General features: G+C 34.0%; 3 protein-coding genes across 6 annotated transcripts; 1 reads left to right on the top strand and 2 right to left on the bottom strand.

Annotated features, from left to right (window-relative positions):
• The first annotated feature begins 34,256 nt into the window (after positions 1-34,256).
• Positions 34,257-38,059, top strand: LOC122318154 (protein TRANSPORT INHIBITOR RESPONSE 1-like). 2 transcript variants are annotated; one of them, XM_043135336.1, is made up of 3 exons: positions 34,257-34,883; positions 36,131-36,641; positions 36,772-38,059. In XM_043135336.1, the coding sequence occupies exons 1-3, from the start codon at positions 34,420-34,422 to the stop codon at positions 37,567-37,569; spliced, it is 1,773 nt and encodes a 590-aa protein (XP_042991270.1). In that variant the 5' UTR covers positions 34,257-34,419; the 3' UTR covers positions 37,570-38,059. The 2 variants fall into 2 exon arrangements, with proteins under 2 accessions (XP_042991270.1, XP_042991271.1); XM_043135337.1 differs by having other exon boundaries at positions 34,259-34,883; positions 36,149-36,641.
• A 3,431-nt stretch (positions 38,060-41,490) lies between these two features.
• On the bottom strand, positions 41,491-45,774 carry LOC122318155. The gene is made up of 3 exons (XM_043135338.1): positions 45,432-45,774; positions 42,386-42,495; positions 41,491-42,010 (listed from the first exon to the last, which is right to left on the bottom strand). The coding sequence occupies exons 1-3, from the start codon at positions 45,610-45,612 to the stop codon at positions 41,717-41,719; spliced, it is 585 nt and encodes a 194-aa protein (XP_042991272.1). The 5' UTR covers positions 45,613-45,774; the 3' UTR covers positions 41,491-41,716.
• Positions 45,775-56,774: 11,000 nt separating this feature from the next.
• Positions 56,775-60,402, bottom strand: LOC122274755 (membrane-anchored ubiquitin-fold protein 3-like). Of its 3 annotated transcripts, none has more exons than XM_043083775.1 (5): positions 60,241-60,397; positions 59,591-59,754; positions 59,019-59,245; positions 58,085-58,255; positions 56,775-57,043 (listed from the first exon to the last, which is right to left on the bottom strand). In XM_043083775.1, exons 3-5 carry the CDS (start codon positions 59,149-59,151, stop codon positions 56,994-56,996), a joined length of 354 nt encoding a protein of 117 aa, XP_042939709.1. In that variant the 5' UTR covers positions 59,152-59,245; positions 59,591-59,754; positions 60,241-60,397; the 3' UTR covers positions 56,775-56,993. The 3 variants fall into 3 exon arrangements, with proteins under 3 accessions (XP_042939709.1, XP_042939708.1, XP_042939710.1); XM_043083774.1 differs by having other exon boundaries at positions 59,591-59,734; XM_043083776.1 differs by lacking the exon at positions 59,591-59,754 and having other exon boundaries at positions 60,241-60,402.
• Positions 60,403-72,089: the final 11,687 nt, after the last annotated feature.

Here is a 72,089-nt window from a genome sequence, read left to right as displayed (position 1 = left end):
TGATAGGAGAAAAGAGTTTGTTAATAAAAATTGAAACATTTTGTGATGAAAATGATTTTGTGCATAATTTTTTTGCTACTCGAACTCCTTAACAAAATGGGGTAGTAGAGAGGAAAAATAGATCTTTTCAATAGATGGCAAGAACAATGCTCAATAAGAACAACTTGCCTAGTTATTTTTGAGCCGAAGCGGTAAGTTCAAACAAATAAAACAAATCAAATAGCAACTTTACTTAACATAATTTTTAAAACACAACTTTAAAAACATTCTAGTACTACCTACGGGACATGTGGTTTTACCCATAGCCAAACCGCTCTGATACCACCTGTGACGCCTCCAAATTTCCACGCACGGGCACGAGGAAATCAAGATGTCCAGATGATGACAGCACGGGTCACCACCCTATCGACGTGTGCCAAGTGTGCGTATAAGCCACGAATGTGCACGAGAAACACGCAGCGAAAAGCAAAGTCAATAACTAAGTACCAGAATTTTTCTTAATTTAATACAAAGCTGTTTAAAACATACGTAAAGAAATATCACATAACACAAATATATTTTCAAAGCCGAAAACAAAGCATAGACTTTAACTCAGCACTCCGGCGGAGCCGCATCCTCGGGCTCAGCCTCCTCCTCTTCCTCTAACTCTGCACCGAAATCTACGGTACCAAAAATGGTGCCGCAGGTAAGTAAAATCCAAACATCACTAGATAAAAACATATAAAACTCAAACAATATGCATGAAAAAAAAACCAATGCACATGTCTCATAAAACCATTTTTTTCATGCACGCCAAAAACCCATTTGGCCCGAAAACATAACGCTTAAAACCAAGCCTCACCTTTATCCCAGATAATGGCTCAAACCACTATTTTCCCAGAAAATGGATCAAAAGCCTCAACACATCCTTGCCATTTTCCTAGAAAATGGCCCGTATCCGAAAACTATAAAAACGATCCAATTATGCATGCACCATGATCTCCCCTAGGGATCATCCGCACATCCTGGCTATGTGCCACACCGCAGGTAATGACTACGCATGTGACACCTAAACGAGCGATGCCTAGACTCGCGCCCAGCGTGTACCTGGCCAAGCCATCCTCTAGTCCCCACCACTCTAGGGACCACGGAGTCGACACGACAGCGTTACCGTATCGTGGATCCAGTCATCGCCCTGCGATAATTCAGGGGATGTCACTCAGTATTATCCACTCCCGAGTGACCAGAGGAGCTCCACCGAGATAATAACCCATCCCGGCTTGGGCTCGTGAGACACACGCACCCGAAAACTATTTACGCCAACAAAACACGATTTTCTCAATTAAAATAAAATGCACATGTATGCAATATGTAACACACGCCTCATGACTCAAATAATCAAGCAATCACAAACAACCAAAACTAAGCACTCCGTCCTCAAACCATCCGACCCCCGAACTCCTCGGACTCAGTTCGGAATCAGCCAACCAACAGCAAATATTTATTGTATGAGCAAAATATATTTAAATCTAAAAGTAAAGTTTAGAAAATACTTACAGCGTTATATAGTATTTTTTGAAAGCTCGCGGCGTTGCAAACGGCGGAAGAAAAGCAACGTAACAATGTAATTTACACTGTGGCTGTGGGTAATAAATTACCCACTTTCGAACAGGGACAAACCAAGGCACAAAATTGATAGGGAATGGTCTAGGGATGTTTATGAAGCTAAATGAAATGAGTTTTGGCCGTGGGTGGCGGTAGAAATGGCGGTCGAAGGCCAAAAAGGGGCTGAACGGAGTTGAGCTCATGGGAGCTGCTCCGGCAACGGATCGAGGCCGAAAATTGGTGGTTTAGGTTGGCAAGAGGTAGGGGAAGAAGCTGTGAAGAGATGGTGGCCGAAGGTGGTGCGACGGTGCCAGAATCGATGAAAAATCATATGGCTTGGAGGAACTCGTAGTGGCTAACGGTGACTCGGATGGAGGTGAAACTTGGTGGGGATGTTCACCAGTGAGAGGGGAAGAAAACTGGGTGGGTGGTGTAGGACACACAGCCGGCGAGCGACAGTTCTGGGCTGCGAAAGCAATCGGCGACAGGGGAGAAAAACAAGCAGGTGTCGTGACTTCCAGGGGCTCGTGGCGGCTAACGGCTGGTCCGATGGCTCTGAAAATTGGTGGAGATGATTTCTGGTGGGAGGAGAAGAGAACGGTGGGGGTGGTGCACTACACGGTGGCCGGACGGCAGCGACGGGAAGGGGTAGGGTAAGCTGTTCGGCGTACGTGGGAGAGAAAGGAGAAGAAAGAAGAAGAAAAGAAAGAAAAAGAAAGAAAAAGAAGGAAAAGGAAAAAAGAGAAAAGAAAAAGAAAAGATGGGGGAAAAGAAATGAGGTCCAATCCTCACTCCGGAAACCAAAACAGATCCGCTGAAAACGATATTAAAAACCGTAAAACGACTAAATAAATTAAACACAACATCAAATAAATTAAAAACCAATTAAAATACAATAATTTAAAATAAATAAACCAATATATTAATTAAATTAAAAACAAACCTTCAGTGAAAATACACGTAAAAGCGGGTCATCACAATACTAAGGTCTAAGTTAGATAAAACCCCCTATGAGTTTTGGAACGAGAAAAAACTCAACATTAGTTACTTTCATGTATTTGGATGGAAATGTTTTATTTTGAATGACAGGGATAATTTAGACAAGTTTGATGCAAAATCTGATGAATATATCTTTTTCGGGAATTCTACTAATAGTAAAACTTATAAATTATTCAATAAAAAGACTTTGACTGTACAAGAATTTATGCATGTAGTATTTGATGAATCTAATTCTCTACTTTTCAAGAAATCTATTAATGAAGAAACAAGAGATATAAATAACACAGAAAGTCTCAATCTCAACAAAGAGAACACAATAGAGGAAGTTTAACATGGAAACATCAGAAAAGATCATCAAAATTTAATACAAGATGCAACTAAACAATGAAAATTTGTAAAAGATCATCCAGTTGAACAAATTTTGGGAGAACCTTCACGAGGTGTAAGTACTCGATCATCTCTTAGAAATATTTGCAATCATACTGTTTTTCTATTTCAGATTGAACCCAAAAATATTGATGAAACACTTCTTGATGAATCTTGGATTATAGCTATGCAATAAGAGTTGAATCAATTTGAAAGAAATGATGTTTAGACACTTGTTCCTAAACCCAAAAATTATACTATTATTGGAACAAAATGGGTTTTTAGAAACAAGAAAAATGAGTCCGGAGTCATTACTAGAAATAAGGCTCGACTTGTAGCCCAAGGTTTCAATCAAGAAGAATGAATGAATTATGATGAGACATATGCACTGGTCTCAAGATTAGAAACTATTTGAATGCTACTTGCATATGCTTGTTATAAAGATTTCAAACTTTTTCAAATGGATGTTAAAAGTGTTTTCTTAAATGGTTTTATAAATGAAGAGGTATATGTTGAGTAACCTCCAGATTTTGAAAATCATATTTCCCAAAATCATATTTTCAAACTCACAAAAATACTATATAGACTCAAAAAAGCTCCTAGAGCTTGGTACGAGAGACTCAATAGTTTCTTGATTGAAAAATATTTTTCAAAAGGAAAAATCGATACAACTCTTTTCATTAAATATGAAAATAATGATATTCTTTTCATTCAGATTTATATTAATGATATAATATTCGGTGCTACTAATGAAAATATGTGCCAAATTTTTGTTAAGACTATGCAGTAAGAATTTGAAATGAGCATGATGGGAGAACTTGCATTCTTTCTCGGATTGCAAATTAAGCAAGCAAAAAGTGGAACATTCTTCAATCAATCAAAATATATTAAGGAATTAATGAAGAAGTTTGAGATGGAAGATACTAAGGAAATTGGAACACCAATGAGCCCATCAACTAAACTTGATAAAGATGAAACTGGTAAGCCAGTTGACTCGAAAGTATATCAACGTATGATTGATAGCTTATTATATTTGACAGCCAGTAGACTAGATATTATGTTTAGTGTGTGCTTATGTGCATGCTTTTAATCATCTCCAAAAGAATCTCATTTAATTGCCGTTAAGCACATTCTTAGATATCTTAGTAGTACAATTGACGTAGGGTTATGGTACCCTAAACACACATTTTTCAATCTAATCAGTTACACAGATGCTGATTATACTGGTTGTAAAATAGATCAAAAAAACACTAATAGAGCATGTCATTTATTAGGTCTTGCACTAGTTTTCTGGTTTAGTAAAAAAATAAAATTTTGTTACACTATCTACTGCTGAGGCAGAATATGCTGTTGCGGGTAGTTGTTGTGCTCAAGTTCTTTACATGAAGCAACAACTTGAAAATTTTTACTCATGTATAATCACATTCTAATCAAATATGATAATACAAGTGCTATAAATTTTTCAAAGAACCCAATACAATATTCTAAAATTAAGTATATTGAAATAAGATATCATTTTCTTCGAGATAATGTGCAGAAAGGTGATATAGTACTAGAGTTCACAAACAAACACGATCAGTTAGCAGATATTTTCACAAAATCTTTACCAGAGGATAGATTATGTATGATTAGAAGAAAAATAGGTATGATGCATGCAATGAATATCTCTTAAAAGATAGATCAGAGTCAATAAAAATAGAGAGAGATTTTTTAAATACTTTTATTTAAACTTGAGATTCTTAACCTCATGTTGGAGACGCTTATTCTCTTCATACAATATCATGTCATCCCTATCCATGAGAACTGGCAAGCGAAATGAAGAATTTAATAGAGATTTCAACTATTTATTCTTCTGCCGAATGATTCATTCCCTTGTGTGAAACTCTTGAACAATTCGTTGAAGTATAACAATTTGTTCTTTAAACTTTTCAATCTCATGGTTTTTTACTTATAGCCACTGGAAAAAAGTAACAATAGAGGAAGAGTAGCGAGTCCCAAGACTCACCAAGTCATAGATAGTATCGGAATCTGACTTATTAGCCAAATTATTATTTTCTTGCTGCAACATGGCACCAATGGCAGCTATAGAAAGGACAAGAGGTTGAGGTGCAGAATACCTCATGGATGGATCTAGAGAAATGTTAAAAGAATGAACCATTGAGAAAAGAATTGAAGACTTAAAGCGAGCAAGTTGAAGGAATGTAGATGAGTTATAGAGATGAGAATAAGATTTGATGTGAATTAGATGAACCTTAAGACTAATTTTATAGGGTATCAGATGGGTGAAAATGATCATTTTTTTTAGAAACTTGACCCTTAATCTTATTTGTCAACATTATCAGGCGATTGTTCAAATCTCTAGCCACACTTGTCGGGTCACGGGCGACTCCATTTTTTTTTCAACTATCTACAGTTTTTCTTACTAACACTGTTTTTTTCTTCTTCAGTCCATTTACTTGTTGCGGATCCTTTTTAATGATGCCAAAAGGGGGAGAAGTTTTAAACTAGAACATTAACATTGTCTAAAGTGCTAAACTTGTTGTATATGCTTGTGATTATATTTATACTTTTGCTTGAAAAACTAAAGCACATTCTCAGGGGAAGCTTAAGTATTAATACAGGTTTCAGGATTTATCAAGTATTTGTCATCATCAAAAAGAGGGAGATTGTTAAACCCAAGGTTTTAAGTTTCGTGTAATTATATATTTACACATAGATTTTGATGATAACAAATGAATTCAAAAAATAAAAGAATCTCAATCTCAAATTGTCTAAACAATGGAGTCAAGCACATCAATAAGCCAAGCATGAGTAAGAAGGGAACAAATTTACATTAAAGTCATAAAGTAATGTTGTACATCTCTTAAAATTTTGAAATTAGGATTAAAACTCAAAATTAATATTTTATCATAAAGCATTAAAATACATTTTCCACATGTGCATGAATATTTTGAAAATTAAATTTGAAAATTTTGAAAGATGATTGATTGTTATTTTTCACATATGCATTACATGATTAAAGGTTTGAACTTTGAAAATATTAAAGATAATTGATTGTCATCTTTCAGATGTGCATGTTTTATTTGAATATTTTCAAAAGTGATTGATAATTTTTTGACTTATGCAAAAGGTAGATGTTTTTGTTTGAAAAACTTGAAAAGTAAAGTGTGCTTCTTTTGTCATATGCAAAAAGTAAAAAGATTAGGTTTGAATTTTTTTGAAAAGTAAAATGTGCTCCTTTTGTCATATGCCAAAAGTAAAAGATTAGGTTTGAAGTTTTTGAAAAATGAATGATGTTGTCTTTGACAATTGAAAAAGAAGAACCTTTTATTTGAATTTTTTGAAAAAGTGAATGATGTTGTCTTTGACATGTGAATCTTTTTAAATTTGAATATGAAGTCTCATATGCCTATAAATAGATCATTTGAGAGTTTCACATTTACAACATCAAGAGCATACAACATTCATTCAAAGCTTTTATTTTCTCTTCTCTAAGCATTGAGACTTAATCTTGTTCATTTTGAAAGAGATATAATTTGCGCTGTATTGTTCTTATTTCACTTATTGAGAAGTGTTTTCTGATAACATACCAACTATCAGCTCTTGTATTAGTAAAAATGTGTGTATAACCCTTGTGTGTAGAAAGTGTTCTACATAAGGAATAGTTGAATCACCACGTGTAAAGTGATTGCAAGTGTAAAGGGTGTACTACATGGATCCTTTGTAGCGGTGTTGTTCAAATGTGTGATAGGTTTCTATCTCCACCTGAAGGAGGTTGAATAGTGAATTTGGGAATCCTCAAGAGGTAGCTTGAGGCGAGGATATAGGCAGTAGGGCCAAACCTCGTTAACATACTGAGTTTGCTTATCTCTTACCCTTACTCTTTTTATTTATTGTTGTTTCGTATTTTATTTATATTTTATATTGTATATTTGATTTATAATTATTATTTTTTTAAATACAACTCAATTCACCCCCCTCTTGTGTTAGTCATCTGGGCAACACTTTATTAATTTACATGCTCTTGTATAAAATGATGAACAAGAATAATTTCTAATTGACTATCAAAAGAGGCTTTTGGATGAATTAGAGATTTGCTAACAAATAGAGAGAATTAAATTCAATTAGTTAAGTAAAGTATAATGAGGGATTAGCTGAAATCGATTTCCTAGAAATTTTCTTCTCATTAATTTGATCTTCAAACAACATTTTTCTTTTTCTTTGCATATTTTTCTTTGAATTGATTTTATTTTAAATTGTAATTACAAAAATCTTAGTGACTTTTATAGATAAAGTTGAGATTAATATAATTTTAGTATTTGTCAAAAGTAAGTAACCAATCCTTGAGAACGAGTAACCAATCCTTGAGAACGATACTCTTCTTATCACTTTACTATAAAATTACGATACTGTTCATTTACAATTTTCCACTGATCATGGAGTTACAGAGTAGACTCCACTGTAGTTACACCAAATCACCCTGATTTATAGTGATTTCAAGATAAGCTTTATTTTGGATTTTTTTAGAAGAGAATTATCCATCCCCTCATCTGTGCACCTAGAAAATTCTCGCCTTTTTCAAAATACTCATTATTATGTAATAGATCCATACTTAGAGAATCATTTTGAATACAAACTTGATTTGCTCTAACTCTCTTTTTCCATTTTGAGCTCTTCATGGCCTTTGTTTTAGAACTAGTTTGAACCACTATAGGACCGTCAAAAGAACTTACTAAACTGGCATCTAAGTAGGATTCAACTTAGGTTGTTGATAAGAACTTTTCAGCCTGCTGCACTCCATGGTCCACACTAATAGCTCTTCCATTTTCTTGCATGGTTTTAGCTTGTCCCACCTCTCAGTCAGCTATAGAAATTCTACCTTTCTCTACAAATAACCTACCCCTTTGTGTTTGAGAAAAAAATCATATCAGGAGAGGCTTCCCTTCACTAATTTGATTGCAGATTCCTTGATTTCCTTTTAAGAAAACCAAAATCTCTTCCACTTTTGATACCTCCTCAATTGACTTTGCCCAATGCTCCATACACATAACTAAATCATTTTTTCCTTTTGAACTTAAACTTTTGCTACTTAAAACCACAACATGACTTCCCTGCCTATGAGAGCTAGTATGAGCTCTTTCTAGTTGTTCTTCATATTTGTGACCTTTATACACACTTAGATTGACTAGTGATGCTCTAATTAATTGACCATACTGCAACCGATTTTCCTCTGTTGGATGGTTCCTTTGATTCTTCATAGAACACCCTCTGACTTTGTGTTTAACTATTCCGCACTAGAAACATAAGTTTGGAAGTCAACCGAAGGCATATTATGTAATTGAACCCAAAATGGTTCCTTAGTGAAAATTATGTCCTTAGGAGGATTGCTGCCATCAAATTCTTGAATACTAATTAGGGATTTGTCCAAATTCCATGGCCTTCCAAGTAAAACCTTTTCTTGATCTCCTTCAATTTGAAAGTTTAGGAGGAATCGGTTCTCTTCTACTTCCTTAAAATTATCCACCCCTCTGGATTCCAAACCTTTGTTATGGTTGATCGAAATGCTTATTTGTTTACCTCTTTGTCCATAATAACCATTGTTAGGAGGCAGTGCTTGCCTCTATTCATTGAATCAGTGACTACTTCTTCTGGCAATGAAACTTCCAATTTCTCCTTTTCCGTGGATGTGAACCTATCCCACCATTAAACCAAATCATCTGCCATCTCTAAAAATCTTGTCTAAGCAACCAATTCTTTGCCACAGCAAAGACTCCACCTTACCCTTCAGAGAAGAAAAGGACCAACTGCCTTTTTCCTTAGGTGCAGTCTTGAATAGATGGTAATTGATAAACAACATAGATAATCTCTAAACTTTACAAAAAGCTATTTTAGCTTTTCCAAATCTAATATTTATACCTAAAGTATTACTAGACCATACAGTCTTAGAATGTGTAAGTTCCGTGTACTCATTTTTAAAAATAAAAAATAAAAAAATTTGAGGTCCACTTTTTAAAAAAATGATTTTTTTTTTCATGTGAGTCTTATATTTTTCCACTTCAATTTTTTCAAGTCTAATATTTATACCTAGAGTACTACTAGATATAGTTTTAGGGTGTGCAAGTTTTGTATACTCATTTTGAAAAAAAAAATGAAATCTACGATTAAAAAATAATTTTTTTCATGTGGATCATATATTTATCTTCTTCTTTTTTTTTTCAAAATGAATATATGAGAGTTGAACACCATAAGATAGAAAATATCGTTTCTCTTATACCTAATATCTCAAAGATTTTGCAATTTACAACTTCTGTCTATCAACTATTAATCGGTTAATGGAACTTTTCTTTTTTAATGTTTGAATTTATATAATGTGTTAAAAATGCTGTTTTTCTTTTTTTTCTTTAGTTAAACAGTTTTTGTCTTTTTTACTTTAGTTAAGTTGTTTATTCAGAATTTTCTTATTAACAAAGATTTTTTTTTTAGTTAAGTTACTTAGAGCATTGTAAACGGCTAGAATTTTGACTAAAACTAGAGCTTTTGACTAAAGTCTAAACCAATAGAAATAATGATCTACATTCGACTAGTCATTCTAAAGTCAAAATAATAATATGATATTATATATTTTAATAATAAAATTTTTTATTTTTTTAATATTTTGTAAATACACTCCATATATTAATTAATTATTATCATTTTACTTAAAATTATTGTTTCTCAACTATTGTTACTTAAAAAAATAGGAACATAATTTGAACATATAATCTAAACATTTTTCTTAACCACCACACTATTATGCCTAAAATTCCTATCCCTTTTTTTGACCCTTTCATTATGATGATGATCGTGAGTTTTGAATGTGAAAATCTAAAATTTCTCTATCCAAAATCCCAACCCATTTATCTATTGGTGTTAAGTTAAATCATTTCCCAATCAGTGCTAATAAACGTAGAAAAACCAATAACATGGATGTTCACAACACTAATTGTTAAAATTAAGGAAAAGCCACATGCCACATGATAGGTAAACCTGCTTAGTGCAAATCATTACAACCTCATCAAACCAATAGTCGAACTGCAAAAAAGGAAGCTGTCATCCTTCACAAATGAAAACAATTCTCACATGATCTTTGCAACATAGAAAAAGAACCAAGACAATAAATGAAGCAGTAAGCACCTTGCTCCACAACCAAAACAGATTGATCATTACAGTGCTTAAGCAATCAACTAAGCAAGAGAAAAAGGAATAATTAACAACCAAAACAGATGTGTTGCTGATGGGAAAAAAAACATGACAACCAAAATTTGATATTTTCGAGTCTATACCAGTTTCCACCATCTTCAGCAAAACAGTTCATGAAAATAAAATGTTTCCACCATCTTCAACAAAATAGTTCATAAAAATAAAACATCTATACATAGTAGTTCATTCAGCAACATTTTCAACATTTTCAACTTCAACAAAACATTTGAGTCTATACAAAACATATGTTGGACATATAAACATCAGCAACATTTCCAACATCAGTAGTAATAGGGATGAGGGAATCCTGGAATATAGTTTGGTGGTAAGAGATGGGGTGGCCATGCATCTATTTGAATATTAATTATACACAATTTTGACATGAACTTAGGTAGGCTCAGAAGATGATTCATAGTATGAAACAATTGATATGGCCTAATTTAAATCTACTTGATATCGTTAACAATTTTTTAAATAGTCAACATTTCTATTATAAATAATGTGACACCCCGTTTTTATGTGTATTTTCACTGAAGGAATATTTTAATTTAATTAATATAATATTTCTTTTATTTTAAATTATCGGATTTTAATTGGATTTTAATTGCTGTTGAATTTAAATTGCTGTTTAATTTATTTTAGCTTGTCTTTGGATTTAAAATTAAATAGTTTGTTTTTACTAGTTAATTATTATATTTTAGCTTTACGTTGTGTTTAAAATATTTTCTTAGTTTTATTGCTTTTAAACTTATTTTCGTTGGATCAGTTGTTGGACTCCAGAGATGAGGATTGGACCTTATTTCTTTTCTTTTCTCTTTTTCTTTTCCCTTTTCTTTTCTTTCTTTTTCTTTCTTTTTCTTCCTTTTCTTTTTCTTTCTTCTTCCTCCTCTCCCGCGTACGCAGCAGCCCCTTTTTTTTTTCCTTCCGTCGCTGCCTGTTTGTCAGCCCCGTTCTCCGCCGTCCGGCCACCTTTTAGTGCACCATCACCACCATTCTCTTCCCCTTCCACCAGAGATCATCTCCACCAATTTTTAGAGCCATCGGACCAGCCGTTAGCCTTCGAGAGCCGCCGAAAGTCACTGCACCTGCTCTGTTTTTGCCCCTGTCGCCGGTTGCTTTCGCAGCCCAGAACCGCCGCTCGCCGGCGGCGTGGCCTACACCACCCACCCAGTTTTCTTCCCCTCTCACCGGTGAACATCCCCACCAAGTTTCACCTCCATCCGAGCCACCGTTAGCCGCCAAGAGCTCCTCCAAGCCATACGGTTTTTCACCGTTTTCGACGCCGTCGCACCACCTCCGGCCACCATCTTTTCACAGCTTCTTCCCCTATCTCTTGCCGACCTAAACCACCCATTTCCGGCCTCGATCCGTTGCCGGAGCAGCTCCCATGAGCTCAACTCCGTTCAGCCCCTTTTTGGCCTTCGACCGCCATTTCCACCACTACCCATGGCCAAAACTCATTTCGCTTAGCTTCATAAATATCTCAAGGCCATTCCATATCAATCCCGAGCCTTGGTTTATCCCCATTCGAAAATGGGTAATTTATTACCCACGGCAACAGTGTAAATTACACTGTTACGTTGCTCTTCCTCCGCCGTTTGCAACGCCGCGAGCTTTCTAAAAATACCATATAGCACTGTAAGTATTTTTCAAACTCTACTTTAAGATTTAAATATATTTTGCTCATTCAATAAATATTTTATCTGCTGGTTGGTTGATTCCGGACTGAGTCCGAGGAGTTCAGGGGTCGGATGGATGGAGGACGGAGTTGCTTGTTTTATTGATATATGTTGGTTGATTATTTTTGTGCATTGATATGGCATTACATGGTGCATGCACGTGTATTTTTGTTCAAGTGTAAAAAGCCTGTGCATTGGCGTAAATGGACTTACGGGTGCGTGTGTATCACGACCCCAAGCCGGGATGGGCTATTATCCCGGTGGAACTCCTCTGGTCACTCGGGAGCGGAATAAACTGAGTGATGTCTCCTGAGTTGTCGTTAGGCGACGACGGGAGCGGGGGCTAGGGGTTGCTTGGCTACGAACGCTCCGGGCGCGGAACCGGGCATCGCTCTACGCACCGACTCCGTGGCCCTTCGCTGGCGAGGGCTAGAAGATGCTTGGCTACGAACACGCGGGGCATGGAACTGCGTATCGCTCGTTAGGTATCACATGCGTAGTGGTACTCTGCGGTGTGGCACTGGAGCCAGGGTGTGCGGATGACCCCTAGGGGAGGTCATGGTGCATACAGATAAAATGGTTTTTGGTTTGAGACGGTTATAGAGGCCAAATGTGACTTTTGGCGTGGTTTTTTGGAAAGGATGTGTTTTTGGGGCCAAATGGGATTTTTGGCGTGTGTGAAAAAATATGTTTTTATGGGTTTTGCGCATTGGCATCACTTCATGCATATTGTTTGAGTTCTATATATTTTTATCTGGTGGTGTTTGGATTTTACTTACCTGCGGTGCCATTTTTGGTTCCGTAGATTTTGGTGCAGGATTCGAGGAGGAGGAGGAGGCTGAGTCCGAGGATGCGGCTCCACCGGAGTTTTGAGTTGAAGTAATGTTTTGTAGCTGTATTTAAAACTATATTTGTGTTATGTAATATTTTATTTATGTACGTTTTGAACAGTTTGTATTATATTAAGAAAAATTCTGGTACTTAGTTATATGACTTTCGTTATCCGCTGCGTTTCCTTTGCACATTTGTTGCTTTTACACACACTTGGCACTCGTCGTTAGGGTGGTGACCCGGGGTTGTCATCATCCGGACGTCTCGATTTCCCCGTGTCCGGGCGTGGGACTTTGGGGGCGTCACAGGTGGTATCAGAGCGGTTTGGCTCTAGGTAAAACCATATGTCCCATAGGTGGAGTACCAGAAAGTTTTAAAAGCTGGTGTTAAAATTATTTTAATTTATTTAAGTTGAATTGTTTTTCTTTAACTTGATTCGATTTTATTTGATTCGAATTTATTTTATTTAATTCCATTTGATTTGGTTTGGTTTGGTTTTATTTTATTTGAATTGCAAGTATGTTGTTTATTTGTTTTATTTATTTTGTTTTAAGTTGTTTTGTTTTGTTTTGTCCGGAGTTAAAGTGGGGTTGAGGATTGTGCTATGGCAGGAGGACGGTACTATTGAGAATGTCGTTGATAGGAAAAAAAATACTTAGTGAAGTAAGGTTGAATTTTATAGAGGTGGGTTACTTTTATAATATTGTGGCTAGAAGGGAACGACATGGATTAGGCAATTTATTGGGAGTAGGAATGTAAGTTGCAACTAAGGAGGGGAGTTAGCTTTAAGTCGCTTAAGATGGTTGAGGTCTTAGGTTTTGTAGAATTTATGTAATGAAGCTATAGAATAGGAGAGTGTAAGTTCAACAAACTTTAAGGATTGGTTTAAGATAATTTTATCTAAGGTTTGAGGCCTTATAGATTTTAGGAAATAAGATTTTGGTAATTAAGGTTTTAGGTTCGACAAGCTTTGGAGGAAATAATTAAATTTCAAGTTTTAAATTTTGCTGATTCGGATGAACAATTTGGTGGCAATTGGGGTTTTAAAATTTACAGGTTTTAAGGTGAATGTTTTGGATTAAAGCCATCAATCTCGAAGATTTCAGAAAATGATTTATTATTCGTTAATGTATTAGATTTTAAAAGCTTTGGGAGCCGATTGTTCTATTATGGGGTGTAAGCTCATTGATCTTAGAAATTCTAGAAATTATTCTTATTTGATTTAAGGATTTAGAATTGCAGAGTTGAAGGACCAATTTATAATAAGAGTTGAGTTCTTAGTTTTACAGACTTGAGGTGCTAGCTTGATCCACTCTGGAGAGTGATTAGTTTGCAACCATTAAAATGGGGTTGATTAGAGTTTAGTTAATAATATGAAATTTTTCTGGGGTACATTTCTTTGAGAATGGAAGGTAATGATTTAGCTCATATACTTCTTTGAGGATTGTAGATATTGACTTAGTTCAGAAAATGACTATTGTTAACTCGAGGTTGTAGTAATCGATTTTAGGAAATGATTTTTGTCGGTTCGGAAGAAATAGATCCATTGAGGTTTTGGAAGCAATAGTTTAATTGTTGGTATTGAATTCGATTGAAGTTGAGACCTTATGTTCTAGAGACTTTTGGGAACGGATTATTAGCAGGTTTAAGGTCATTTTCAGTACAAAGCTTTAAGCGATAACTATTTGCTGATATTAAGGGTATAAGTTAAGCAGATATAGGAATGATTCATGTTGATTTGCGGATATAAGTCCAAATGATGGAAATAGTAGTAATGGATTATTTGTACGTTGGAATGACTATTGGTTTCGGCTAAGGACGTATGAGATTGACACGTGATAGTGGTGAATCGATTGGAGCGTTCAGTCGAAGCGTGTTAATCAATGGAATGTGGGTTGGCAATAATTGTTATAGCTCGAGGTTATAGTGACAAGTTTTAGGATTGATTCATACCGAGTTGAGGATAATAGATGATGCAGGTTTTGGGACATGAAATTTTGTTTATTTTGAGGATAAGGTACGGATGTTGGAAATGGAAGTGATGGATCACTTATACATTAGAATGATTATTGATCTTAGCTAAGGGTACATGAGATCCATTTATAGTGGTGGTGAGGGTGTATGGATTTCGGAGAGTACAAATCCTAGTCTCTTTTTGGCTTGAGAGAAGTGGCTTTGGTGAGTACTGAAGTGGATTACATGTGATAGTATTAAATTCAATAGATTTTAACTTCGAGTTCTTAGTGAGTTGATCGGAGTGTACAGTTGAAGTGGGTTACCAATTGGAGTGATGGTTGGCATTTATTGTTGAGACTATCTTCAAGAATTAATTGTGACTCAAGGTCACACATGAATTTAAATTTTGAGGCTATACTTTCCTTTGGAGTTTGAGTGTCCAGTTGGGAGAATTATATACATTTTATTTAACTTGAAGAGAGATTGTTGAGTCGCCATGTGTAGTGGATAATAAAATCTTGAAAGTGGAAGTTTGGGGATCAATGGTGATTAGCCTAAACAGGTACGTAAGGTAATAAGCAGTAGAAGTCAGGAGGGTAGTGCCATAGTTTTGATGGATTGGAGGTTTGAATAGCATGGCCTATCTTGAGATTTAATTTTGTATGCAATTGAAGGAAATAGTCGTGCTCATATTAGGGTTATGAGAATAGAAGTAGGTAAGTGAGTTTATAAGAAGGGTTTATTAAGGTTATCGTGAATTTAATCATGGTTCGTAGTGAATTTAGTTATCTCTAAATTAGACGATATTCAGAATTTAAGTGATGATCTTGAAAGTGTAAGTTGTTAAGTAGGAGTTATAGGTGCTTTATTAGTTGGTTGGGACGGATTCGAGCCTTATGTTCTTTATCTTAGATGAGATTGGCGTATTTTGAGATAATGATACTTGCTTTTAATTTGGAAGGTTGCAATTGGTTGATATCGTCTTCTCTGTTGATGATCATGGGTGTCGTTGCGGAATTTTGATTTAGTTAAGGTAGCTAGAGATAATTGAGGAAATAGGAGTGATAGTTCATGATTAGGTGTGCTGATTTTGAGTAATTAGTGATGACTTAAAATTTCGAGAAGGTGCTTGTAATTGGAGAGTAATATTTTGTTTGGGCAAATTATGTTTATTGATGGTTTATTTTGGAAGTGACTATTAGGTTACCAAGATATAGTATACAATGAAAGTTTCGATGATATAGCATGAAGGTTGATTGAGGTTAATACAATTCATTCTAAGAAGTAATAATTTTTAGAATTTTCTTGGGTGTGGTTTTGAAGTTCTTGACGATATGGTGATTCCGGTTTATGTGGCTACTTTAGGAGTTCTAGACGTGATGCGTCGCTGGGAGACTAGTACGAATATGATGGAATTGCTTTAGGAGTATAATTGGAGAGATCTTTAATCATACTTGTGTGGAAATGGCTGATGGTATGATTTTCTCAAGTATACTCTGAGTTGCGTAGTGTATCCTACTTGGCGCTGATATTGATCTCACAAATTTCGATGACGAAATTTATTTTAAGGGGGGGAGGATGTGACACCCCGTTTTTATGTGTATTTTCACTGAAGGAATATTTTAATTTAATTAATATAATATTTCTTTTATTTTAAATTATCGGATTTTAATTGGATTTTAATTGCTGTTGAATTTAAATTGTTGTTTAATTTATTTTAGCTTGTCTTTGGATTTAAAATTAAATAGTTTGTTTTTACTAGTTAATTATTATATTTTAGCTTTACGTTGTGTTTAAAATATTTTCTTAGTTTTATTGCTTTTAAACTTATTTTCGTTGGATCAGTTGTTGGACTCCAGAGATGAGGATTGGACCTCATTTCTTTTCTTTTCTCTTTTTCTTTTCCCTTTTCTTTTCTTTCTTTTTCTTTCTTTTTCCTTCTTTTTCTTCCTTTTCTTTTTCTTTCTTCTTCCTCCTATCCCGCGTACGCAGCAGCCCCTTTTTTTTTTCCTTCCATCGCCGCCTGTTTGTTAGCCCCGTTCTCCGCCGTCTGGCCACCTTTTAGTGCACCATCACCACCATTCTCTTCCCCTTCCACCAGAGATCATCTCCACCAATTTTCAGAGCCATCGGACCAGCCGTTAGCCTTCGAGAGCCGCCGGAAGTCGCTGCATCTGCTCTGTTTTTGCCCCTGTCGCCGGTTGCTTTTGCAGCCCAGAACCGCCGCTCGCCGGCAGCGTGGCCTACACCACCCACCCAGTTTTCTTCCCCTCTCACCGGTGAACATCCCCACCAAGTTTCACCTCCATCCGAGCCACCGTTAGCCGCCACGAGCTCCTCCAAGCCATACGGTTTTTCACCGTTTCCGGTGCCGTCGCACCACCTCCGGCCACCATCTTTTCACAGCTTCTTCCCCTATCTCTTGCCGACCTAAACCACCCATTAACGGCCTCGATCCGTTGCCGGAGCAGCTCCCACGAGCTCAACTCCGTTCAGCCCCTTTTTGGCCTTCGACCGCCATTTCCACCACCACCCACGGCCAAAACTCATTTCCCTTAGTTTCATAAATATCTCAAGGTCATTCCCTATCAATCCCAAGCCTTGGTTTGTCCCCGTTCGAAAATGGGTAATTTATTACCCACGGCAACAGTGTAAATTACACTGTTACGTTGCTCTTCCTCCGCCGTTTGCAACGCCGCGAGCTTTCTAAAAATACCATATAGCGCTGTAAGTATTTTTCAAACTCTACTTTTAGATTTAAATATATTTTGCTCATTCAATAAATATTTTATCTGCTGGTTGGTTGATTCCGGACTGAGTCCGAGGAGTTCAGGGGTCGGATGGATGGAGGACGGAGTTAATTGTTTTATTGATATATGTTGGTTGATTATTTTTGTGCATTGATATGGCATTACATGGTGCATGCACGTGTGTTTTTGTTCAAGTGTAAAAAGCCTGTGTATTGGCGTAAATGGACTTACGGGTGCGTGTGTATCACGACCCCAAGCCGGGATGGAGTATTATCCCGGTGGAGCTCCTCTGGTCACTCGGGAGCGGAATAAACTGAGTGATATCTCCTAGGTTGTCGCTAGGCGACGACGGGAGCGGGGGTTAGGGGTTGCTTGGCTACGAACGCGCCGGGCGCGGAACCGGGCATCGCTCTACGCACCGACTCCGTGGCCCTTCGCTGGTGAGGGCTAGAGGATGCTTGGCTACGAACATGCGGGGCGTGGAACTGGGCATCGCTCGTTAGGTGTCACATGCGTAGTGGTACTCTGCGGTGTGGCACTAGAGCCAGGGTGTGCGGATGACCCCTAGGGGAGGTCATACTGCATACAGATAAAATGGTTTTTGGTTTGAGACGGTTATAGAGGCCAAATGTAACTTTTGGTGTGGTTTTTTTGGAAAGGATGTGTTTTTGGGGCCACATGGGATTTTTGGCGTATGTGGAAAAATATGTTTTTATGGGTTTTGCGCATTGGCATCACTTCATGCATATTGTTTGAGTTCTATATGTTTTTATCTGGTGGTGTTTGGATTTTACTTACCTGCGGTACCATTTTTGGTTCCGTAGATTTTGGTGCAGGATTTGAGGAGGAGGAGGAGGCTGAACCCGAGGATGCGGCTCCACCGGAGTTTTGAGTTGAAGTAATGTTTTGTAGCTGTATTTAAAACTATATTTGTGTTATGTAATATTTTATTTATGTATGTTTTGAACAGCTTGTATTATATTAAGAAAAATTCTGATACTTAGTTATATGACTTTCGTTATCCGCTGCGTTTCCTTTGCACATTTGTTGCTTTTACACACACTTGGCACTCGTCGTTAGGGTGGTGACCCGGGTTGTCATCATCCGGAGGTCTCGATTTCCCCGTGTCCGAACGTGGGGATTTGGGGGCGTCACAAATAAATTCACATAGAAAGAAATAATTAAAAAAAAAAACAACAATAAAGTGAGTACTTAGGAAAATATGCATTTCCATAGAACCAGCTTAGAGTTATGAATGCCTACATGGAAATTAATCTATTTGAAATTCTGGAGAATTTGTACATCTTCTAAAGGGGTACTGTCATTTTATTTTACACTTTTTTTTTTTTTTAAATCTGATTGGCCATTTTCTATCATGCCAAATATATGTGAAGAAATATCGTAGATAAATGATTGTAAAATGGTAAAATACTAAGAAAACACCATAGACCATTAAAATCAAAACCATAAATTATCTCTTAGTTCCATGGAATTCATCGCAATAGAATGATCACCAAAGCATCCATCAGTTGGAAACCCCAGTTTAGAGAAAAGCCAAATCAACAAAATCTCATCTCACCAAGATCCAAAATGTTCCTCACCAGAACCCCTCTTTCATGAACAAATACATGCCTAATTAAATACCTATCTATCAAGCCATATAGATACAAAGCAAGTATAAACAACGTAAAACCTTTATAAACTCTGCGATACAATCAGATTCCAATAAAAAATGGCACAGACTCTTCCAATACAAAAAGAGGATTACAAATTCAATGAAAACCTGGTTGAGATTGGCACCAAAGTTGCACTTGGTGTTGATGATCTTGCCGAATGGCTTGCAGAGAGAATGAAGGAAAAGTCGAGAGAATGAGAGAGAGGGAGTTTCGAGTCTGATGTAGAGGGAAGAGAGAAAGGGAGAGGGAAGAGAAAAACAAAGAGAACAAATGAAAAAGGGATTCAGTGAAAGGAGAAAGGGAGATGAAGGTGGGTGTTGAGCAAATGGAGGTAAGAAAACAGATAGGCAATTGTTTTTAATAAAATAATGATTTGGTTTGTAAACAGTAACTCGCCAAAGATGACTTTATCTTTAGCTTTACTATAGCTCAAAGCCTCGACTCTTTTATTTTAGCTAGTTCAATGCCCAACTTTTTAAGCCTAAACTCACTACAAGAAAAACGGGCAATTGCAAGCAATTTATAGAAACGAAAAGACTATTAGTAACCAATTTCCTATTTTTCTTGTAGTGACTTGTCAAATTTTGCATTGGCCAAGCGTTTAGCCAGGCTGATGCCAGCGCTCTTAAACAGTTTTTTTAAAACTTTTTATTTAAGCTTGTTTTTTTTTTAGTTCAACCTATTTTTTTATAGAGTTAGTTGTTTTTTTTTTTAAATAAGAAAATAGCTAAACGTAATAGGTTTAATTTTTTCTAGTTAATTTTTTTTTTTTTTTTTTTTTTTTTTAAGTTCAAAGGGTTTTTTTAATTAAATGAATTTTCCTTTTTAAACTTGAACAGATTTTTTATAACGTTTAAGTTAAACATATTTAAAACAAAAAACTTGGAGTTAAAGTGATTTTTTTTATAACTTTTTAAATTGAAATTAAAAAAAAAAAAAGACTTAATAGGAATGACACATGTCAACTTTTAATTCATTGACACATTTCATATTTGCCAGGTGGCAAGTCCAGTCAACTAACACTTGACTGACAGAAGTTGCGAAGTACAAAACTTTGAAATCCCATCATTCTTGATTATATCTAGCATTACTTTTAAGTTAATTGTAAATTTAGTATCTCGATTATTGTTAGTTTGCAAAATATCACCTCATTTTTTAACAAGTAATGTCATGAATTATGCAAGTATTGCACATTTCTTTAGAAAAAGAATGAGTTCTACTGTTAAAAAATTAATTTTTTTTCATATAAGTATCATATTTATTCAGTTTTTTTCAAAAAGAGTGTGTGACATTTGCACACTTTCTAACTACAAATATCATTTCTCTTAACTCAATACACAATTACTCTCAGTTTTTATGAAAATGTGTGTATCATTTCCTACCTACATATGTTTACCTACAAATGATACATACAAATGTATCATTTGTATTTACTGTAATATTGTGATATTATCTAGTTGTTAATATAAAAATAATATGTTAAGATATTCTAATATTTACTATGTTAAAACGGCTCATCAAGTAAACATGATGAGAAAATTTGAATTGAGTCGTGCTTATGATGTAATCCGAGACATAATCTTAAGCCTTTTTATTTAAGCATAAGGAAGCACAAGCTTTCTAAGCAACCTCTAAATCTTTTAAAAAATCTAATATTTGTTCCTTGTGAGAGAAAACTATTGTGAGATAGAAAATGCTAAATATACTTGAGAAAAACTTACAAAAAATTTACTTCTCTATATGTCAGTTATTGATACGTTGAAAATAATGAAATTTAAAATTCAAATTTTGAATTTTAAAAGAAAACTAATAAAATGAGTCTTGTAATTAAAAGTATAAGTAAAATTATAAGTACATGTAACACTATTCATTGTGAGATACTGAGTCTGTACTGATCATCACCCTGTTGATTTTCTTATCACTTTGTTCTAGTTTGTTGTTGTTGATTAATTTCATTGGTGTGGATATGTTTGTTAACTGTAAGGATTTCTAAAGTTGTCATGGTTGCAAAGATTTTGTTTGAAACATAGACTCATTTCAACTCATTTGAGTTGAGTTCAAATTTAAGTCTAACTCAATATTTAAACTCACAATTCTTAAATTACTAAATATCACTCAACTCAATGCCTCTTTATATGTGAGATCTACAGCTTGTTTTAACTCAACACATCTTTACGTGCGGGACCCACAACGATTTTCAATTTCCCATATATACAAATATCTAAACTCATCTTAATATCCAAACACGTATAAACTCATCTTAAGTGAGCCTCACAAAACTTACTCCAACATCTCAACTCACTACTATTTATAAAGAATTTAACTCATTTCAATATTCAAACGTAGCTTCAATCGTGGGATTGCAAGTCAGGTTTAGAGTCAGCAAAACTTTAATAAATCTGATTATAAATTATAATCAATTACTAATTCTATAGTGGATTTGAAGGTGGTGTGGTGGTTGAACAGCTGAGGTGGTTTTTCATTTGAAGAGTTTTTCAAAATATTACAAGTGTTCATTGTTTTAATTACTGTATTAGATTTTAGCTTGATATATGTGCATGAGTAAATATATAAATTGGCCATATGAGTTGCGCCTGAATTCTCACCGTCAACCATTAAATTTATCATTTTAAAATATAAGAGTAGAAAATTAATAATTAATGGACAATGTCACATAATTAACGTAATATGATAGAAATTGAATGAGTATAATTTATAGAAAGTTCTATAAACCAGGCTCTCATTTCACTATGTAGAGGTGACATTATCTATTAATTTTAGTTTAAAAAAAAAAGTTAAAATATGATCAAAGGATTATAAAAATGATATATTTTACATAATTGAAATAAGAATATAATTTATAGCATTACTTATAATTCTTACTTCTTGGAAGGAACTGTTATGTGGGGGAGTGGGCTATTATCTGAATAACCTTTTCAAAGAGAATAAATTCATCATGCTGTTGGACCCAAATTGAATTGCGATTGGGGGGAGACTCAGCTCAGAGCTGATACGACACAGATATTGATGGGCCTACTACAAACCAAGAGTAGTACTTGCTGGGTTGAAATTTTATCCACAGTAATTTATGGACTTAAAAGGAAAAGTAGTGTGCTCAAATTTCCGTTTGAATATCGAGATGATTTTAGATAATTGAGTTGATATGTAAATAGTAATATTTTATAGATTCTATTAAAATATATTTGAATATAAATAGATTAAAATATGTGTTTAAATGTATGGCATAACTTAAGATGAATTTAACATTTTATAAGAAGTTGAAAAAGTATTCGGTCACATTATACTATCCTAAGAAAAATTCATAATATTATATATTATTATTTGTTTGTGGGTGTTTTTTTTTTAATATTATACATTTTTCTGTAAAACGTGCATACAACCACCAACCAACAATGAGTTGCGGATCATGAATTGTGCATGCATGTTTCAGTAAATTTCTCTTTCATAATCAGAACCCAATATCTATGTATAGTATCAGTCGGTGATCCAAGAAATTTAAAAAAATAAAAAAATAAAAAAAAAATCCCTTTATTTCCACACCCACAAGTTTAATTAGCCTAACTTTGTTTTTTTTTTCTTATTAAAAAAACATCTTCTAGTAATCTCTCTCTCTCTCTCTCTCTCTCTCTCTCTCTCTCTCTCTCTCTCTCTCTCTCTCTCTCTCTCTCTCTCTCTCTCTCTCTCTCTCTCTCTCTCTCTCTCTATATATATATATATAGTAATTTCACTTATAATTTTACTATAGTTGCAGCATACAATATCTAAACTAGTACCCTTTATAAATAAATAATAATAGTCATATTACAAAATCGGTTAAATAAATTAATTAGTTTAGGGTTCATGATCGAAAGTCGTGTAGATGATAATGATCTTCTCATTCTAAAAGAAAGAAATAAATTGAAAATAACCAAACAGGAAAAGGGCTTTAGTTAGTTAATGGAATTGAAAAGAAAATATTATTAATATTACGTGAAAAAATATAAATTTTATTATTTATTTTATATATTTTAATAAATAACGTATGTACCATATCGACCCGGCGTTCGTTTTCTTCTGCATGGAACATAATTAAAGAAATTAAATGTCAGAAACACATGATGGTCCCCTTATAACCTAAGGACAGATTAATTGACTATGCTTGGAGGAGGAGGTGGGGTGGTCCACGTGCATGCATATATATAAAGTTGGCCAGGGACCATGAATATCATCAATGGCCAGAAAAGTAGTACTGTACGCGCGTATGTGCCTTTAATGAAGAAAAAAAGTTCAGAAACAGCCATGAGAAAAAGTTCCAAAAACCTACAGAAACAATTGATAACTCGAAGCCATGCATATATATCATTTTGGCCTGTGAGTGGTGGTCCTGTTGATGATCAGCTGCATCCTCTATTTCATATCTGTTCTTTACGTTAAGCAAGCATCTTTAATTACCAAAAACTATTTGGTCATGGAAATACGAGGATGGACTAGCAAACAGCCATTATTAACAGACAACTGGCAATGTTAGATGGATAGCAAACTGCATGCATGCAACATCTATTATAAGCTGCTAGATCATGACATGACTTCGATTATATATACATGATGATGAGTATGAAGTACTCCGGCCGATTGCCCTTTCTTTCTTTCTTTTTTTCTGTCGTATTATATATGCATGGATGGTTAGTTTAAAATGTGTCAGGCGCCATGCATGCATATATGCATGCAAGCTAGCTAGGGTATACTAATAATTTGTGTCGGCAAAGTCCTCAAAGATGGAAAACGTTTTAGGTTCCTATAAAAATCTCGACTCATGTTTAGAGGTATATATAATTATTAAAAAATGGATTCAAGCAAGCGTGCCGATCGATCGAATCTACATTTGTCTTATAGTGTACGTAACCAACGGGCAAAAAGGCCGCCAGCTGCTGCTAGCTTTCAGGAATCGTGTATGCATGCAAGCATATCCAAGGCGGTTTGCTTGTAGAAGGCGCGCGGTGGCTGCTACCTTTATTTGTTGTTGAACAAGTATAATGACTACATATAGCTAGGGGTAGGCTAGATCTAGAGCCAAGTTGCATGCTTGATTAATTTCTTATTCCGGCCAGCTGTGGTGGATCAAGTAGTCAACATGCATGCATGCCAATTGCCAAGCTAGCTTTAAACCTTTATCTATATTTATATGTATATATATATATATGTATATAGGAGTCTTTGTTGGCTTGAAATGAGGCTAATCTCATGCCGAACAAGCTCTTTTACAAGCTATGCTTCTTTCTTCGATCTTCTTTTTTCTCCTGTCTAAAAGGAATGCATCTAATATAATATGACATTCAAAGGACAACAAATGATAGCTAGGATATTGTCTCATCTTTCTATTTTTACAAAAGACAAAAATGGTTGGGTTTATTTCAACTTAATTAGGTGATAAAGCACCGCCATTTGAACCACAATCCGTACCAACTCTAGTCATGGATCGAAGAAAAACAAAATGGACGTTCAATCAAATTGAGACATTACATCGGACTAAATTAGGGTACTAATTTATAGGCAAACTAACATCTAGCCCTTTGAAAAAAGAAAAAGAATACAGTACCTTCACAATATGATTGCAGGTAATGTACCGTATCTTTTACTACAAGAAAAATAATTTTTTACATCATTTAAATTAGATGCAAAAAATATAAAATAATTATCAAAGTTTTTTTCGCAACCATTTTATATCTTTTGTATTCAATTTAAGTGATGTAAAAAATTATTTTTCTCGTAGTATTTATAAAATCCTGCCAACAAGTAAAAAAAAAAATAAAAACCCTAAACATGAAAGAAAAAGGAAAAAAAAAATAGTAAGCTTGGCGAGATAACTATAGGAGAAGATCGATGGTAGCAGGCCTATTAGTATTTATTACTTTTGTAAAGCTTGATCCTTTTCTTTTCATGGATTTTATCTTTTTATATTTTTGGGTCAAATGGTCAATTATTAATTAAAGTGCAATTTAGATAATAATAAGATAAGATAAAATTAATTTTAAATAAAAATTAAAAGTTAAATAAAATATTATTAAAATATTAATTTTTAATATTATTACTATTTTAAGATTTAAAAAAATTAAATTATTTATTATATTTTATATAAAAATTTAAAAAATTATAATAATAAAATGAAATATTTTCGGTTTAAACGGTTCACTGCATGCACGAAGACTACCATGCCCGGCCCGCACCTTGACTGGACGGTACGTACGTACGTACTAGAGGCGGCCGGCCAGAGTTTGGCCATGCATGTACCCTGTAGCTAGCTATCTTCTTCTTTTGGTTTTTCGTTGGGGACCTCGATCTCCGTTATTGCATGGGTATTAAGATTTGGCTTTACTTTCGTCGTTGGGTACACTAATCACACATTTGTGGGCACTGCCTTCTTTTGAGTCGCCTAGTGATCACAACGGCATGTACTGTAATTAGAGTAACCATATTCACACAATATATTTTATAACATATTTTATAATATATATTGTAAAAAAAAATGTATTTTGATAAAATGATGTTATTTAAATAAGGTAGTTTACAAAATTAACAATCTTTTTAAAATTATTGTGTAAACTGTTGTGAAGAGTAATATGTATTTATCATTTTTCCTATAATTAAGGGCCGTCACGAGTAGCATTGTGGCTTCCCACGTATAATGCAAAGAATGTTACTATAAGAAAAACGGATATTTGTTACCAATTATTTACAATGAAAAAAATTATTTACGACGAAAATAAATTTAATTTAACTGGAAATATTCATTTTGTTGGAAAAATTTAATTGCAAATAAGCAATTTTCTTATAAGGTGTATACATAATTTATTATAGCTTTTATATATATATATATATATAGAGTTTATTCATTTAAAAAACCTTTTTTTGCTTCTTCCAACTATTAATATATTTATAATATTGTTACCGGCCTCTTTTAAAATATCTCCTTTTAACGCCCAAATTGAAAAAATAACCTCGAGGGAAAATTAAAAATGGGAGCATCCTATGAGAATATTCCTTGTGACAAATAATTTATGACACACATAAAAAGTTTAACACAAAAGTCCACAATACCATTATCCCCACGGTCCCACCCCAATATATAGAAGTAACAACTCACGAAATAATTAAAGTGATTTACTAAGATCTCATCAATAGGCTCTCTATCTCTCTAAGCCAACCCGTTTCAATCCACAAAAGAAGCCGTTCTAAGTGGAGAGAGGACTCCAACTCCTTCCTCCCTCTCCCCACCCCGTTTTTGTCATGGCTTATAAGCCATGTATGTAATGTTTTGGTATGTTTATCTTAGGAAGAAAAATGGTTGGTCTATCGCTTTCCATCCACCTCCAAGCTACAAGTGTTGTACCATCAAACTCTCAGGCTGCCGATCTACATGGAACAAGAAGCAGTCTCACAAAATGGTGGGTGAGTGTGCCTTCCTTGCCACCTAAAATGGCACGTGAGCCCTATGCACTCCCCATTGTCAAAGCTTCAACTGTCACTTATGCTGCTCCATTCGATTACTAGGCCTTAAATCATTAAGATCTTACCATCCACATCCCTCCATAGTTGGTGCATGGGCCCATGAGTCAGTATAGTTATGCGCGTTTCTCAAACCCTTACAATAGTGATTGAGTCAACCCTCTGTTTTCACATATATTACTGCTTTCTCTAAATCTCCAAGTCGACATACTTACCTATTTAAGTCTGTGGAGTAGGAGATAGAGACCTTCTTTAACCGTAATAATTGATTCAGAGCATGTGCAACCCCATTTGATTACGAGTTTTTTATGCATGCAATGGAAACCTTAGATGAAGCTCTTTGAGGACTGTCAACAAAAATACCTTTATGGTTGATCTTCTTTTAGACCATATTGTAGTCTACTAGCCAAGAGAATATAGGACCATATTTCATTAATTCTTGCATGTATGATGCTGGATATGAGACAATCTACAGAGGGCAGACAAGCAAAAACCATAGAGAAAATATACTTAAATGCCTATAGAGCAATGCTAATTGTATGTACAAAAAACTTGCATATCCTAGTAACTTTCTCACATGCACATCACCAAAGCTACGTACCATGTTTGGTTTTCATATGAAAGAACCATAAAAGTGGACATAATCGATAAATGATAATTGAATCTATAGAATGAAATATGAATTAAAGCGGCTACTAATGAATAGTTCATCATTTATTTTAAGTACATTTATTAATATAACAGCTTTAGCAGTACTGTTGATCAATTGAAAAGTGTGCATGGATGGTTCATAGTTTTACGAACTCGGGCCTGAAGTGGGCCCTGTTATGGTCAACAAAAGTTAGCCACCGGCACTGGGGTCCTTCAGCTTAGAAAAAGCTCATCAGACTGTATATATGCATGGGTTTTTCATGCATGGTCGAGAGAGAGAGAGAGAGAGAGAGAGAGAGGGGGGTTTGATCAATGATAAGAAAGAGACACTTCCACTAATAAAAAGTGATTAAACATTAACATAATCGAACTTAAAATAATAAGAGTTGGCTTAATTCTTTTTGCCTATCACGTGCTGATAATTAAATTTATAAAATAATATATGATTTTTGGTGTGACTTCAACACGTACATGATTCATTCATTCATGACTTCCCTTTTGCTGGCTACTGCTTCTGACACATTGCCCAGCTTCTTACCGTTAATTTCTTCCATGCTGTTTTTTGCTTTCTTTACTTTTTCTTTTGTTAGATCTTTTTCTTGACACCTAATTTAGTAATATTCTTATCATGATTTAGGCTTGTTTTGAAGAATGTAGCTATTTTCTAAAATAAGAAGCATTTACGGATCGTAATTGACATGGGGAGCCACATAAGTGCCTAGCTTGCACGTGCCACCCTCTCATAATTACAATCAATATATATCTACAATTTTCTCCATTGGCATTATGCCACCCTTCTCTTTTTGCAAAGTTTTCTACTCTCTAGGTTTTGGTCAGTAGTTGAGGTTCCATGAATGAGTTCATGATCTGGTTTGATTGATGAGCTTCCATGTAAGTATAAGCTGAATAATTTGTCCAACCCTGATTTAATTAATGTAGTTTGGTGGTTGTCCGGCCGTGTCAAATAAGTAGTTTTGTGGTGCTAGGTTGGGGGGAAAGGCACGATTTGTTCCTTAGATTTAGAGAAAAGATATTTATAATTGTGAATTATGCAACTACTATGTCATCGTTTTAAAAAAAAAATGAATAAAACATGAGACTCATATAAAAAAAAAAAAACCTTTTAATAGTAAACTTCACTATTTTTCAAAACAATTCCGCGTCGTTTACGCACTTCACGGTTATATGTAGAATTACTCGTATGCCCATCATGATAGGTGGAAATCGTTTCGTCTGCTTAGCAAGCTGCAAGTAGGACTGTTCATTACCTAATCATTACTATCTTATTACTATTCACAAAATTCTTATCTCATCTCACTTTCCAAACCAGCCGGGCTCATTTGGATATTGAGGCAGTTTCTTGGATGTTGAGATGGTTTAATCTCATTCAATATCAATATCTAAATACACTTTTCAATTTCAAATTTTTAACTTTTTTCATCTAATCATTACAACTTTTTTAAATTTTAAAACAAAACATAAAAGAGTAATGGTATCCACACAATACATTTCACAACACATATTGTAAAATAAGAATATTTTTATAAAATGATATTATTTTAGTAAGATAGTTTACAAAAATACTCCTCTTTTTAAAATACTATTGTGTAAAATTTTGTACGTGTGTTTATCATTTTTTTTTAAATAATAATAATTTAACTTTTTCAAATTTTAAAATCAAAATAATATTAAAAAAATAATATTATAAATTTATAATATTTTTATTCAATTTTATCATCTTAACTCAAATGATTTTACTATTATTTATGAATTATTTCATTACATTTATAAATTATTTCGTTTCTATTTCCAGACCATTTCGTGAGTATTTTAAGATGCCTTAACAGTTAACACCGGTATTCTTGCCTGAGTGAGACACTTGCTTTTTTTCTCAAGATAAGTTCCACTGGCCTGGTTATCATGGCTCTTATCCCATCGTCCCTTAACAGCTAAGGATTATGGACGGTGTCGCTAGGGTGGCTTTGTATGTGTGCCACTCCAACTGGTTGTCACGTAATTTCCATTTTCTTTTCCAAACCATCCACATCTATTGTGCCACATCACGTGCACACGTCTCACATAAAATACCAAAAACTTAAAGTAGAATTAGAAAGTACCAAAAATATATCAAACAATAAGAATTTAAAGATCCTTTAAAAAAAAAAAAAGAATTTAAAGACATTTTTCTCTCTTATCTTTACAATAATGCTAGCAACATTCATTTTAAAAACAATAATATTATATACAGTCATAAAAATACATAAACACCATATAATTATTTTAAAAAATAGTGAGGTTTATTATTAAAAAATTATTATTTTTTCAAATGAGTCCTGTATTTACTAATATTTTTTTCCTAAAGATTATGTGATGCTTACATACTCTACAACTGTAAATATCATTTCTCTTTTTAGAAAAAAGTAAATAAATATAAAACTCATATGAAAAAACTAATTTTTTAATAGTGGATCATATTCTTTTAAAAAAAGAGTGTTTGACGCTTGTATAACCTATAATTGTATCTAACATTAATCAATTATTAAATATATAGACTTAATTGATCTATTTATAGAATCTTATAGGAAATTAGAGAAAGTACTACTATTAAAAAGATTATAAATTATTGTTGCTGTATATAATATGTTAGATTTATACTTTATAGTAAAAATTTCTTTACAATTTAATATATCATGATAAATCATATCAATTTATATATCTATTTTATAAAATCTCTTTCCTTATCAAGCATATTTTGAAAAAGTTATAGTGAGTCTAGGCACTACAAGAAAAACAGGTAATTGCGATCAATTTATAGCAACGAAAAGAATATTAGCAACCAAAATTGATCGCAATTGCCTATTTTTCTTGTAGTGAGGTTAAGGATTTTGATTCTCTATAATTTTTTAAATGAAATATTTTTTACAATTTGAAGCGTTATAGACAGTCTGTAGGCCCTATAATATTAAATATTGAAATGTTAAAACAATGACTTAATGAACCCATTATTAATATCTTAAACTTTGTAAGATAAAGAGAAGTTAAATGAAGAGGAGTGTTATAGTTACAAAGTTATTAATTAAAGTAAATTTATAAAATGATATGTCTTTATATGATACGTTAAGTTTATAATTTAATATATTATATTAAATTACGTTAATTGATGAATTTATTTTTATATAATCACTTTATGTCTGAAATATTTAAATATTTTTTTCTTGTGTTTCCTATGGGTAATGTTTTCACTTGGTTAAATTATGTTTTGTTTTTTAGGCCATAGTTCTTCGAAACTAATTGGCAACATTTTAGTTTTTTATTAAAGTACCGTTTGGATAGTAAGTTGAGATAAAATTAATTAAGATAAAAATTAAAAGTTGAATAAAATATTATTATTTTAAAATAAAAAAATAAAAAAATAATTATATTTTATATAAAAATTTTAAAAAAATGGAGACGAAATATTTCTTATATCCCCTTCCTGTATATTTTTTATAATAAAAAAGAAGAAATACGGTCCCGAGTAGATCATGAGGAGAAGAAGCGAAGGCGGGGGCCCAGAGGGTATAACCTGAACCGTTGGTTTGTAACTCTCGGCTTTTTAGACATGGGGATAAAAGGGACAGGTCCATGGAGTACATGCCGAATCGACATGACCCCATAATACCATGTCCTTGTCAAGATCTTGACAGTAGTCAGTAGTAGCCACCTCATTTATAACGTTAACTGCTTTTAAAAAATCTTTAAATAGCATTTAAAAAATCTAATTGAACATATTAAAATATTTTTTAATTTTAAATAAATTATAAAAATAATTCTGAGAAAATATATATTGTTAAATAATTTGAAATGTAATTGAAATTTCAAAAAAATTATCAATAGGTGAAACTATCTATATAATTTTCATATAATTACAATTTTAAAACTTTTAAAAATACGTTCATAGTTTTAAAAATAAAATAATTATCATTTTTACGTCATAAAATATTACTTTTTAATTTATTTCTAAAAAATGTAACAGGTTAGAAATTACTTTAAATAAATGGTTAATAATAGTAAATAATTTTTTAATAATAAAATTTATTATTTAAACTATAAATTATAAACTCTAACGCTATAAATTATATTTTTTGCAATAATCCTAAACATACACTAACTTTGACCCTTAGGGCTAGATTTGTCATTTTAAATATTGATTCATTAATTTATAATTTTAAAAATAATGATATATATTATACTTCTTTCTTACTTTCTAACAAATTTTTTAGATAAAAATAATTTATAAGCCCTACTCATTTCCTTCCAAAAAAAAGAAAAAAGAAAAAATGTTGCATACCTAACATCCATATAAAAAGTTAATTTTATAGAAAAATGATATTTACTATTATAAGATATATAAACGTCATGCAGTATTTTGAAAAAAGTGAAAAAATTTAAGATTTCAGTAAAAAAATTAAATTTTTTAATAATAAATTTCATGACTATGCATATACTATACATGACGTTTGCACAACCCGTCACTATATTTAACATTATTATTATTATCATTCCTTTTTTATATAATGGGTCCAACTTTTTTTTAAGAGATTATAAAAAGTCTGTACACTCTAAATTATCGTAAACCCTGATTAATTTAATAATTAATACTCATCACATCACGTGGTGTATACATTTTTTTTTTTGAAAAATTCTATATGCAGTCACTTTTGTGGACTCCTTTGTGCACTCTAGTGATATGATTGGTTGTGTATTAAAAAAAATTAATTCAGCTAATCATATCAGTGGAGTGCGCAGGGAGTACGCAAAAGTGACTGTACGTAACATTACTCTTTTTTTTTTAATGTTCTAGCCATATAAGTGCAAGTGCAATTAGGAAAAAGAAAAATTTTATTTACTATTTAAATAAAAAAAAAAAAGGTACGTGTAACATCTGCCTATATAATATAGTAATATACTGGCCACTGTCCGTACACTGTACAAAAGGTATTGATTAGGATGATACGTGCAGTTGTTCGTTTTCTCAGCCACCGCATTATTATGGGGTTCATATTTTTTTACAATATTCTTTTCAAATACTTTTTTATGATTTTGAACTCTAATATAATTATCGTTACTATTTATTATTTAATACCAAAAACTATATATTAGAATAATATTATATATAAATTTAAAGTATATAAATATATATTTTTTTAAAAATGAGTCTCATTATTATTAATTTTTAATAAAAAAACTTTGCAAAGCTCATGATTTAGAATTTATACAAATTATTACTCTTACCGAATAAAAGAAATATTTTAATCGATTTTATAAAAATAAATTTACAAATTAATATGTTTTGATGTGATATGTTAAATCTATTTTATAATAAAAATAATTTTATAATTTAATATGCTGTACGAAGACACGATAATTTATAAATATAATTTTTTTAAAATTAAAACATTTTTCAACTAACAAATATAATACAAATTAAAAAAATATATATGATCAGTAATTGCTCATTCACACGTACATATATAATTCATTTCATTTAAATATCTGCGGCATCATAAATTTTGTTAAAAAAAAAAAAAAAAAAAAAAAGATAAGGTTGGCCGCCTCATTTATGGATTCATTATGCAGACCCTTCATTATGATGATGATCATCTACCATTGGAGAGATGCCTTTAGGAATGATTGAATGAGTGATACAAGATTGAAATGCTCAGTATGATTGGACGGCCATGATGTCATGATCGTAACCACATTTCACATCATATCATTCCTTGTTATTTTAATTACTTTTTCTTTCCTTAACTTTTTAATTATGTAACTCCCACTCTTTTTACTATTCATTATTCAATTAGCTAATATAGTTATAGAAGTTTATTATAATATTATTTCAATTATATCAATAACATTCATTTTTAAAAAGAGTTATAAATTAGTTATAAAAAAATTAATAATTTATATAGGAATAATTTGGATTGAAAAATTATCTCATATCATTTCATTTCGTTATTATAATTTTTTTAAAATTTTATACAAAATTTAATAAATAATTTAATTTTCTTAAATTTCAATTCAATTTTTTTAAATTATAAAATAATAATAATATAAAAAATAATATTTACAGTTTTAGGTATATAATGTATACTCCTTTTGAAAAAAATTAGATAAATATAAGATTTATATAAAAAATTTATTTTTTTAATAGTAATCTTCACTTTTTAAAAACAAATACATGAGACTTATGTATTTTAAAACTATATATAGTATTATTTTATTAAAAAATAATATTTATTTAATTTTTAATTTTTATCTAAAATCATCTTATCTTATATCGTTTCCAAACACGCATCGCTCAACATTCAGTAAGAAATACCACAAAAACTGTTTTGAGGACGGCAGTACATGTTTAAAAGGAAAAATTTAGTTATAAATATAAATGAGTATTAATATGTATACTAATCTAATGTGATTGATCAAATAATAAATTTTATTAAAAATAATATTAATTTAAATTTTAAATATAAAAAAATTAATATTAATACACAGATTAACATACAACTTTATTTATTTATATGTAACAAAACTCTGTTTGAAAATTTTATAAAATTTTTATTTTTGGATAGTCAAACGAAAAAAGAAAGGTGGTTAATAACTTAATATTTTCATTTTTGTTTTTTTTAATAATAATATGTAGAAATGTGTGGTCCCCGCAATATCCTCGGCCTCTGATCCAGCCGTGCAATCCCAATCATGACGAGATTCCACCCATTACGCTATGCACATCATAACACTTTATTATTCATCCACTCATTTTCTCACGATACGACAAGTTGTGATATGAATTCGTTAATATCGCGGCGGGCGCTTTACTCTCTCTCACTTTATTATTGTTACGTACACCCGTTTTATGCGGCTCCCATTCGTCGCTAAACGGATAAGATGGCATCAAGGCCGACCACGTGTCCAATCAGAACAACACCGCCCATCACTATCACACCAGCCCCTCCACTTCTTTAACCCTGGTTAATTTTTCTAACCTCACCCGCGGAAGCATGGACGACTCCCCCTTATCCTCTTCATCTGTAATGTCCAGTGCACTCTCTCTTCCTTTCTCTCTGGGCTTTTGCTTATCCTTCCGGGGGGCGCAGACACGGTCACTCGCTCGGCTTCTGGCGTAAAACGACACCTAATCGGGTGATGCAGAGAATGGCCTGCTCTTTTCCGGACGAAGTGCTAGAGCATGTGTTCTCGTTCGTACAGTGCGACAATGACCGGAATGCGATCTCGACGGTGTGCAAGTCCTGGTACAAGATCGAAAGGTGGAGCAGGAGGCGGGTCTTCGTTGGGAACTGCTACGCGATCAGCCCCGATATGGTGATCCGACGGTTCCCGGATGTGCGGTCCATCGAACTCAAGGGGAAGCCACACTTTGCCGACTTCAACCTCGTCCCCGACGGATGGGGTGGCTACGTGGCCCCATGGATCTCCGCCATGGCGGCCGCTTACCCTTGGCTCGAGGAGATTCGGCTTAAGCGTATGGTCATCACGGACGAGAACTTGGAGCTCATCTCCAAGTCCTTCAAGAACTTTAAGGTCCTCGTGCTGTCCTCCTGCGAGGGCTTCAGCACCGATGGCCTCGCCGCCATTGCTGCCAATTGCAGGTTCGGTTTTCTTTTGCTTTTTTCGGGCTTTGTGTTCTCTCTATTTTCTGCTGGTGAGAAAACGAGGGAAAGTGGAAATGGAGAACTTCTTTTTGCTTCTTTGTCGAGACTGAGTTGTACGTGCTCTGGGTTGCTGAGAAATATGGGTAGGAATGGAAACTGTACAAGTTGGGATCTTTATGGATATGTTCATTTGGCTTTGAATATAGTTTGAAAACTCGCTTTTAGCCTAAATCGTTTAGTTTGGTTCAGCTTAGTTGAGGTATTTTTAATTTCAATAGGTCCCAGATGCTGATAAATCTGTTATTTTGGAAGTCAGATTTATTGCCTTTATCGACATTTTCTGTGCCTCAGGTGCAGCATTGTTGCATTTGGGCTTTTATTTGAGCTTTGAAGGAGAACGTCTTGGCTGGGATGGGATTTGAGTGAGTAATGATGATCAATACGGGGAAGGGTTTGAGTTTTTTGGGTCGATTAGTTTTTCTCTGATTTTTATCTTTGGGCAGTTCGAGATATTGGTCAATTTGCGAGTCTAAATCTGTTGCTCGTTCATGATTGATTCCCGAGTCAACAGGTAAACTTAATTATGTTGCATTTTGTGCTTTAAGTTTCTGGGATTTGGTTTTATAGATAGGAGATCCTTGATGGATGGCAACTGTTGCGTTGCTTTGATTGATCTGTTTTCTGCTCTTGTATCTTGTGGATCTGGGAGGTCACTTAAGGTTGCTTGGCTTACTGTTTTCTTTTTGCTATTCAGAGTTTTGGATGGTCGTTTCCTGGTTAGCGTTGGTTTCTTTTGAACTTCTCAACTAGTTTCTCGTTTTCTTACTTTAAATATATTTATTCTGAATAATGAATCTTCTTATATTTGATGTTCATGCTATTAATTGAAGATTCCCTTTTTTTTTTTTTTTTAATTCTAAATCTTCGTTAAGACATTTATGGAAAACTTGTTTGCGTTCTTTTTTGGACAATTTGGTTGTGGGACTGGTAAAGCAAATGTCCTAATCTGATAATGGGTTAATGAAGACCTAGGAGAGATAAGGAATAAATAATCCCTTTACTATTAATCTTTATCATGTACATGCGTAAGAAGAAAAAGGGGTAATCTTTGTCAGTGTCAATGATATGTATGGTGATAACGTTCAACGTTATCAGTATCAGTAGACATAGTTTAGTATCTGCTGATTTTGTTCTACTCAACTGCTTCATGTGGTAATATTGCAGATCATACTGACAATGCACAGATCATACTTGCACTGCAGGAATCTGAGAGAGCTGGACTTGCGGGAGAGCGAAGTGGAAGACCTGAGTGGGCACTGGCTCAAGCATTTTCCTGATGACTACACCTCACTGGTGTCCCTTAACATTGCTTGCTTAGGGTGTGAAGTGAGTTTCTCTGCCTTGGAGCGCCTAGTGGGTAGGTGCCCCAACCTGAGGACTCTTCGGCTCAACCGTGCTGTGCCCCTTGACAAGCTTGCAAACCTACTTCGTCGGGCACCTCAACTGGTTGAGTTGGGCACAGGGGCTTACTCGTCTGAGTTGCGACCTGATGTATTCTCCAACCTATCAGGAGCTTTTTCTGGATGCAAGGAACTGAAGAGCCTATCTGGTTTTTGGGATGTAGTCCCTGGGTATCTTCCAGCTGTTTACCCTATCTGCTGTAGGTTAACAACATTGAACTTGAGCTATGCTACTATCCAGAGCCCTGATCTCATCAAGCTAGTTGGCCAATGTCAGAATTTGCAGCGCTTATGGGTATATCTGAGTTTTTCCTCCAATTTATTTTATTTGTCTAATTTCATTCTTGTTTTTTGTTTCAGTTCTGGACAAAAGACTGTTCCTGTTGCTTATTCATTTCTATTTTTAATCGAGGATGTTAATACAGGTGCTGGATTACATTGAAGATGCTGGCCTTGATGCCGTTGCAGCATCTTGTAAGGATCTACGAGAATTGAGGGTGTTTCCATCTGATCCATATGGACCAGAACCTAATGTACCATTGACAGAACAGGGCCTTGTCTCCATTTCTGAAGGCTGCTCTAAGCTCCAGTCAGTTCTGTACTTTTGCCGTCAAATGTCTAATGCTGCCTTGATGACCATTGCCAGGAATCGACCTAACATGACCAGGTTTCGTCTTTGTATTATTGAGCCCGGAACTCCTGATTACCTTACCCTTCAACCACTTGATGTGGGATTTGGAGCCATTGTTGAGCACTGCAAGGATCTACAACGGCTTTCCCTTTCTGGTCTTCTCACTGATCTTGTGTTTGAGTACATTGGGACTTATGCCAAAAAATTGGAGATGCTGTCTGTGGCCTTTGCTGGAGAAAGTGATTTGGGACTCCATCACGTGCTGTCTGGTTGTGAAAAACTTAGGAAGCTGGAGATTAGGGACTGCCCCTTTGGTGACAAGGCTCTTTTGGCCAATGCTGCAAAGCTGGAGACAATGCGATCCCTTTGGATGTCTTCTTGCTCTGTAACTTTCGGAGCATGTAAGCTACTAGGTCAGAAGATGCCGAGGCTTAATGTAGAGGTTATTGATGAGAGGGGAACCCCAGATTCAAGACCAGAAAGCTGCCCTATCGATAAGCTTTACATATATAGGACTGTTGCTGGGTCAAGGTTTGACATGCCTGGTTTTGTTTGGACGATTGATGAAGATTCGGCAATGAGGCTTTCTTGACAGTTCTTCTCATGTATTATGGCCCCAAATCAAGCCCCTTGAATTTGCTAATGGGTATAGCAGGTACATGCTCTATATGACACCCAATTATTTCGCGTTTACATTTATGTAGCTCAATATAATTGCAGCCCTGATTGGAGGTTGAGCAAGTTTGGGACGGTATATAGAGGCTCAAGGTCTCGATTGCCACTGATTTTACACTTGGCTGAGTTATGAAATACCAATTGGTAATTAATAAATATATCAAAACTCTTGTTGTTGTATGTGTATCTAATAGAGTTTGGTGTTTTAATCGGCAGTGACCATGTAAACTATTGGCAGACTTTTGCATGTTTATGAATTCATATTTTCATGTTTTCATCAGGGGCTAATTATCTTGTGGACTCAGTTGTATTAGTGATAACTTGCATATCAAAAAAAAGGAGAAAGAGTTGTATTAGTGAATCAGTGATAGCCTTCTGAAGGAATAAGAGTTTCTGTTCAAATTAAACCCTTGTAATTGCATTTGCATGTTGGATTTGAATCTCACATTCTTTCAACCTTTAAAGGTCATTTGATTTTTCCTTCTCTGACATATAAGATACAACTAACTGAACTAGTGATTACTGCTAATGGGGAAGGAAAAAAAAAACAAAAAAAAAAAAAAAAAACAAATCCCATTTCTCTCCTACTGGCCTCTTTTTTTGTTCTGCGTATGTACTCTACTCTAGGTTTAGGAGATCTGACAGATTGAATTGGTCATTTGGGACTGCTCGAAGGCATCTGATCTCAAGTGTGCTGTTCTCTGATGATTACACATGGTCGCCAAAATCTTTAGTCGATCAGTTGACTAGTCGAATGGTTGTTTTCTTCAGTGCTCGCCAAACTATAGCCAATATAACTGCTCTTGTTATTTTTCTCCACAAAAGATCAAGAGAAAGAAGAAAAATGATGACAGGCTGTGTCTTAAAGAGAGAGTAGATGTTCAAAATTATAGAAAGATTGAGATCAAGATCGTTTACTGCAAAAGCATGGTACTGGGGACATGCTGATAATAAAGAGCGATCTTGACATAATCAGATGCATTTCATTAAAAGAAGCGTACACTTTACGTATAAGAAGACTCTGTGGTGCCTTTAAACAATCTCTACTACAGTGATTGTAGAAACGATATTAAAGAAACAATGAATATCGTAGGTTCATTGTCGTTCCCATTTCACTTGAAGTTTTCGCTCAGAATGGGACCAAACCCAAGAGTTGTCTCTCCAGTCTCCAGCAATATGTGGAGTAACTTACGGAGGAGGACTATCAGGAAATGGAAGCTACAGCTCGAATGAAGAAAAAATTCAGTGGCAGCTGCATGAGCCTTTGCCTCGGGTAAATGTTCATAGGTATGGTAACTTTCACTTTTTGTTCAACTTCATTGGAGAGAGAGAGAGAGAGAGAGAGAGAGAGAGAGGGCCTCGTATGGTGAGCCACGTGATAGATGCGGTGACATTGGATGGTGTCCACAGCCTTTTGCTAAATTCACGCCTGCTTTTCTACACCCACACCACCTCCTGTTAAATGACCCAGCAACCAAAGGGCTTGACCCTTTTCTCTCTCTCAGAAGTTTGAATATCAAATAGATATTCCAGAGAGAATAAAATCTATGCAAATAAGCTATGTCACGAAATTTCTTGAAATAAAAAATAAAAACAAAACGATATCAGTACAGAAAGACAGACAATAGCTTAACACTGACACCCCAACCCCACCATACTGACTCAACAAAGCAAGAACCCAAAAAAAAAGGAGAGGTGAGCGAGAGGGGACCTGTGTGTGAAAGTGGGTGGCGTTATCAATCTGCAGACATTTTTATTGGTTGATGATGGCCACACGTTTTATACTTTGATGGTGATGATGATCATCATCATTTATATTCTCTCATTACTATTACTATGATTTCTTTTGCTGATTTCATCAGTACTCTGGTTTTATTCTCTTTTTTTACTCCTCACAACACATTCATCATTATATGACAGTTACTGATTCATGCTTGTGCTTTAAAGTCACAAAATGGTTCAGCTAAAGTTGCAAATGGTTCAGTTCAAGTTCATGGATGGTCCAGACCCTTCGGGACCAAACAAGTGACGATATTGTAAATATATAATGCATTATGATTCTCAACATCTCAAATGAGAGTGTCTGATTTGTGTGCTTCATGATTGATTCTGGCTTTCTGAGCTACAATGATTATGGTCTGAGAATCGCATAGAAAGAAATGCAGTCCAATGAAATCCTTTCCCACGTTTAAATATCACACTTTGTGCCTAAACAATTACAGTTTCCATCTAAATGGAAGGAAACAATTACTTTTTGCTAAAACTTATTATACGCAATAATGGCAATTGTTAGAGACTTGGCAGTCAATTTTTTACATGACAAATACTTTAGCCACAAATGGATTATGCAAAATTGTCCCACAAATTAATATAACTTGATGTGATTCGTTGTTTTCGTATAATTCGTTTGTAGATGTAGCAATACTCTAAGTGCATATATAAGTCTGAGGCTTAAACCCATAACTACTGTCACAAAAATGTTAGATGATGGAAAAGATTAATTTAGTCATATAATTCATATTATGCATACAGCTTTCACTTGTATTTGTTGATCTGCAGGAGTTAGGGCTCTTTTAGAAACTTGCTCCTCCTCCATTGTTGCAAAAGTTGTTGGGCATGAAAGATTGTCTCTCACTTTAGTAATATTACATATAGTCACTTTTGCGTACTCAATGCATATTCTACTGATGTAATTGGCTGCATTAATATTTTTTTTAATACACAACCAATTACATTAAAAGAGTACACAAAAGAGTATGCAAAAATAACTGTAGATAAAATTTTTACTCGGACTATTATTACATTTAGGTATGAAACCTCTTCCTGCTATCTCTTTCTACACTTTTTTTTTTTTTTAATATTCAAAAAAGAAACTAAGAAAAAAAAAAAAAAACAAAACAAAACAAAAGAGATAAAGGCTTTGACCCTTCTTTAAGTATGGGTAACCAAACCCACTTCGTTGGCCGTTGGCATTTGGGCTCGACCTCTCACTAATAGCGTAATGAGAGGTACCGTTCTGATTTTGACAGCAAAATCATTTTGTCACAAAATAGCAATTAGCTGTGCATGGTCTTCTCATAGACCTAAAAAGTCAAGATTATCCAACCCATAACCTTAACAACCACATGCGAAATCATGTTTAATTTTCCAAGTCTGAGTTGACTGACTTCAGAAAAGTGATCTATATCCCTCTCATATTTCTGGGACTTCTTCATCTCGCATGCATTGATTGTGGCAGAGAAGAGACTCCAGGAAGCTCTGGTGTTTGCAGCGGTGGTTGATGGGTAAGGTTATTTGCTCGGAGTTAGATGATGGTGGTCTGGATCTCATGGGACTAATCATGGCGTTGGTCATAGCTATGACTCTTATGATCATCTGCACTCTTCCCCGTCCGAGGTGGGCTTTAGTTGCTGTTCACCATCGTCACTAACCGACGGAGTTCTTGGCCAAACATGCTCATGCTACCATGTTTTTGCCCTATCTATGAGTTTCTAATTGTTGTTTGAACGTTTTTGGTGTTCTCTACTTATGTCCTTGAGAAATTTCATAGCATCGATAGCTGGCTTTAGTTGATGATATATATATATATATATATAGTTCATGAGATTATTGTAATATGTGGGGTGACTGCTATATATCGTGTGGTATAGATAGCTGGTTTTTCCACAGAAAGTTGTCAATTTTATAGAACGATATTGGTATGATCCCGTTTAATACATGGGCAAACATGTTTTGTGATAGAATTATGTTATATATTACGTTCGAATCTTACTTTCCCAGCACGAGGACTGCTCTAAACTGAACACAGATCGATTAACAATTGGATACAAGCATGAAATGGATTAAATCGTCTAGCATGGATGATTTTATTTAAGCTGCTTTTATCATAATTAAGGATAACCAAAATTCATATACAAATTGCCAACTTCTCTATGAAATCCTAATTCTTTTCTTAAATTGTCCATTAATACAACAGTAGCTAGATTTATCCATAAACAAGGAAAAAGGAGGAGCAGCAGGGCGGATGTAGAAGAGGGCAAAGAAAAAACTCCGGATAGTTCAACTTAGTTTTTGGTTGAATTTTGAATAGTCTCCAACAGATGCTCAATTCTATACTTCATAACGGGCTGACCTGCCCGCGTCTTTTTGAACATCTTTTCCTTCGTGGCCTTCCTCCGAGCTTCAGCTTTCTCCCTTTGTTCCTTCTTTGCCTGATTAAGAGCCTCCATCTCAATCCTTGCCTTCTCTTTCTCTTCATGTTTCTTCTCATACAATTCTTTCAAACTGGGTATACTGTTATTCTTGCTGTTCTTATTCTTCGTGCTCCTTATTCTTCCATTTTCTGTTTCAATCTCATCCTGCAGTGACAGTTAGAATGGTAGTGACTTAAGAGTCCAACCTCCATGTGAAACGGCAGATCTCATAGTGAGTTGCCCTTTCTGTAACCTTTAAAAGCCAACGACCATTTTTCCTATTAAATCAGCATTCTCAAAAAGTCACAAGACAATGAAATGGTATTTAGGAACTTAAATTAGGGCCTAAACCTCAAAATCTGAAAGAATTTAAAAACAACACTAGTGTTATAGTACACAACCAATGAAATTGCAGAAATGATACGATCATCTATAAAAAAGCTTCCAATATTTGGCACTTTCTTCAGTTCTTAACCTACTGTCAACAAGAAACAAATAAAACAATCTTAACATTCAGATAAAGAAGATATCATATCACACCTCGAGGGGGTTAATACTTGAGGAAGCATCATGCTTCAGACTTTGTTGCTTCAGCAACCTTTTATACTTTTTCACGTGCTTTGCATTCTTATAGAACTCCTGCTGCTTCTCTGACAGGTAAAACAGGCACCTGTTAGTCAAAGGTTGCACCAAACCAGAAGAAAGAATCCACGAAATCTTTTGGATTCTCTTTCACAACATAACAGATGAGAGATGGTAGATGAAGCATTGTTGCTCAGAACTTATACTGCATATCGCACGACGACTTTTTTTTTTTTTTTTTGATAATTAATAAAAGATATTATTACCAAGAATAGGCATAGTCAAAGTACACAGGAAGTATACAAAAGAAACACCTACTACACTCTAAAAGCAGGTAAAAGACTAAATCAGATTCAGTACATTATCATCATCCCTTACAAAACTCCTAGCCCACAAACACAACGTAGAAAAGAGAAAATTCCTAAGTTCTCCGAGAGAGCGCTCTGTCTTCAAAGCATCTCTCATTCATTTCCAGCCATACACACCACATTAAACACATAGGAATCATTCTCCATTTGGCAACAGCACATTTCCTTGCCTCACAACCACGCCAACATGCAAGGAGATCCACAACTTCCTTAGGCATCACTGAATATAAACCTGTCCAAAACGTCATTCCTTAGGCATATCGCACAACGATTTTGTGGTCCATTCATGGATTTAGTTGCTTTTATGTATATCAAACCAACACAGCTCTTGTTTAAAACTGGTTTGCCTGTCACTTCTCGTCTTAGTTTTTGGAGACAACTATAATCATCTTCTCTGAAAATAAATTTCTGTATATTTCTGAACATATTTTTCGATATGCAAATTACAAATATTATTAGCTGGAACATGCCCATATTTCTCCAAAGGGAACAGGTATGGGTGAGCAACAACCCTCAGGTTGGTATTGGGTGGGGTTTTACGATCAAACCAAAATGGTCAACAGACAAAATCCAGCCCCTGAACCCAAATATACCAACCTAACTGATGGAACCAAGTTGAACGAATGGCATCTGATTGGTTTTGGTTTCGGTTTGATTGGCTGGCTGGGTTAGGTAATCAAGTTTCTTTCTACCCCTCAATAAAATTTTGTTTACCGATAATAATAAAAAGTTTTGTTCTACCTGCACGAGTTACCCATTTTCAGATTGTATTGGAGGGGTGGCTTTGGTAGTGGAAATGGAAGGTCTATCAATTATATGGCACAGCAGAAAACATTGGAGATCTAGAAATACAGGTCGATGCTGAAGTCTTAGAAGGTCTTGCAAACCATCCCTGAAATGTGAGCTTTTCGATCAAGAGCTCCACACTCTTCCGATGCTTTCACATATCACAGAACACCGAGCCTTATTCACTCTGCTGATGATCAAAATGGACTTTTGGGCCTCCTTGATGGCCAGTTGCTTCCTTGGAGCCTTGCTTGGCCATTTGCAAGTGCTAGTCCTATAGAGCAAAGGTTTGAGAAATGAGGGGCAAGTAGTTTAAAGTTGTTCGAGTACTGTGAGGGAATCAGCATGGAGGGAGGAAATTTATGGGGAGTGGAGGTCAGTTGGATCAAACCCATACCACTAATCCTTGTCAGCACCTTTGAATTGATGCCAACTTGTCGCTTGTTTGTAATGGACTGACATTGGTTGGTATCCTTTAAAATTGGGCACTTGAGCTATATTTGGGTCATCTTTAAGAACAGAAGAATCAAGAACATCCATGGTGTCCCCCCCTTCCTACTCAGTGCTCAAAGGTTTGTAAGTTACTGCCCGGTTTGAGAAAACAACCAATATTTGATATTATGTATATCTGTCCACAGGAGGGCAGACCAAATCATACTACGCCCAATGCAGCTCAACAAACATTTTTTTTTTTTTAAATTTTTATGTCGGGGAAACTCTCCAAGGCAGAGGGCCCTTCGGACCCACCCTTGCAGAGTAAATCCCAGTCCCGTGCACCGTACCCTCAAAAATTTCTCTACACGGAACTAGTTAAATCACTGACTTTTCACCAAGGGGTGTGGCCTTAAATGATTGTTTCCACCCATGAGGTGTTGAACCTTGGACCTTGAGGGGAGTGATACCCCAAGACCAAGGCATTAACCACTTGGGCCAACCCCTTGGGGCTAAACAGCCAATATTTGACACGGTGTATATCATGTCCAAGGGAGGCCAGACCAAATCAGACTATGTCCCATGCAGCTCAGCAAACATAACTTAAAACAGAGAGAAAAAGAATCCAAACCAGAAAACTCATTATGCAAAGTAGTAAATTGCAGTTGGGTACATTATATCAGCAAGTTTTTCAATCATAGTTTTGTAGTATCAAACTAAAAACTTACAAAAAAGTATTAAACTAAAAACTATTCCTCCAAATAAGTTCATTCGTGCCCAATATTAGGAACCCTGGATCAAACATCTATTGTACAGCTTAATTCCCTATCGAATTGAAGGCCTAGGGAGTAGGGTGTGCAAGCCACGTAAATCTTTAAAACAGGGCGGATCCAACATGAAAAAGTGATTTTTTTTTTCCACATAGGTCCCACCATTTTTTTCACAAGGCGTGCTTTGGTTTCCACGCCCTCGACCTGTATGTAACGGTAGTATCTTCCACTGTTAAACATGTTAGCCCATTTGAAAAATAGTTGTAAAGCTAAAGATATTTTTCATAGGTATTCTTTTGTATACTTCATGCGGGCCTATTTCATTCGTATGAATAAAATCTACTTATTACATATAAATAAATAAATAAATAAAAGCCAATATATTTTTCATATTCTTTGATTTCTTCATAAAAAATCCGGAAATTTAGATCGACAAACAACAATGTCAATTCCCACTACCTCTTGCCGAGCAAACAAAAAAAGCAAAAAAAAGACAAAAAAAAAAACAAAAACAAAAAGGAAAAGAAGGCAATACTAAAACACTGAAATAATATATAGACCCCAACGATTATAAAACAAAAATCTTCAAAGTACATGCACCAGATGATGACAAAATAACAAAATAAAAAATAAAGCTCATATACGTACTTATCAGAGCTGGGTTGTAGAAATTGCTCGTTGATTTAGCATTAGCAAAGGCCTCGAGCGAAAGGCCACCCCCGCCCAACCTCTTCATGTTCTTTTTCTTCCTATTGTTTTTCATTTTGATCGATTCTGCGCCGTTGATTTTCACTCTGCTTTCCTTATCTTTGGGCTTCCTACTCTTCATTGCGGCAGAGGAGTTTTGTGAAAGATAAGCGCAGAGATTGAAGGATTGGGTGAAAACAGCGAAGGAATGGGGTGAGAGAGGAAAACGGAATTGGAAACCCTAGTTTGGAATTTCGGAGGGCTATTCCACAGATTATATTACCTAGCTTTTGGTTCTTGTTAAAAAACACGACACATGACGTGGATATCCTTTCCCGTAACTGATGCTTAGTGCAAAAATAACTGTTGTACATATATAAAAAGGTCATATAAAATAAATTTATAAATTAATTTTATTTTATAAAATTTAATAAATCTGTTTTATAATTAAAATAATTCTATAATATGGCGTATAACATTAAACTATATAAATTTATAAATTTATTTTTTTTGTAATCTATTTGTAGTTAAAATATTTTCTTAATATAAATACGGTGTCATTGTTTGGTACTTGGACACATAAGTGACACTAATATCATACCCTTAAAACATCTCAACTTGTTGTGTTGGGTTATCCACTGGTAGATCAATGATTAGCAGGCTTGTTACCTGCCCTTGGCCACCTCGGCCACCACAACGGAGGGGGGTTTCTTTTTGTTCTCGCTACCCGGCATCATCTTATACAGGCGGGTGGATTGATTCACAAGTCATCCGACCATCAAAAACAAAAATTGAGAGTGAGATAGAGATAGAGATCCGCGGTGTTGGCCATGGAGACAAGGTTGTGAGTTTATCAACAGACCTATGACCAAGACGTGGCCTAGTGTTTCCCAGCAATTGTATAGAAAAAGAGGTTTATAAACGAAGAGGGTATTCATTTATGAGGACTAATCGATCGATTTCTCATCAATAATGTACTGATATCTTACTTTTTGATAAGGTGTAGGTTGATCTATTCAATGAATTTATTTAATATGACCAACTTATGTATGCACTTGCTAAGTAGGGTTATGGATTAAACAAACCAAAAATTGTTTTTGGGATCCAAAAATACAAAATATAATGGGTATTTGAGGAATAAGATTGACATGAGTTTTTATTTAAAACTCAACAAGCTCGCTAATTAACTTGTTTGCCGATTTGTTGATTGGTTCAAGCTGATTGGATTAAATAAAACTTAATCTAAACTATTTTTTTCTTTACACAAAAACTCGTAAAACTAAATTTAGAAACTGATATAGTTTTATATGATATGTCAGATTGTAAAATTATTTTTATTATAAAGTAAATCTAATATTACATGAAATCAAGTCGGTTTTTTAGCTTATTTTCGTGAAATCTCCCAGTTAAGTCCCACATTGCTCAAGCAAGACTCTAGTCCATGTCATTTGCAATCTTGTGAACAAGTTTCACTCTCTTGTGACTCTTGTTGTGACTCTTGTGAACAAGTCTAACAAATTTAAAAATTAATAATATAATTTTTATGTTAATAGTTTTTAAATTATTATTATATATATAAATTTTAATTTACGAATTAATTATATAATAACTTGGATCTAAAAAAATTATTTTTAGACCCAATTTTTTTTTAAAACTCAACGAAACATAATGTTCCTAAAGTAGGCGGGGGGAGGGGCGGATGGAGTGTTTGCTCCGCCCCCCCCCCAGCACCAGGGTGGGGTGCAAGATGGAATTCCATCCCCCTGCATATGCGGGGGCAGGGTGCGGGGAAGGGGTGCCCCAGCACCCACATATGCGGGTAGCACCCCTAATTGTCTTAAAGTTACTAAGAGCATCCCCATTCGGTTCCCCATCCCTATGTTTCCCTATTATTTGTTGAAATTTTTAGGGTTTTCCCTAAAACCAGCTCTCCATCTGGTTCCTTACAATGGGGTTCTAATTTTCAGGGTGTCCAGGAAATCTCCATCTTTGGGGACCTACTGTACATCCCCAAATCCCATTTCCGCATCCTATCCCGCGTTGTGCGAAGCCTCAACGGTTGGTGCGAAGCCTCGACGGTTTGGTTGCCCAGAAAATTACCCCTGATTTTCTGCTTGTATTTTCTTTCATGTGTTGTTTGCCTACCCTGAAAATGCATGCCATATTTTCCCCATGATACCCGTTTGGTTGCTGTGAATTTAGACTACGGTTTGGATTTATTTTTTCTAAAGCAACCCGTTTGGTTGCTGTGAAAATGTGGGTTTGTTTGGTTGGTAGGGAAATACTCCATTGATTACCCCCTTGCATTTTGATGATTGTTGCCCCTGTTTGGTTGGTGCGAAATTCAGAAAAACTTTCCTTCTGTGATTTGAAAATCTGTGACTGTTTAGGAACCCCAAAAATCATTCATGATAGAAGTTGTCAATTTTTCCTTCCTCTATTGTTTGGTTGCTGAGAAAAGGTTGATTATTTGGTTGGTTGCCCCTGTTTGTTTGGTTCCTTCCTCTACTGTTTGAGAATCCCAAAAATCATCCATGATATAAGCTGTCAATTTTTCCTTCCTCTATTGTTTGGTTGCTGAGAAAAGGTTGATTATTTGGTTGGTTGTCCCTGTTTGTTTGGTTCCTTCCTCTACTATTTGGGAACCCCGAAAATCATCCATAATAACTCACATGTATTGGATAGTCAAAATCTCCAAGAAATATTTAGTAGAATTTGATATGTGAAAAAAAAAATAATAAGACAAAAGAGTTAGTAGTTAAGATTATAAATTGAAGAGAGAAAAAAAAGTAATAAAAAAATTTTAGAGATAGGGATGGGGAATGGGATGTAGGAGGTTTTTAGAAAATAAACAAATTTTAGGGAATAATTTGATAAAATGAGTATTTGAGTTAAATTATAGGAATGAGGATGGGGAACCTAATGGGGATGCTCTAAAGACTAATAGCAATAGGTTATCATTAGCCAAGCTACTGCAAAAACTACCCAATACGAGTATGGCTATAAGACTATTGGTTCAAATTGGAAAAATCGGCCGAATGGAATGATTTGGTTCAGATCGGACCAATAGTCATATTGGTCAGTCTTAGAGTGTGGTTTTTTTTTAATTGAACTAGACCAAGACCAACCGAATGTATATATATATTTAAATATTATATATATAATATATTATTTTATATAATAGTTATATATGTTAATTATGTAATTTTCATCAAAAGGATCACCATTAACCATATATACAATGAGATTATTTAATATTAATTAACCATATATAAAATGTTAAAGATGTCACTTAATTTTAATTTTACTAATTTAATTAATTTTTTATATTAATTTTTCTATCAAAAAAGAAAAAAGAAGAAAAAAATGTTCATGGACTGAATCAGACTAAATGAACCAACTGAACTGATAGTTAACAGTCCAGTCTGGTAGAAATGATGGATTGAAACTTTTGGTCCGTAACCACTCGGACCAGACTTATTACACCATTAAATTGTACGAGCATATATTGCCCATTCAAAAAAAAAAAAAAAAAAGGTAAAGAGAATATAAGTTCAAAATGAGTCGTGCTTTAGCCATCTTATCTAATTTTATATAATCATTACAATTTTTTCAAACTTTTACATAAAATATAATAAATCATTTAAATTTTTTAAATTCTAAAATAAAAATAATATTAAAAAATAATATTTTAATAATATTTTATTTAATTTTTAACTTTTATCTTATTTTATTTTATCTGATATATATAACCAAACAATACTTTTAAGTCTTTATTAATCTTGGATAATTGAAAGAGAAATTCTTATAGTCCGATAGTCATAAGAACATGAATGCAGAGTTTCATATCAAACAGGTCATGTCTTTCACTGTGTTGGACCGATGTATGACATAAAACACTGACTCTTATAACCTTAATTGCCTTCAAATTACTGTTTTTTGGGCAGCAAATCACTGGGTTTTTTTTTTTTTTTCAGGTGTTGCCTTCAATGCATCTCCAACTTCCCCACTTTTCCACCACCCATGTCAAATGTATTTATTATTGATTTACATAACTATATATCCTTTTACTTCCTTTGTTAATTTACACTCCTAGACGCCTTTGCCTTGCTATCTTGATCACTACCTCCTCCCTCTCTCTTGAAGAGCTTGCTCATGTGAAGGTGATGGAGATCAGTAGTACTACTGGAAGAAGGATAAAGCTTTATGACCTGTTGCTAAGAATATTGGGGTAGCTTTCACTTTGGTCGCTGCAGTTCTTGTTGGTATTTCAAGGCAGACCAAGACTCTTTCTGTCACTATTGCAGAAGGCTTACCCATCTTGCACCTTCCTTTCACTACCAAGTCACACTACATGTCTGCTTTTGTGTAAGCTTTACCCAAACCTTTCCCCTCCTTGAGTATTGATCTGTTCCTTCTGTCAAAATCATCTTTCTAGCTTTCCTCCCGAACATATAAGTATGGATTCTAATTCAAGTATTTTGTTTTTTTTTTTTTTGAAGGGATTTTGTAATTTAAATTAAGACTAGTTTATACATCGAGTCTTACGCCTTATTTGGTTATACATATGAGATGAAATGAAATAAGAAATATGTAAATAATAGTAAGATAATTTGTAAATATTAGTCAAATAATTTAAGTTGAGATTTTTATGAAATTTTAGAAAATGTGAGATAAAAAGTTGAATAAAAAAGTATAAAGTTAAAAAGAGTTATAATATAATTTTTTAATATAATTTTTATTTTATGATTTGATAAAGTTGAATTGTTTTTTATATTTTTTTTGAAAGTTTGGAAAAGTTATAATGATTAGATAATGATTAGATGAATAAGTAAAAAACTTGAAATTTGAAAAATGTTGATATTTGTATGGTGTTTGAATATTGATATGAGATGAAATTGTTCCAAAGTTTTGTAAAACCAAACCAAGCCTTAGTGTCTATACATGCTTTCGTAACATTCTCTAATATAATAGTTTCGCCTCATTAAGATGCGGTTTGGATAGTAAGATGAGATGAGATGGTTTTAGATGAAAGTTGAATAAAATATTATTTTTTAATATTATTATTATTTTGAGATTTAAAAAAGTTGATTTTTTTTTATTATATTTTGTATAAAAATTTGAGAAAGTTGTAATGATGAGATAAATGAAACACCTTTACTATCTAAAATGGCCTAAAATTACTAAAGAAACCCGGCCATAGTTTTTAAACAACTATTAAAAAGGCTTCCATATATAGATTTACCTTTGAGCAATAAGTTGAAAAACATAGATAGGGACCTAACTCTTCACACCCTTTGCACGTAGGTACTTCTTAGTGTCAAATGCCATAACATGTTCATATACTGCAGGATCTGTCGTATACTCTAGAATTAATGTAACCCGAAGCTATAAATATAATTCAAAAGGAATCGTAATTCCTGTCTATTTTTCTTAATATCATTTTCTAAAGGACCCATCACAAGGACAGGCGTTACATCAAGGATAGGAGGAAGAAAGAAAATTATTTTGAAACATATCTAATATTGTAGTTTCTACTGTTTTGGGCATAACATAAGCAACCAAAACTTTTCAAATGATCATAAGAGGGTGCTTTGTTAAAAAGACGCTCATAGGGAGTCACATTACCAAGACTAGTTGACGATGTCCGATTTATCAAGTAGGTGGCGGTGAGTATGCATTCACCCCAAAAATAGAGCAGGAGATTTGCTTGGAAGTGCAAATATCATGCAACATTAAGAAGATGACAATATTTGCGTTCAGCAACACCATTTTGTTGAAGTGTTTCAACACAAGTCTTTTCATGTAAAATACCATGAGTTTAAAAAAAGGCTTGAGTTTGATGAGATAAAAATTCTTGGCCATTATCGATTCAAATGTGGTGAATATTACATTGAAATTGTGTGTGAATCATAGCAAATTTTTTTTTGAGATATTGTAAAGTTTCAGATTTGAAACGCATCAAATACACCCAAGTAACATGAGAATAATCGTCAAATAGTCAGAAAATAATGTGCTTCCGTATTGGAGGGTGTGGGATAGCCTCCCTAAATATCACAATAAATACATTTGAAAACAAATGTGCTGTTATTGGAAACTAAATTAAAAGGAAGCCGAGTATGTTTTCCTTTAGCACAAACATCACAAGGGAAGGAAGAAGAAGAACTGGACAAAAAATGAGGCATACAAGAAGGAGAGGGGTGTCCAAGCCACTGATGCCAAAGGTTAGATTGTGATGACCAGCTCACTTGTAAGGCAGTAGAGGTGAATGGCTTGAAGCAGTAAAGTCCATTACGCTCCTCAACCATTCCAATCAGCATCCTTGTGGCTAGGTCCTGAAAAACACAAAAAGTGGAAAAGAAAATAACACGACAATTGAGTGCCTTGGTAAATTTACTAACAGACAGTAGATTAAATTGAAAATCTGGCACGAAGAGAACATTGTGCCAAGTAAGAGTAGGAGACAAAGGAAGAAAGCCCATATGAGACACAGGAACAACATCACCTGTAGGTAGTCGAACAAGACTTTTGTCTTGCCGATTGCTACTGCCGTCGTCCCCTTCCTCAGCTCGAAGCCTCTGTCTGATCGTCTCGACTCTCCTTCCTCAGCTCGACGTCGGCCCCTTCCTCAGCATTTAGAAAGGTAAATTACTAAATTTACTTGATTTGAGATTTTCGATTTTATTTTCTATTTCTTAATTATTTAAGTGGCATAAAATAAATCATGTGAATCAATGAATGTTTCGATTTTTATTTAAAAAAAAAAAAAACGAAGGGGTATTTAGTGTTGCACTGTTGTAGGCCTTGGACTCTCTAAAATTTGGGAAGTAGTTTGGTGTTGATGGCGTGTTCAATGTTGCATGTTGATGCTGATGGTGTGTTCGGGTGAATTTGATATGGGATGAGATGGTAGAATTATAATGGTGAATTTGAGAACTGTGGGCACAACATTTTGCCCCCATTTTATTGCCTTCATTTGTGTAAAACATGGGCTAACGAATATCCCTCTACTTTTGAGTCTTTGGATGTGAACCATATCTTAGTGTATAACTTTTGATTTTGAATTATTATTCAAAATTTTATTATGCTAAATACATTTTTAGAATAAGTAAGTTTGGTGTTGGATTGATATTTGACAAATAAATAGATCATGTAGGTGGACCTAAAGGTTGTATACGTATTAAGGTGTATGGATGGTCATCTCCATGTTGTTTGACTAAGAGATAGATAAGGCATATGATAAGCTTGGTGTTGGACTGATATTTGACACTACCTAAATTGTTTCTTTTTATCTTGATTCCTCTCTATTGATAAATTCTACAAGCTAAGCCTTTTAGTTGAACAATACTTTCAAATGTACCGGTTTCTTGACTAATATTTGTAATCTCCATTCATGAATCTGTGATATGTGTTAGATATCAATCTCAAGATTGATGTGAAATATAATAGATGCTTTTAATGACTGAATATACTCAATCTCAAGCTAAGCCATTATAATGACTGAATACTCAATTTCAATATCCTGATTTCAACTGATTTTATCAACTAATTTCTTTTTATACTTTTCAACATGTAACAAATATGTCTAAGTAAAAACAAAATAACGTTGTTGTTGCTACACAAATTCAAGATAGTTAGACAATTGATTTTGAAGTTAATTAATTTCTACTTTGGGAAATTTGTTTGTTAATTAATTTTGAATTTAATTCTTTACATGTTAGATGGATTCCTCATCAACTCCAATTGATCTTGATAATGATGAACAAACCAGTTAACTTGGGAGAGACCCAAACACCAAAACCTTCAAGTACCCCTAATAGTACTTGTCCACTTCCTAGGAAACGGAAGGGGAAGGACCCGCCGCAATAGTTACACTTGCCACTCAAAGAGGAATGAGACTTCAACTACGCAAAACCACTTATCTGCATGTCCAAAAAATCCTCATAAACGTAGGCCTCTAGATAGATATCAATAAATATTGGTGGGTGAGGTAAGACTCGAAGAAGGGATTGGAAAGAGTGATAGTAGCGTGGTAAGGAAACTTATAACCCACAAATATAGTGAAGATGCAGTAAGGTTGGTCATTGCGAAAATGATAATTATTAATGAATTGTTATTTAGAATTGTTGAAGGACAATGATTTAGGAAGTTGGTTTTTGTTACTTGAACCAAAATTTAAAGTGTTATGCCGTGTCACAGTTGCAAAAGATTGTATAAAATTGTTTACATCTGAAAAGGCCAAACTTAAAATGTTGTTTAAAGATGGGGAGATGAGAGTTTCGTTGACTACTGATACATGCACATCGATATAAAATCTGGATTATATTTGCCTAAGTGCCCATTTCATTGATAATAATTAGAAGTTGAAGAAAAAAATCATTAATTTTTATTTAATCCCTAATCATCGAGGGGATACAATTGGAAAATATATTGACTCGTGCATCCTTGATTGGGGCATTGATAAGATATTCACTGTGACTGTTAATAATGCTAACTTAAATAATATTGCAATTTCTTACTTGAAACATTTTTTGACAAAGAATGTGTTAGGTAGGAAGTATATGCACTTGAGATGTTGTGCTTATATTTTAAATCTTGTCGTGAATGAGGGTTTAAAAGAGTGTAATGACACCATCACAATGGTTAGAAATGCGGTTAGATATATGTGCTCCTCCCGTGCTAGATTAGACAAGTTTAAGAAATGTGCAGAAAAAAAAATTTTTGATTGTAAAAAAATGTTGTATCTTTATGTGCTAACCCGATGGAATTCAACTTACATGATGTTGGATGCGGCTGAGAAATTTAAAAAGGCTTTTAAGCGGATGGAGAGTGAAGATTACAATTTTCTATCTTACTTTAATGAGGGACACATAGGGCCTCCTAGAACTGATGAGTGGGAGATAGTGTGGGTTTTTGTGAAATTTTTGAAGATGTTTTATAATGCCACTTGTTGATTTTCTAGGTCCCTTCATGTCAGGGCAAATACAAGTTTTGTGAAGATTTGCATGCTACAAAAAGAATTGGTTAGGCTGAGTCAGTTCTAATAGTTGTTTGATAAACATGATCATAAGTATGAGAACAAAATATGATAAGTATTGGGGTTCATTGGATAAAATGAACTTCTTGTTGTTGGTTGCCGTTGTGCTTGATCCTCGAAATAAGTTAGGGTTTCTCACCCGTAACTTGAAAAAAATTTATGATGAGACCTGAAGATTACATTTGGTATCTTGTGTGAGACAGTTATTATTCAACGTATACGATGAGTATAATGTTACATTTGGTTCTACCTCGAGTAGCCGAGAACATGTGCCCGCTTTGACATCTATACCTACAAGAGAAAGTGAGGACTATCAAGAGTCACAATTGTATATGGATTGGTATGAGCCAGATAACGAGATTGAATTTGTTGTTTCTAAAACAGAGGTGGACCGATATTTATCAGATGGTTGTGAGGTATTCAGTTCATCTTTTGATTTGTTAATCTGGTGGAGATAAAATGAGGTTAATTATCCTATACTTGCTAGGATTGCATGAGATTTGTTAGCCATGCCTGTTTCCACTGTTGCCTCATAATCAGCATTTAGTACATGAGGGTGTGTACTCGATTAGTTTCAGAGTTCATTAGCTCCAAAAACAGTTGAGGCACTTATTTGTATTCAGAATTGGTTGCGACATCTGTCGGTGCCAATTGATTTTCGAGAGGCCATAGATAATATGGAGAGTTTTGTAGTAGACTCTGGTAATGTATTCATTTAATATTCATTTATAATTCATTCAATATTCATTTATTTTTATAAGTTAAATTAATTTATTTCTTGATTATCCAAATTTATTAATATTTGATATTTAATCTTAATTTTTTTTCATATTTATATAGAGTTGAGAGCACAATCAGGCGTCACAACTATTAAAAATTGAAGACTCTTTTTGAATATGGAATGAAAAATTAAAGATCTAAAATTTTAATTTTAATTTGTGTTAATTGCTTGCTTATTACTTAAAACAATTTGTGTTGGTTTGTATTTGTATTAAACATATATTCATTTAGTGGACACTTTTATTGATTACTTAGTAGTTAGTAGTTAATAGTTATTAACTTATTAGATTTTAGAGTATTATTTAGTAATTACTACTTACTATTATTAGTTTCTTAAGTAGTAATTAGTTTTATTGTTTTAAACTAGTAATGAATTTTAAAAATACAAGAAGAAAAGTCAAAAATATTGTAAATATTAGCTAATAAATTCACTAGATTGAGTAAAAAAAAATCTAAAAAATAATTGAAGTGAGAAAAAACACATTCTCAAAAGGGGCCCAAACCGCCGAACCGATTGTGGACCGACTAGAATCGGTTCCGGCCGGTTCCACCCCCAATGAACGGTCGGTTTCAATCGATAAAACCATATTTTCTCGTTGTCGATTTGATGTAAAACCAAACTGGTAATCGATTTTTAGGCCTATTTCTCGCCCACCTGCGTATGTAGGTTCTCAAGTGCTAGGCGTAGTAAGGGAGTATTGGGAGGAAGAGCCCATCCATTTTTGCCCTTAGGTCTTCTCGCATGATTGTGGCCTTAGATTAGCTTTAGCTTTTGGGCCGGGTGGCCTTGATAAGCCTAGGGGTCGTCAAGCCGGACTAAACTTTTCTTATTTAGGCTTGCCTTGGGCTTTTAGCTAGGGATAAAACCCCTTAAAGCATGGAACACCATCTCGATCTTTTCTACGAAGTTTGGGCGACATGCATTACACTAAGAAATAAGTACGAGTAATTCAAGGATTGGAGTATATATGCAGGTAATAGCCAAAGGCTTGAACCAAATGCTGACGGATCAATTGAATAATTAAGAAGTTGCTTTTAACCTAACTCTTCACTACAAGTCTATAAGCATTAAATACATACAACGAATCTAATAGGCTATTGCATCAATGACTCTCACAGATGATGGTTTCACGAGACACCTCTCATGATAAATACTTCTGAAACAATATACACCCTTCATATTGGCTTTGTTCAACATTAATATCTAATCAAATGGATTCTTCTATATTAGATATTTGTGCAAAAGTAGTGTAACAGCTGTGTCTATATACCTTTTTTTTTTTAAAAATAAAAAATTAATATTTTTGTTGACATTGATTGGTTGTAAAAAGATTGTAAAAACGGTTGCACGAATATCCCTCATTCACATGTACATGGTCTCTATTGTCGTCAACAGGGATTGATGTGCTCTCTCTCTCTCTCTCTCTCTCTCTCTCTCTCTCTCTCTCTCTCTCTCATGCATTTACATTTCACAACATAACCTCATCTCGACAAAAAGAACCGTGGTAGATATTCTGATTTCAGTTAAAAGAGAATGACTACATATGAAAAACAATAGAAGCAATTACAAGAACAAAAAAGGGCAACCTGCACGAATCATAATTGCTATTTATAAGGCTACATTACACTTCCATCATCAAGGAAAGCAAAAATGTAAAACCACTGATTCAAATCTTCAACAGCATACAGAGAGTGTGCTTCGGAAATTAAAGGACGGTGCAGGAGCATGAATTCATCTTTCGCATATGCTCCTCATCTTCGCCCCCACAAAAAGCATCCAAAGGAAAAGAGACAATGCCCCCATTGAAAAAGATAAAATGAAGATAGAATGTTAGACCCATGCAGAGAAAAACTTCAGGAAAGTAGAGCTTGAATATCTCTACTTTTTTTTCTTTTTTGATCAGTAAAACAAAAACTAGAGCTTGAATATATTGAGAACACAATGTCGAAAACAGAATAAAGTTGCTCCTCTCCCTACTCTCAAGGTACACAAAAGGGCCAACTTATGTAACTAAAACGGTAACCAAATCCAAATCCTGTATATCCCTTTTCATGAAAACACTAGTTATGCATCTTTATAAATATAATTATTCATAAATGCACACCTCTAGATTTTTTGGAACAAAAAATATTAATGACTTTAGGGTAATTGACTTTGGCAGCAATTTCATTGACATTTTCTCAGCAAGAAAGTTTTTTTAAGTTCTTATACTAAGTAGAGTTTTGCGCACACACCTATATTTAAGGTGTTGGGTTTTGAAAACCAACATTCTACCGAGCGTTTAGTTGGATTTTAACCAACCAGATTCATGCAGAGGAATTGATATCCTCCTTTTTATTTTTTTATTTTAGGGGCCAATCTCATCTTTAGGGAATCTTGAAAATCATTCTCTATCAGAATAGAAAGAATTCTGAAATTTACATCCATGAAACAAGCTTATTGCAATCCCTTCAGGAATCAGAACAGCATTGGCAAAATGTATCACAATACCCGCTTCTTTCATATTGGCAATTATTTTTTCTGGCAATCGGATTAGCATGTAGATCACCATAAACCAACCAAAATCATTGAAGAAGAGTAGAAAAAAGAGACATGCAAAATTATTTTTAACAACGACTACCAAAATTGAGATTGATTTTTATTAACAGGGTTTTTAGATTAGAGTCAGACCTTCAGAGATTCTGTCAAAGGAGAAGGGATTACAAATTCCACTTTTTGGGAAAATTTCAAGACTCATGAGATTGCACGAATACAAATCCAACCCCACATGTTTAAAGAATGATAAACTGCATGTACCTGTCTTCTTTTTGGCGGCAGGAGGCTGTACCACAACATGCATGGTAATAACACCAGCAGGAAGGTCGCCAATAGTTATTCTGGAATCAGCAAGTGTTTTGTTATCCTCCAAGATTTTACCAGCATGTATGAGTTTTACATCATTAATTGCCTTTGGAGTGGTCGTTTTGTCTGCAAATACAAATTCTCTCTTAAAAAACTGAGATAAGGATATAGCACCACCATAGAGACCCTGTGAAACCAAAGCCCAGGAAAATACAGGCAGGGGATGTGCATTGGTCCACATACTGTCAGGATAAGTATTGTCTCTAAATGCCAATTCATCAATAGGCATTCCCAATTATCTTTTCTTGGTTATGGAAGCAATTGTATTGAAGTTAAATATTCATGTACTTCATTTATTTAAGGCTATGTTTGGGTAGTGAGGTAATCTCAGATGATCTGTGAATAGTAGTAAAAAAGTAATGATAAAATATTGAATAGTAGTGAATAGTAGTAAAAAGTAAGGAAAAGTAGGCGAAAAGTAATTATAAAATATTGAATAAGCTCCACTACCCAAACACAGCCTTGTAAATTAGAGGTTCCATCTCACAAAGGTGTTAACATAGATTTTGCCATCAGTTAATGCTTTAACTCAATTCAACAAAACAGATCATTATAAGAGTAATTTTCCAGCTAAATGCAATGTAAGTAGGAAAATCTAGAGACAGTATATACACCCACACAGTAAAGAGCTGAAGACTTTAATTACGTCAATCAATCACCATAAAAAACCAATTCATTTAGTTTGGGCATCGGCAATAAATCAGAGCGGATCGAGAGAAAATGTGGTTCTATACAATCTGTAGACATGAACACAAAGCAAAGACAAGAAAACACATAGATATGACATAGATGAAGTCAAGAAAGAATTAAACAGCAAAAGATGACAAACCTTGAGGCCACTCAGCAACAAGCTTTTGCTTAAGAGTTGCAACCGTCGTCGATGATGCATAAGTACTATGGCCCATATCTGTACCATCGTAAATGCGGAATTTAAGTTCGATACCCTCCTCTCCTTCACCCATAATATAGCCCTTTTCCTCCTTTGCCAAGCTTGAAAGCACAACGTAACACCAAAACAATGTTTCCACTAAATGAATCTAGTCGCTCCCTACCCACCTGAAAAACCAAAAAAATCCAACTTAATGTAATTAGGCTGCAACTCCTTTTGGCCTTGGAGGAAATGGAGGGAAAAAAATATAACTAAACAAAGAATACTCATTACAACCCTTATTTTTTCATTGCCTTAAGGTTAGGAAAACTGAATTAACTGACTCATAATCGTCGTCAACAGTCTTGGGCAGGGCTTAGTTTTTAGAATTCTCAGCATCCACAGCGGGAAATCTACTACTTCCAACTCACTTTTCTCAACTTCTCATTAGTTTTCTCGGGAACCAAACAAAGGCTATCCAGATATCAATGACTTAAAACTGCAAATTACCACATTTATTTTGTCACGCTAACCTGGGCAAATTTACAGAAACGATCCTGCACGAAAGCATGAAACAAATGCGAATCTGACTCGATGGCAATCGAACCAATCCAGCGAAGTAAGCACTTCATATGATCGAACAGCTTCCACGGCCGATAGTGCCCCAAAGAATATCTCTAGAATAATACATTTAGACCTATATTAAAATCAAGATTCGGATTCAAGAGGATCACCAAGAATTAAAGATCGATATTTTATACCGTACTCCCTAATACAATAAATCGAATCACAACCTCCTAAATAAATCTTAGAAAGATGAAAGGGACGAAGATGCAAGGCAATCTATTCCAAAGAAATTACTACGAAATCTAGTTTATATACGGACGAACGAGATAGAAATAATAGGCTAGATTTAGTTTCTAAGGAAATATAAAATGGGCAAAGAAACTATTATTTCCATTATCTAAATCTAAGAGAGATTAAAGAGAGAGCGAGAAAAAAAAAAACAGAGACTACAGTGACACCAATAAAGCTAGTATTAGATCACAAGTCGGTCGGGTTTCCAATTTCTTGCAACAGGACATGGAAAAAAAAAGGGCAAAAAAGAAAAAGATACCGCATTAATTTCCTTCATTTTCTCAGGAACCAAACGGAGAAAATGGGGGCCATTTGGAGATTATACCTGGTCAAGAAGCCATGAATTGAGGATCAGTCAGAGTTCAGAGGATTCGATTCAGTGTCTGCTACGGTTTTGGCTCAAGAGAGTCAGAGAGAGAGAGAGAGAGTACAGATCAGAGATAGATACTGAGATATGTGGGTTTGGGATATGTTTAGGTGTGGCTACGAAAAGTATCCGAGCGTCTGCCTCAATCAAAGTATCCCACGTCGCCAAGAGCTTTATATAAAATTACCATAATCCACCTCGGGTTTGTTCTGAGTGCGACGTGGCTAGATCATTACAGGAAAGCGTTAGATGAGCGAGAGGCTGTTGGGGATCCAATGGTGCAGATTTCTTTTGGGGTTCAGTAAATTGTCTTTGTGAGTCCGTTAGTGTTGGATATCAATGTGCTCTTTGGTAACACGTGGGCTTCTCATCAGACCTTAGGCTCAATCCCTATAGAGCCTATCGAAGAATTTTCTTTCTTAAAATAGTATATTTGTTGGAAGTGGTCTAATTTATCATCATTCATGTAATTTTATATAATATATTAAATATATTTTATAATAAAAATAATTTTATAATTTTACAATAATATTAAGATATATTAATTTATAAATTTAATTTTATAAAATTTTTTATAATAATATTTCACCGTGTTTATAGTTTTACGATGATTAAAATTTTAAACATTTTAAAAAATTTTTCTCGAACATAACAAGATGAGTAATAGAAAAAAAGAAAAAGAGCAAAGAAAAGGACGAAAGGAATGGATTAAAATGGAAAGAGTTTTGCTATATACAAGTACAGTTGCGCACTAATCTGTGTACCAATACTGATTTATTCATACTTAAAATTTAAATTAACACTGTTTTCAATAAAATCTACTTTTTGACCAATCACATCACATTGGTACACAGATTAGTGCACAATTGTGCTTGTAACTATATTTTTCCAAATGGAAATGTAGGGCTAATGATTAGTAGTTGTGACATGAAGAAGTAAGAGATGGATGATGGGATTTACTTAATTAGAAGGTAAGTAGACCAACCAAGGATATTAGGTGTGTATTAGATCACCAAAGATGTTCTTTAGGTCTTTGGGGTTTTAGACAAATTGGATCATCCACCACAAAACCCAACTTGGTGGGATTTTTCAATGTTGTTTGCATTCTCAACTCTTTAGGAACATTGGAAGATGCATGCGAAAGCTGCAAACTCTCAACACTTTCTGCTCAATGGCTAGCCATATAGAAAGGAGATAGAGGTCAAAGGATGTATGGACTAATGGAATCTGAATGCAAACATGCTGCATCCAAACAAAATAGGTAGTTTCAAGATTACTCTGAGATATGATAAGAATACCAAGTGTCTGTACTTCGAGATTACTTACGAATTCATTGAGATCAAGTATCGAAACTTTGTTTGGGAAATCAGGAAATTGTGGGGTTGAGAGCATGAGTTCTTAGTGAAAATGTTGCAGACAACACATGAACAGAATATAATTTTATGAACACTTTTGTGATTAAAGTAGTACATTAATTTATTCCCTTAACGTGGTGGAATATATATGTGATTCTCTGTATTAAAAAAATAATAAAAAAATCACTCTTAAAGAAGTTGTGCTTTCTTCTTCCACTGACTTGTAGTGGATTCTCAAGAGTCACTTAAACCATTATCAATTGCTTGAGGGAGCCCATTATGTTATTATTTACAAATAATTAATAATAATAATGTGAAGCTTTAAACAATTATTGGTACATTCCTTGACCATTAGTCTTAACCGTGAATGGATTCTCTCAAAACCATTATTCTCCTTCCATTAATGCTTTACATTTTCTCCACTTTATAGAATATTACTATATAAGAAAAAGGAATATTTGTAATGAATTATTTACTATGATAATAACTATTTGAGATGAAAACAGATTATTTTTAACAAGAAATAGTCATTTTCGTAAGAAATAACTGATCACAATTAAGTAGTTTTCTTGTGGTGAATTAATTAGTTGGTGCCTACTCTCGTTGCAATCTCTCAAGAAAATTTACCCATAATCAAGCTATTTTTTTTTTCTTTGCAAGAAAACAAGATGACTTTGGACATGACATGCAGCTTGCTACCTCTCATGTGTATTCATTCACTATATATATAAATATATATATACACATACATATTTATAAGGATTACAAGCTGTATAACTTGCTATCCAAATTTATCTGCATGTGCCATGCATGATTACATTTGATATATGAATAATGTCTTCTCTTGTGTTTTGAAGTAGTTTTAGGTTTGATGATTAATTTGGCCAAGTTTGAGATAGTTCCTATTGATGATGTGGGTTTGTCTTTGGGTTCTTATTTCAAGTTAAGGCTGGCAATATTTAACACGATTTGTAAGTTCTACACTAAATAATAAGGTTAGGATTGTGTATAATAGAATTTCAACCTGTATAATAGAATTTTGTATTAATCAGATCAAATCTAGGTTGAACTTGTGGGTTCGCGGGTTAACCCGTATGATCTCTATATATATATTTTGATAATTGATGAATTTGGAACAATAGGAGTGCAAAGTTGTACATTTTTTTTTTTTAATTTTGAAAAGAAAATTAATCAGTTTTACTATCACAAAGCATCTTATGACATGTGATAATTTTAGTATTCCAGTTTGTTTGTTATTCCTTTCATAAATTCATAATTGAAGTTTGTAAAAGTTCTTTGAGAATGATTGTTCTTTTTGGCTTTCTTACATAACTTCTAATTTTTAGTAAGGTGAAATAAACATTACTCAATTAAGAAAATAAGATAAGTGATAAAAGATCATTTTCCATATCTCACATGAAAAATGAAAAAAGATCCAAGATCATATCTGATAAATCATAGAAAAGTATATAAAAAAATTGACACTGTGAAGTTTCAAATAAAAAATTTTATTTTTTAGAAAGTAGATCTTTTGTCTATGTATAGTATTAACCTAAAATGTTTAGTGTGTTACTCAGCCCCTCAATTAACTCCCTCAAAGTCACCACTGGCTCATTTTAGTTTTTTCTTTTAATGTTAGAAAAACATACAAATGCACTAGTGGTAACTTTTGTAAACATTAAAAAAATAAATACACTAACAGTATTTTGAGCGGTATACTTGAGGGGGATAACTATCATTTTCCTAAAATGTATGATAATTATATTTTTAAATAGTATTAGAAATTGTATGTAAGAGTATGAAGACAAAGAAATACAGTTTAACTCAATATGAACCTGGCTGACTCGAAATGAATCTGGATGACACAAACTCAAACGACTCATTGAGTGATTCAGATTGGTTAGGGTTGAAAAAACCCTTTACTTTTCACTTCAGGTGCTTGACTAAATTGTTCTAGCAATTCAATTATTTTGGCCTTTGCATTGTGTAGATTTATGACTAGTATTTTTAAAAATCAAGTGGGTGATTAATCATACGCGGTTCCATAATATAAGCAATCAGTGGGATATACTTTTTATTAGATTTGTACAATATTGAGTGGTGGATTTTGTTCTCTCTTTTATTTGAGATGTATTTTCTCAAATAAAGGTAAGGAGGTGTAGATGGTATGCGTTGGTCTATTTTTTAAAGAAAAATTTTATTTGTAGTCCTAATTGATGGATTGCGTGTGTAATCCTATTAATAAATGAGGGTAAAAGCGAAAACAATATTATTTTGAAAAGGATATTATTGTAATTTTTAATTTTTTTTAAACATAATTGCATGGACTTGTATGAGCAATCCCCAAATGGGGACTGTATGTAGACTAATTCATTTCCAAAACACAACTTTGAAGCTAAATCATAGTATAATTCGTTTTAACCTTCATTACTAGGTTTTCCCTGTTTTTAGGAAGAGCAAGTGAATTTTTTATTTTTAAAAGGGACATTTCTTGAAAAACTACATTAGACAAAATATTGACATTGGATATCTTTAGGAAGCAAAAATCATTGTACATTGTGGATTGATGGGGTAGGTATAAAAAGAATGGAGAGTTTGTTGGAACAATGGCTTGATTTCTTGTTGGAAATGTCATTCTAGAAACTTGGCTTAACTGTAACTCGATTTTGTCTCGAGCAAACTTTAGACAAATTGTTCGCTCGACATTTGCGCTCGACAGTTCGCTCGAGTGAACTTCAGACATATTGTTTATTCGATATGCGCTCGACACTCCTCTTGAGCGAGTGTTAAGAAAATCTAATTCCTGTAAATGCATTTTTGTAAGGAGATCAAGAGGTGAATCTGGCCAAAAAAGAGAGAGAACTCATTTTGTGATATTTGAGAGCTCATTGGGTGTATTGGAGCTTTGAAATTGAGAAGTGATTTGTGATACTTCTCTTATACTCCATATTTGTTAGTGAATTCCTTTGAAGATCGACTCCGCCAGTGGACGTAGGCTATCGTTTTAATCTGAACGACTTAAATCTTAGTGTCTTTGTGTGATTGTTGATTTTCATTTATGTTTTGACTCTGATTTGCTTCTGCAATTACTTTCTTTGCATCTAGTTCATCTCTAGATCTCCACTCGATCTCAACAAACTGGTATCAGAGCGTAAACTCTGTGGAAGATCTTTGTTCTAGAAAGATGGCTTCGGTGGAATTTGATGTAGAGAAATTCGATAGTCAAAACGGTTTCAGCTTTTAGTGCATCAAGATGAGGGCCTTGTCAAGACAACAAAGGTTGGTGAAAGTCTTGGAAGAGAAGGTGTCGGATGAATCTTCTATATCAACAAAGGAAAAGGAAGAGAAAATGAATAGATCGATTTTGTTATCACTTTCTGATGGAGTTTGCGTGAAGCGGCTGATGAAGAGGCCTTCGTGGGTCTAAAAGGAGGAAATTGGAGAGTTTGTATTTGAAGAAGTCCCTTACCAATCGTTTGTATTTGAAGCAATAGTTATATACACTCTAAATGAAGGAAGGTGCTCCTATGTCCGATCATTTAGATGAATTTAACAAAATTATTATTAAGGAATATTGATATTAAACTTGACGAGGAATATCAAGCTTTAATTCTGTTGCATTTATTGCCTATATTGTTTGATAACTTTGTGAACTTGTTACGCCTAAACTTTGATTCAACTAGTGAATCAAAAATTTAGAACAGTTTTACTTGCAAGTATACATGTGTTGTAGTACTTAACATGATCGAATCTATAGGGATTGACTTATATGATAAGAAAAATAAACTCAAACAATGAAAAAAATTACTAAAAAGGAATGTTCAATCAAATAGAAGAGAAAATTACTGAGATGAAGATTTTAAAGTAACAGAATAAAACTAAAATAGTAAAATAAATTGATATGGAGAATGATTAAAGTTTCGAGGATCCGTCTAATAATTTAGAATATTGTTTCCAATCGATTTACTTCAATTAAATTAGAATAATATTTTTGTTTAATTAGAAGATTTATGATTTAAAGTCAAGAAAAATAGTTACTAATGATTAAGCATGAACGATTGATGGTTAAGACATTCACAAACTCATTTAAACATCACAGAGATTTTTCAAGAATCCAATGTATTCAGAAATCACAATGAATCAAGATAAATATATAAATAATTAAAATATTCAATAATAAAATCATTCAATCAATCAAATTTTTAATATAAATTTTAAAGATGACCCGAAACAATATTTAAACTATTAGACTTCACCTCTAACCTTAGTACAAAAATTTAGCTAACCATATTCATCACAAGAGCCATGGAAGTCAAATAAATATTCTCCATGACAAAACTAAAATAAGATACAAAACTCAATACTAGAAAATAGCCATAAGAGAGCAAGAAGTGAAAGAGAAAATAGAACCCAAAAGAACTCAGAGTGTCTTCCATTCCGTCTGCGTCCAAGAAGCCCCTTTGAAAAATAAATTCTCTCACACATAGTTCGTTCCATCTCTTCCTAAATCCCCCAAGCTTCGAAAATGAAAAGTACCTCCTCTATCTTTTCTCTCTCGTCTCCCATAAACATGAAAAAATGCAAGAAGAGACTCCCCTGCTATCCATAAGTCCCCAGCAGCTCCAGAAACTAGCGTCTCACTCAAGCTCCCCTAGAAAAACTCTCCTACATCACTCAAGCGCCAAAAGTCTCTGTAACCCAACCCAAGTCAAAACTCTCTACGGACCAAAAATGAAAAATAAAATGAAAACTGCACTGGTCCCTTCTAGTCCTCTCCTTGAAGTGTAGCATCAAGAAAAACTAGAGCTTTTGTGTCACTTCAAAGCCCCAGCCTGTTGCCTGTGTCTCCCTTTGTTGTCCAGGAAAAAGAACTGAGCTTTTTGCAGCTCTTCTGCCCTCCGTTTCTTTAAATTTGCCCCTAGCCCACACTCTCTCTCTGTGTTTCTCTTTCTGAGAGACATCCAAGAAGTCCCAGCTCCCAACAAAAAAGCCTTTTTTTTTCCCTGTTGCTTTCGGTGTCCCCAGACCAAAAAGGTAAGCCCCTGTTCTCAAGTGCTTCCTCCCTCAGTAGCTTTCATTTCTTTTTTTGTTCAAGTTTTTCTGAAAACTCTCAAGAGAGCCCCTGTCTTTTTCTCTGCTAAAATCCCACGTCCAACGCCTTTTCTCCAAACGAAATGCAGTGTACCTCTCTCTGCATTACAGCCCAGAAAAGTCCTTCTATGTTGCCTTTCTTCATTCAATTCCTGTTAAACATTAAAAGGGCAAAGGAAGGAGGTTTGACAACCCCATGTGTGTGTGCATTAGCAGTTGTCGAAGTAGTCTTCCGTAATTAGACTTGCGTGTTGAGTTTGACCCAAAACTGAAGGACCCTCTGTTGCTTTGCATTCTTGGCTGCTGAAACAAAGCTTTGCTTTTGTTTCTCTGGGAAACCAACCCCACTGCTGCTACTGTCTGTCCATAACGAAAACAAAAAATTTTGTTTTCTTGTGTTCTGTCCAAAAGAAAAGAATGAAATCTGCTAGGTCCCATGTGTTTCCCACTTAATATGCTTCTTCTTTCTAGTTTGACGAGTGTAGCCTCTTGGTTTGCATGTGGTTCCACTTAGCAATGTTTGTCCCAACGAGCATCTTATTTATTTAGATGCTTGAAAATAACAAAATAGAAAACCGAAATAAATTGAAAGGAAAGAAATATCATAAATGTGTTGTGCACGTGAGAGAATATTGTCCAATTCAATCACTGGTTATAAAAGTAAGCATAAACCATGATATTAATCGATTTAAATCATAACTAAGATTTATGCCTATTAACCATTTTTTCATCTAAAACTAATAATAATGTCATGAAATAATTAAAATATATTGATTTTAAATATATGAGATATGCAATATTTCAGCTTAATTAAAATTCAATGTTATATAATAGATATACCCTCTTCTTGGTGGATGTAAAATCTACTTTGAATTCTAAAGAGTTGAGAACAAGATTGCCTACAAGGCATGGTTAATCAAGCCAATAGCTTATTTGTGAAATATTCATCTAGTGGTAGATCTGGTGGAAGAGGTTTGGATCAGGGTAGGGGTAATTCTAGTGGCAACTTTAAATTTAACAAGAAAAATGTTAAATGTCACTATTATCACAAGTTTGACCATTGCAAAAATGAGTGTCTCAGATTAAAAAATGAGGAAGCAATTTCCTCAATGTTGTTAGTGTTGTTGATAATACTATCAACTTTGATATTTTCCTAGTAGTCAGCGGCTCGACTCTCGCTGCCGTTTTGATGACAAATGGGTTATGGATTGACCTTATACGTTTTATATGTGTCCTAAAAGAGATTAGTTCATTACTTATGAATCAATCAACGATGATTTTCATTTTGGTTGTGAATGATATGACTTGCTATATTGTTGGGATTGGTTCAGTCAAAATTAATATGTATGATGGAACTGTCATAACTTTGTCTAATGTTCAGAATATTCCATCTTTGAAGAAAAATATTATATCTTTGGACATTCTTGACTCATTTGGTAATCAGTATTCAGTTAATGGTGGAGCCATTTGAATCTACAAGAGCTCTTTGGTGATAATGACAGGAAAGAAAACATAAGGTCTTTATTTTCTTCTTGGTGAGATAATGATTGGTGCAACTACAAGGTTCAAATTCAGGCACTACTCATTTATGACAAATGTGATTGGGTCATATGGGTGAAAGAGCGTGGTCATTTGTGATAGGTATTTTTTTTCTTTGTGTGATCACGAGATAAGGAAGCTTGATTTTTGTGTTGGCATTGTATTCTTGTAAAGTAGTACAGAATCAAGTTTACTATAGTATATTTGTGCTGATTTTTGGCGTAAATTTTGTGCAAGGTGGTGTCCTAGTTGTACTCATATTGTTTGATGACCATTTTGATAAAAGGTTGGACTTGGTTTTTGAAGCAATGAATGACGTGTCTGATGCATTCAAGCACTTGAGAAGACAAGTGATTTACAAGCAAGAAGGTAGAGCTTTTTTTAGACCATATAGTTTGACCTACTACATGGAAATGGGGTAACTAACAGATGAATCAGACCCTTGAGGAGAGCCAGCAGCATGCTTTTGGTTTTGTCAGGCTTGTCTACAGATTTGGGTGAAGCGGTCAACATAGCTTGCCATTAGGTGAACTGTTCTTCTTTCACAGCGTTTGCTGTCTTCCATAGCGAATGAGAGAATGGTTATAGTAAGAAGGTGGAATTGTTGGAAGAGTTTCACGATAGAGTGTAGATGGTACTCTAGATTATAATATTGAAAATGAGCATGATTTTGATTTTGGCATTGGCACAGTGAAAGCAAGTTTACAATTTTTTTGTGTAGTTAAAGGACACATTTTGGCCACCTTTGGGATATGCTCATGTAGACTCCTTCAAGATATGCTCATGCAAACTTGGTGGTATTTTTACTTTGACAGAAAATATTTATTTTTAGCCTTGGTGTATATTCGAAAGCGGTTGTTCAAGTAAGTAATCTGTATTGTAGTGTGTTTGTCTTTGTGTGGAGATATTGAGACTCTTCATTAGGGCCAAGCCTCTAATTTGGTTAAGTTGTGTATGAAATTGAAGACTTTGGGTGGAAATTGAGTTCTTCAATGATAGACATTGTGTTCTGTTTAGGATTTATGAAGGAGTTTGTTTTTCGATCTTCTTGGTGCGGAATTCACTTGTTTTGTTCAGACTTGACGAAATTTAAGCCAAGGTGGAGATTTGTTGGGATGGTGGCTTGATTTCCTATTGAAAACGTCATTCTAAAAACTTGGCTTGACTGTGGCTCGACTTGGCTAGAGTGAACTTTGGCTTGACCTTAGCTTGAGCAAACTTCAGACAGATTGCTCGTTCAACATCCGCTCAAGCTAACTTCAAATAGATTGTTTGCTTGATGCATGCTCGACATTTCACTTGAGCGAATGTTCAGAAAAATTAATTCATTTGCCATGTTATATATATAAATGCATTTTTGTAAGGAGAAGAGGTGAGTGTGGCTAGAAAAAAAGAGAGAATTAATTTTGTGATATTTGAGAACTCATTAGGTGTACTGGGGTTTTAGAATTTAGGAGTGATTTGTGATACCTCATTTGTACTCCATCTTTGTTAGTGAATTAAGTTCTAAAAAAAAAAAAGAAAGAAAGAAAAGAAAGAAAGGAAAAAAAGGAATCACAAAACGAATCTACAAAAAATTCAAATTCGAAATGTGTTAGGAAACAGTCTGGACATATTTTAGTATTTTGACCGTAACTTTCTATTTATATATCCGATTGATGCAATTTTTGATGGGTTAGAAAGCTATCTTAAAGGTCTATAACTTTGTACATAATAAAGATTTCAAAATTCAAACTCTTAAAGCCCATACATGGCTACCAAGATAAGTCCAAAAAGTCAGGTGATTTTTTTTTTTTTAAGAAATCAGGAAAATTTTATTGTTTTTTTTTTCTACCATATATAAGAGTATTATTGGCACAAAATTGAAAGAAGAGGATTGAAAGGAGCAACTGTAATTCTAAGAGAAAAAATAAAGCTCACGATTTTTACAATTACATAATTCTTTTTTTCTTTCTATAATTTTTAATTGCTAAATTGTTATTAATGATGTTCAATTCGAATTTATGTTTGATAAATAATTGGATTGTTTTATCAGTTATGATTTGCTAGTTTTCTTATTCTAGGGCTAGGATGTAATCATTGAATTTTTAATATGATTTGAGTATGGTTGTATTGAATATCCTTTATTAATTGCAATTTGATGATTTCAGTTTTCATTCTTATAATTTACTGTCCATGAATTTACATGTTTAAGATGTTGAATGAAGTAACAAAAGTTGAAGTTCAATATTATTTCATGAATTCATCAAATCCTGACAGTGTAATTTAGAAATAAATACACACCTTTATGACCTACATTAAAAAATTCCATAGAATATAATGAATTTATATTAATTTATGTGATCATGACAGTAGACATAGGATTGATATAGGTGTATGTGTTATACCTTGAAATAAGATATCACATGACAAAGGGAATTCAGCCATTGTAATTAGTAAAATATTTATGCAAGTAACCATGTTAAACTCATTGAAAGAATTAAATTGATGAAATTCAAGCCCTAGGAACCTTTAATATTTAATTTTTTTTTTCAAGTAAAGAATATGCAGTCAATAACAATAATTTGGGATTATCTAAATAATATAGGAAATTTTATAAATTGATACTTGAATCTTCTCCATGTAGAAACAATATTCTTTTTGCCCTATTTTATTTTGTCGCAACTCATGCACTTAGAGTAGAGGCTAGGGACTTGTCCCTGCACTGTTCGTCCCTCCAGACTCTTTTGAAGGAAAAAAAATGTTATTTGGTATTGACAGGTCTATGCCTGCTAGGTGAAAAAGTTGTGGTTTAGACCAGATAAATATGAGTAGAAAAAATCTATTCATCATCATAATTCTTATCATTTTCTCACCATTCTATGATGTGGCATTAAATGATAAGTTTACAAATGAAATATAATAAATAATTTCCAATTATCTAATACCAAATCATAAGATGATAGGAGCATGATGAGAATTAGGATGATAAATAGCATTACTCATATGAGTAATACTTACCTTCACCTAGATCTTGTCATTTCCGATCATATTTTGTGATGCGACTCGTTGTTACATTTCAAGTGATAGCTATATAAGTAGTTTATAAAAGTAGCCATATAAAATGTGGCACATCAGCAAGTGTGATGGGAGATGACAAGTAACATTGCTTAAAAAGAAATCATAAAATTTTATCAAGTAGTTCTTTGTCTTTTAATGTGATGTATCTTGAGAGGACCAACTATATATACTTTGAAAAGAAAAAAATGTGTTTAGATTAAGTTGTAACAATGTACCCACAACTTAGAGGGGTGTCAATTTGTGTTTGCAGTCATATTCGTATTGTGTCAAATCATATGAAGGGGTTGTTTAATAATTCTTGATATGATCCATTTAAATTGTTTAAACCTATTTCAATTCATTTAATCTGCTTCAACCCATTTAACTCGTTTCATATGAAGGGGTTGAGCTAACTCGTTTATTTAATATAATTTTCATATATAATACACATGATAACTAAATAAAATCATTTACAATTACAATTAGATTTACGATAAAATATTTTATTGCCGACATCAAACCAATAGCGTAAAAGAAATTATAATTTTATAAAATAAAATTATATATTAACAAAATAAAAGCTTGAGATACTAAGTAGTTAATTACTAATATTAATATTACATCTCAATAACAAAAGAGTACATATAAATTAAACATTTATAAAATTTAAAATTAGAATATATTTGTGTCATGCAAGTTGATTGGAGGTTTCGCGAATTGAATTGCTATTTATTAATAATATTTTATCAATTTAATTCGTTTCGATGCCAAATTTAGTAATTT

Source organism: Carya illinoinensis, chromosome 8, assembly GCF_018687715.1.
Source record: "Carya illinoinensis cultivar Pawnee chromosome 8, C.illinoinensisPawnee_v1, whole genome shotgun sequence".
NCBI lineage: Eukaryota > Viridiplantae > Streptophyta > Magnoliopsida > Fagales > Juglandaceae > Carya > Carya illinoinensis.
This window is presented reverse-complemented; position numbering and strand designations above follow the sequence as displayed.

Excerpts from the sequence above, each read along its gene's own strand:
- LOC122318154 (XM_043135336.1), top strand. The coding sequence starts at position 34,420 with ATGCAGAGAATGGCCTGCTCTTTTCCGGACGAAGTGCTAGAGCATGTG. Across the intron at positions 34,884-36,130 it reads GCCATTGCTGCCAATTGCAG|ATCATACTTGCACTGCAGGA; the intron begins GTTCGGTTTTCT and ends GACAATGCACAG. Across the intron at positions 36,642-36,771 it reads AGAATTTGCAGCGCTTATGG|GTGCTGGATTACATTGAAGA; the intron begins GTATATCTGAGT and ends ATGTTAATACAG.
- LOC122318155 (XM_043135338.1), bottom strand. The coding sequence starts at position 45,612 with ATGAAGAGTAGGAAGCCCAAAGATAAGGAAAGCAGAGTGAAAATCAAC. Across the intron at positions 42,496-45,431 it reads CTACAACCCAGCTCTGATAA|AGAAGCAGCAGGAGTTCTAT; the intron begins GTACGTATATGA and ends TTTACCTGTCAG. Across the intron at positions 42,011-42,385 it reads CAAGTATTAACCCCCTCGAG|GATGAGATTGAAACAGAAAA; the intron begins GTGTGATATGAT and ends CTGTCACTGCAG.
- LOC122274755 (XM_043083776.1), bottom strand. The coding sequence starts at position 59,151 with ATGGGTGAAGGAGAGGAGGGTATCGAACTTAAATTCCGCATTTACGAT. Across the intron at positions 58,256-59,018 it reads TGTTGCTGAGTGGCCTCAAG|ACAAAACGACCACTCCAAAG; the intron begins GTTTGTCATCTT and ends TTGTATTTGCAG. Across the intron at positions 57,044-58,084 it reads TGCCGCCAAAAAGAAGACAG|ATGAGGAGCATATGCGAAAG; the intron begins GTACATGCAGTT and ends GTGGGGGCGAAG.